The 72,089-nt window shown below is 41.4% G+C and overlaps 1 pseudogene; it reads left to right on the forward strand.

The window, feature by feature from the left end:
• Positions 1-2,615: 2,615 nt before the first annotated feature.
• LOC136171827 (aromatase-like) lies at positions 2,616-26,717 on the forward strand (annotated as a pseudogene).
• Positions 26,718-72,089: the final 45,372 nt, after the last annotated feature.

The raw sequence follows: 72,089 nt of genomic DNA on the forward strand, positions 1-72,089 counted from the left end.
AAGTTCAGTTAGGTCCCATTTGTATATTTTTGTTTTTATTTCCACTACTCTAGGAGACAGATCCAAAAATATATTGCTGCAATTTATGTCATAGAGTATTCTGCCTGTATTTTCCTCTAGGAGTTTTAAAGTATCCAATCTTATGTTCAGGTCTTTAACCCATTTTGAGTTTGTTTTTTTAAATGGTGTTACAGAATGTTATAATTTCATTCTTTTACATGTAGCCGTCTAGTTTTCCCAACACCACTCTTTGAGGAGACTGTCTCTTCTCCATCATATATTCTTGCTTCTTTTATTGTAGATGAATTGAGCATAAGTGCATGGGTGTATTTCTGGATTCTCAGCCCTGCAGGACATTTGGCTTTAAGGCCAGTAGGGCTACTTTTGGGAGAGCCAGAGGTCTGTGGCAAATAGAGAATCCAGTTCTAAAGGGTGGACATAAAATCTCACAAGCTCACAGACCAAAGATAGAAGCAGTCACTTGAAAGGAGTCTAGGTCAGACCCACTTGCTAACCTTGGAGAGCCTCCCAGAGACACAGGAAGCAACTGAAACTCAGCCTACGGACTTCGATGCTGGCAGCAGTCATTAATGAGAGCACATCCTACCAAGAAACACTGGTGCTGGTAATCACCATTGTGACATTCTCTGCCTAGATGATCAGTGCAGGGACCTGCCCTCACCCACTTGCGAGTCTGCCCGAGTCACAGGAAGTCCCAGTACATCCAGTATCCCCTGGGTGGGGATACTGCCCCACTGTCCTGCTGCTGAAGGACACCCTGTGCACCCAGCAGCCCAAGAGCTGGCCCTCCCTACCAACAGGCCAGCAAAGCCCCAGCAAAACCCCAGACCTCCAGGATTCTGAAGCTAGTCATCAGACCCAGACCACCCACCAGAAGGCCTACATTAGCCCTAAATCTGGCCTCACCCACAAGGGGTTAGGCCCTAGCCCTTGCAGGCTGACACAAATTCTGGGTGTCAAACTAGGGCCCTGCTGCCAGAGACCCTGGGACCCAGCTCTACCCAGTAGGGGGCCAGCACTAGTCTTGAGAAGCCCCCCTCTGCCTTGGCACTGACCACCAGCAGGCTAACACCTAAGGACCTAAGGAAATCCAAGAACCTTCCAACCAGAGACACAGATCCACTCAACCAGTGGGACACCCCTAGACCTGGGATCTGGCCTTACTCATCAGCAGGTGGACACTAGCCCTGGGAAAACCATGGCCCCACGGCTAGCTGTGTTAGGATCTGGTGCACTCACCAGTGGGCTGTCACCAGCTCTGGGTCATCCCAGACTCCACAGCCACCCAATTCCAAGTGAGGAATTGGCCCTGCCCACCAGTAGGGGGACATTAAGCCTCGCACTTCTGAGCTATGGTCCCACCCATCAACAGGCTGGCCCAGCTCTAGGAGTCCTGGACCCACAGGCAGCTAGCCCAGGACCAAGCTCTGTCACCACCAGACCAGCATTAGCCCAAGGCCCCCCTTTCCTGGGGCTTCAAAGCCACTTCATGACCTGGACCTGCCCACCTACAGATGGCAGTCTGATGAAGTCACTCAGTCGTGTCCGACTCTTTGCAACCCCATGGACTATAGCCTACCAGGCTCCTCCGTCCATAGGATTTTCCAGGCAAGAGTACCGGAGTGGGTTGCCATTTCCTTCTCCAGGGATACACAAGGCAGGGTGCATCTGACCTTGGTGCAGCCACGTCAATCACCACGCCCACAGTGATCAGCCTGCCACAACAGAGAGACTCACGCAGCCAACATAGAGGGCACCCCTAAAGTATATTGCTCAGGTGACCAGAGGGCAGTGTACTGCTGGGCCTGCAGGACATTTCCTCATAAGGAAATCCCCAAGATTAGAAACAAAATCATCATACCAAATACATAGGGTTAAAAACAGTGGGTTAGGCAAAATGAGGCTATAGAGAAATCTGTTCCAAATCAAATAATAAAATAAATCCCCCAAAAAGTAATTAAGTGGAAATAAGCAATCTACATGCTGAAGAGCTTGAGGTAATGATCATAAAAATGATGAGTCAGAAGAAAACTGAAGAGTGAGAAATTAAAAGTTCTCATTACTGTAAAAAGCTTACTCTTTGGGGAAAGTAGTTTTCAGCAGGAAGGGGGTGAGGGAATGTTTTAGGGCAAAAAAAAAAAAAAAAGGTTGCCTCCAGGGAAAAGATTGCCTAAACAAAATGCTGATGAAGTCATAGAATGACTCCATCTCTGGAATAAGTTACATTTTCATGTACTTCAGTAAGAAATTTGGCTCTTAGTTAAGAATTCAGTCACTCTACCTACTCAAGGGCAAGATGACAAGGTTCTATCAGAACAAGCATCTAAAAGAACACGATACTTTGCAAAGGTCAGAAATGTTGCACTTCAAACCAAAAGCTCTCTCTCTTGGGATTGGTTGTTCTGACTTGAAATCACAAATTTGTCTTGTCTAAATGTCCCATCACATTATCAAACAAAGCACCCATCTCTATAGCACAGCATCCTCTGAAGCAACAGAAGTCCTAGATGTACCTTTGGGGGATTCTCTAATTTTCCTGCCTCTTGATTTCTACAGGACTTTAAATTGCTTCCCCTGAGATCAAGGACCACAAGATGGTTTTGTAAGTGCTGAACCCAATGCATTATGATGTCACCAGCATGGTGGCTGAAGGTGTGACTGTTGTCAGCATTGCAATGCTGCTGATCACTGGCTTTCTTCTGTTGGTTTGGAACTATAAAAACACAACCTCAATACCAGATAATACAGCCATTTAGTTCTATATCTAAGGAGAATATTTTCTTGGGGTTTTGGTCCATGAGGGTAAAACAATTTTGAAAATGGCAAGGAGTAATTCTGAGGGTATGGTTGAAGCCACAATATATTAGCCAATGAACTCAGGTGAGTATTTTTATAACAATCATCACATGTATGTGCATGTGATGTACATGTTAAATGAAAGCATTAAAAATACCTTAGATAATGCCTTCTAGTTTGCATTTTGTTTTTGGTAAAATATACTTGGTAGAAGTATCCTTTAAAGTAAGTTTAAGATGGAATAAAACAAGGTAAAATTCCAGGACTGCCTTTGCTCTTTTGATTCAAATTCATTCCAGCTTTGCTCTGAAGGTAAAAACACCTCTGGAATGCCTCTTGTCCTGTCTCCCTCCCACTTCGCTCATCCTTGTCTCTACTCTCTCCCATCTTGAAATGATTCCTTCTCATCATCCCACCCTTTATTTTCTTTTATTCTTGGGTGTGGTAGTGATGGTGGGGCCACCATAAAGGCTAGATAGGCCCTGGACAGTGGAAGAAAAATGGTGACCGCTGTGGATCCTTTGAAACATCACACCCTGAAAGAATCTTCAACAAGCTCTGTGGATTAATTGGCAGATGAACGGTTAAGAAAGCTGTGCTACATAAGCACAATGGAATATTACTCAGCCATGAAAAAGAATGCATTTGAATCAGTTCTAATGAAGTAGATGAAACTGGAGCCTATTATACAGAGTGAAGTAAGTCAGGAAGAAAAACACCAATACAGTATACTAACGCATATATATGGAATTCAGAAAGATGGAAATGATGACCCTATATGCAAAACAGCAAAAGAGACACAGATGTAAAGAACAGTCTTTTGGACTCTGTGGGAGAAGGCGAGGGTGGGATGATTTGAGAGGGTAGTGTTGAAACATGTATATTATCATATGTGAAGTGGATCGCCTGTCCAGGATTGATGCATGAGACAGGGTGCTCAGGGCTGGTGCACTGGGATGACCCTGGGGGATGGGATGGGGAGGGAGGTAGGAGGGGGGTTCAGGATGAGGAACACATGTGCACTCGTGGCTGATTCATGTCGATGCATGACAAAAACCACTACAATATTGTAAAGTAATTGGCCTCCAATTAAAATAATTAATTTTTAAAAATTAAAATTAATTTTTTAAAAGTATAATATAATTACCTAGATAATTCTAATAGAAACCCCACCACTCTACACTATCAGATTAACAGAATTCTCAGAAATATCAGACTGTTGCGCAGTTTTCAGGGAGAATTCCTCATAGCAGGCATGTGTACCCAGTCCAACAAAAAATTCTATGAGTCAGTCAACTGCTTATAGTGTTATTAGAACAATAACAAGATTAAGATTCCTTGACCTAAGACTCCCAAACTTGTTATTGCTATATAGACATTAACAAAGACCTTCCATTTTAAGGGCAAAAAGAAAACCCTGACAGTCTTTTCCGCATTAATTCAGTTACTTCAAAGTTAAGTAATAAATCTTGTTTGTCAGATTTGGACTTTGACATCCAATTTAAATAATTCACACAAAGACTTATCTAAATTACCATCATTATACTGTCTCAGACAGTTGAGTAAGTTTTGGCCCCAAGACTAATTCACTGACAGAATGGAATTAAGAAGTAAGATACAGAAATGTTATAACTTTACAACAGAACTCCTAAAATCTTTCCAACACACTTTTGATTAACTTTTCACCATCACCCCTGAAATCAGGCTACCAGGTTTATTCTCTGATATAAGCAACAACAAATCCCCTGGCTGCTCACCAGATTCACGCTCTTTACAATTCTGTCATCATCTACATCAGCAAGGGTATGAGGGCCACTGCTCTTCAGAAAACCCATGTCACCAGACTCAGACTCTGGTCGAGACACTGATCAGACCCACTACCTCATTACTCAATGCTTTATTTTGTCTAATGAGGTTTCACTTAAGATTCTCTTCTTAAACCAAACCTCTCTGGGGGAAAAAAAAAAAAACAACAACAAAAATGGATGCCTTCTGTTTGGACATTGTCTTTGCAGACCACATTTCTCACAGTTAAAAAGATGACACCAAAATCACAAATCAATTCAAACCTACCCATTCCATTAACTGATGCTTTCAAATCCAAAGTTTTCAGACAAAACTCGGCAACCAGACAAATCTGTCAACTTCTCACTTGTTCTCATTTTCATTCCTATTCTCAGAGGGACTGATTGACTTGTATCTGACACCACTGATACCATTTAACACAGCAAGAATATAGTAGACATCTATTCCGGTCCATTCAGACTGAAATTATTAAGATCAAAAGGAAGTGGTAAGGTACAGAATCTGGACTACTTTTAATTCATAGAGTTATGAAGAGCCTCATGTTAACTTGTGTTGTTGTTTTAATTATTTTGTGCGTGTGACTCACCCACATACACCAGAAGATGTAAAAGGACATTTGGATTTATAGGAACAAGAACAGCAGTATCTTAAGCACTTGCTCTTTTGAGTGGTGCTGAAATACTGATTGTGATCTGATAACTTTCCTAGGTCCTGGCTACTTTCTGGGAATTGGGCCCCTCATTTCCTACGGCAGATTCCTCTGGATGGGGATCAGCAGTGCCTGCAATTATCACAAGATGTGTGGAGAATTCATGAGAGTCTGGGTACATGGAGAGGAAACCCTCATTATTAGCAAGTAAGCCTGTTGATAATTGGGGATATATTTAAAAATCAAGGCTGGGGTTTTTTCATATTAAAAAACAAACTCATTCTGATATTTTGATGTCTATTGCTAAAGATATCTTTTTATTACTTAAGTCAAGGATGACACCTGCAGCTCAAGAACTAAAGCAGTGCTTCTCACCCTGGCTTCTATTCAAAACCCCACAGTCCTGGCTATAAACCCAACTCTTACAGTCTCCAGTGCGGAGGGAACCCAGTCATCAGAGGATTTTAGAGGTCCCCAAGTGATTGCAACATGCTGCAGAGCTGGAGGGAAGAGAGAAGGTAAGAAGCTTCCAGGACAGTGGGCTTTTCCCTTCAGTATGGGGAAATACTGAAGCAGGTTGTAGTGGATTTGTCTAATTTTCTCCCCCTGAAGTCTAGGTCAGGTGGTGGAGGTGCAAGACGAGACCTGGAGGGAAGAAGGAAGCACCTGAGAAAGGATCAGGTGATCAGGACAGAAACTGCTTGCAGACACTAGATACTCAGATCCCCAGATAAATGCCCAGGAACCTCACAGGCGATTCCGGAAATAGGATCCTGGTCACAGCACGTGGTGTCTGACCAGTCTGCACCTTACAGGAAAGTGAACTTACCGACCCCGACACTGTCAGCTGCTTACTTTGCACTGAGGACACAGACAACAGCCATCTTCCCTGCCCCTGGCTCCATCCCTGCTCTCCCAGCTTTCCCCCTGTCCTGTCCTCACAGGCTTTTCTCTGGTTGGAGTCTCTGTGTTCTCTATAATTGCCTCTGAGCCGCTCAGATTTTGTTGTTAAGGCTGAGCTCCCCGCAGGAATAGGACGTGTTTGTCCCCATCTCTTTCCCTCGCTGCTCTTCAGATCCTCCCAGAACTTCCTGTACCTCTTGAAGAGACCCCACTGGACCCCAGAAAGCTTTTTCTTTGAATAATATGCCAGGTCTTCTCTCTTCTGAAAGTTTGACATCTGTCGTCATTACAACTGTGCTGAGATTATGGCTCAACTTTTCAGATCAGCTTAGTTCTGAAGTGGTGGGGGCTCCAGAGCTTTGGGTGGGGGAGATGTCAGGCACCAGTGCTGCTGGGCTTCTGCCTGAGCAGCGAGCAGTGGCGGGGGGAGGGCATTTGATCGTCTGTAGGTAAATTGTGCACCATTCCCCAGGCAGGGGTGCTGTAAATAATGAGGGGTCACAGACACTTCATGCCATAAGTATATATTGGTGTTTGCAAGAATATCATAAAGAAGAATGTGTGTAGCATCAATAACAGGGAGTAGCACTTAATACACTATCTGGGGTCAAATTGGCCCATCTCCTACTAATTTAAATACTAATTATTGTTATAGTATTCATATACCTATTTTAATAGTGTATAAATTTATCCCCATGTTGTGGGATTTTTATGGTAAAACTCAGATAGTTCCAGGCAAACCAGGATGGTAGCCCACACTATTATCAGGTAGATATGTGCTGTACAGAAAATGAGGTGGGTGGAACTTCTTTCAGATGGGGAAGAATCAGGATTCCATTTCAGATATGTTGACTTGACTTGCCTAGCACCACTGAATGGAATATTAAGAAGGAATTTCTGACCATCCAGACCTTCCACTGTAGTCAGAAACTAGCAAAGGAGCTGAGGAGGAGAGCCAAACAGAGAAAGGAGAACCAGGAGAGAGTGGAGGTCTGAAAGCCAGGTGAGGAACGCATGTCAGGGAGGATGGAACTGGCAAGTATCCAGATAGTGCCACATGACTAGACAGAGATGTGAGCATTGCATTTAGCACCAGTGAGGTTAAGGGTGACCTTGACAAGGGGAGTTTCAGTGGAGTTCTGGGGGCAAAATGAGACCACTGTGGAGAATGGGGAGAGAAGAATTGGAGGTGGCAGATACAAACTCTTCAAAGAGTTTGCCCTAAAGGAGGCAGAGGAAAAGAATAAGGCTGAAAGGGGTATTTGGTCCAAGTCTTTTTGTTTGCTGAGATACAAGATACTATGATATGTGTGCTTTGGTGGGAATGATGAGTCACAGAGGAAAACCATTGACGCAGCAGAAAGAAGGAGTGTGCCAGGTGAGATGACAAAGGAGTGACATGTGGAATTGGCCTTGAATAGGGATATGGAAGTTCATCCCCAGTAAAACGGGATGAACTAACAGAGAGATTAGCTCATTCCTAACCCAGGGATTGAACCCACACCTCCTGTGGCTCCTACATTGGCAGGCCGGAGTCTTTACCACTTTACATTGGCAAGTCCTTTACCACTGATCACTAGGAAGCCCATATCCACGTGCATCAATAGCCTTTTCTCCAGCCCCATACAGCTGCCATGAGCAAGCACAGACTTAACTAAGAGTTGGCTTTAACCAGGGTTGAGTTTTTACAAGGCAACCAGGACAAATTAAGCAGAGGCTCAAGGGAGTTGAGGATGCATGAAAGGGAGAGACTTTACTTACAGACAAGAGATACTTCTCTAACTTTCTAATAAGAAAAGTTCAAATGAACAGGAAAGTTTGAAGAACAATTGCCCTACTTTTTGCCCCCTGACCTTGACCTTCTGAAGAGACCATGTCAGTTGTCTTACAGGATGTCACACATTCCATCTTTCTTTTAATGTTTCATTATGATGTCATTGAACATACTCTTCTATTCCTGGTATTGCTTATAAACTGAACACCAGGTCTATTAGGCTCAACTCGATTCAGGCTAACTTGTAAGAATACTTTCCCGTTTAATCCTATACACTTCATATTGCATCACATCAAGAGACTGGGGAAGGTGGTCTCATAGTGAGAGGGTAACAGGCAGGAAGGCCAGGGGTCTCCAAACGGAGGAAAGAGGCTGCAAGTGCCAGACATTTTTATCTCTCTTAAGTGGCAGGAGGAAACAAACCAGCGATATTTTTTCTTCTCTATGCAAATTTAAAAGGAGGTTTCTCTTAAAATGCTGTGTTGCCATGACACCTGGTTTCACCTGAAGCTAACTACTTTCAAACCTTGAGTTAACCAATACATTTCTTTTTCTTATGGAAATGTTGTCTTAAGCTATGACTCTGTCTTCAAGTTGGTTCTGCCAAATGGCCCAACCTACTTACTTAGGTATTGTTCCCCTAATCTATGTAAACGAAACTGTTGGTAATCTGCCCTTCTACAAGATTCAAGTCAATCCTTTTATGGCCAGGGATGAATTATCTGCTGCCATTCTAAGTTTTATGACATTCCTTTCTTTTCATTAACAGATTGTGAGCGACTATATAACAATAATGTATCCTGCCTGAGGACAGTCTCTGGATTAAACCTTCTGGCCAACTCTGTTATCTTAAAACGTAAATTATGGGAGTAGGTCTGGTGAGGTCTTTACAACCTCCAGACATTCTTTGGATTCATTGGAGAGTATATAACTCCATTGCTAATACTAGCAAAGGGGTACTCTTTTGCCCCCTTCTGATGCATATGTCAGAAGCTTTCTCTATCTCCTTTATACTTTATTACACAGAAATAAATTTAAAAAAATAAAATAAATAAAAATAAAATAAAAAATTAAAAAAATAAATAAAAAATAAATAAATAAAACTTTATTACACAAAAGCTCTGAGTGATCCAGCCTTGTCTCTGGCCCCGGATTGAATTCCTCTCCTCCAGAGGCCAAGAATCCCGCGTCTTATCGTTCAGCAACAACCTTTCAATATTATGGATACTAAATTTGATCAGCTTAGGGTGGTTGCAGTCAGGTCTCTCTGTTAATATTCACTTTCTCTTGCAGTGACCTCAGTATGAGAACTGAGTAAGAATATTAGAGGGCAAAGGAAAGGGAAAATGTGATAGGATTGATGGAGTTGTGAGTGACAGTACAGAACAGGCCTACAGGAAGCAAGTGTTTTTTGAATGTATGGTACCAGTTATTCCATTGATTGTCTCCCCATATTTCTAGTACTCATCAATCTTGAACCTCACCACAGGTCTGTGAGTTCTTTAAACTCAGAAATGAGGGTGGCTTCTGTTTACCACCGACACTAACTTCCTGGTTATTTTTTATTTTGAAGAGACAATAGGTTTGCCATCTTTGGAGATGGCTTTTGACTTCAGTCATGTTTCAAGCAGGATAATGACTCCGGGGACAGGGCATCTTACACTGTCCACTATCCATTCTGAGCTTGTGGATTCTCTGATCTCTCCTCAGTCAGTCAGTGTAATATCTCCCTCACCTGCTGCTACAGGCTGGCCCAGCTGAGGGAAGGAGGTCTTTACAGTTCTCCTGAATGTCAGGAGAGCTCTGGGCTAGTGTCCTTAGCTCCTCACCAACATTCCCTTCATCATTTTCCTGATCTATCCAGCCTATTTATTTTAAACCCTAAAGAAGTGTATGTCATTTCTGTCTTGCCTACTTTGTTCTTTGCCAAGTCAGAGCCTGACTCAGATCTGTCTCTAGCTGAGATATTGGCGCCCCCTGGTGGACAATTGATTTAACCGTTAGCTCTTTATTAGCTAACACTAAGTTGGGTTGAAGTTTTTGTTTTTAATTTATTTATTTTTAATTGACTTCCCTTGTAGCTCAGTTGGTTAAAAAATCTGCCTGCAATGCAGGACACCTGGGTTCAATTCCTGGCTTGGGAAAATCCCCTGGAGAAAGAAATGGCAACCCATTCCAGAGTTCTTGCCTGGAGAATTCCATGGCCAGAGGAACCTGGCAGGCTACAGTCCATGGGGTCACAAGAGTCAGACATGACTTAGCAACTAAACAACAACAAATTTTTAATTGGAGGATAATTGCTTTACATTACTGTGTCAGTTTCTGCCATCCATCAACAAGAATCAGTCATGGATATAAATACGTCCCCTCCCTCTTGACGCTCCCTCCAACTTCACCCCATCCCATCCCTCTAGATTGTCACAGAGCACTGGTTTTGGCTCCCTGTGGGTTGAAGTTTTTAACTGGGCAGAATTCATCAAAACATTTGGACACACCAATGCATTTTATGATATATCCAAAAGCTCTAAATGTCAGAGCAGAATAATAGTATTCTGTTTGTCCTCTAAGAACTTTAAATTTGTTGATCCTAGTTTGTGCAGTAAGAGTATACAAATGACTTACTTGCTGCTTTGATTATAGAGTAAGGGGGGGAATGGTAAAAATAGCTAGAATTCTGAAATCTATCAATTAATAAGAAGTTCAGTCCTTTCTATGGCATGATGTCTGTACATAGGGCAAAATTTTATCTGTGTGTCTACAAATAGAAGTATCTGGATTCGTGTCAGTATTAAATATATGATGGAAAAAATAAAGCTACCCTACATTTTATACTAAAGAGAACTATCCTCTTATCCTTTATCCTCTCAATTGTAAATTATTTAAATGATTGACTTTTCTTGCCAATGCCATACCCTAACTTATAAGCAGTCTTAATAAAAAAATCTCAACAAAGTAAGGCTCTCTGTAGAAGAATTCTGTGCCGTTGTCCTATGAAGACAATATTCTCTGCACACGAGGAGGCCCCAGTATGTCTTCAGCTAGGAATTTACAACATTCTATAAGGCTCCTTGCTTATTGTGCCCAAATTAGACTGGGATTAGGAGTAGGAAATAAGTCCTGGAGAAGGAGATGGGTGGGGAAGGGTTGCCTCCACCTTCCTAGTTGCTCTGAAACCCAGTTCAGGGCTAAAGATTTGGGCATGTGAGTGAGGATAGAAGGCACAATAGTGGAAGAAGAACTGGGAAGTTCAAGGAAGCCTGGGCTATTGGCAAAGTCCCACGGATGCCACATCAAGGGCTATCTAATGGCTCAATATATCCTATGTCTTGGGAGAACTCTGTGACCCTGAAGACCTTGGTGACTCATGATGAATGTAGAGCTCCGGGAGAGCAACTGTCACCACCACACAGAGGCTTCCAGGCCTACCCAAGTCAGTCAAGCTCAGGGCAGAGGTACCTAGGTATATCCTTCAGTCCCAGAATGATACCCCTGGAAGGGCCAGGCCTGATTACAGACTCTGAGGAATGGGTGGTACAAGGCAGAACTGCTGCTTCCAGACTAAAGTCATGAGACTTCAATTATTCCAGCATCTCCCAATTCTGAGGTTCCCTTATGCGGGGAGGCAGGGTTTGGGGGGCGGTGGTGGGGAGCAAGGAAAAGGGCACTGTCCGGAGTGGGGCTGCTTCAGGGTTGGAGGCTCCTGGAAACATGGTGGTGTGGAGGGTACATTTTCTTTCAGGCTTGCAGCTTTGACCACATTAGTGGATGATATTTTAGAGACTTGCTATTAGAGAAGGGCAAATAACAAATAACTCTATGTGTGTGTTGTCTGTTGATCTTTAGTAATGCTCAAAGAGCTAGTAGGTAGAAATGTTTCAACCAGAGAAGGAGGTTCTTTTGCTAACACAAAGAAGGAGGTGCTCATTTAATTTAATCTGCATACTAGAAATTATGCACTAAATTTAGATCGACAGACATTTTCTACGAGAGACACCAGGTCAGCAAACTCATCACACTGAGTTCTCCTGACCCTTAACAAGTAACCCCAAGGTTTGCTCTCTCTGTAGGTCCTCGAGTGTGTTCCGTGTAATGAAGCACAATCATTATACATCTCGATTTGGCAGCAAACTTGGCTTGCAGTTCACTGGCATGCATGAGAAAGGCATCATATTTAACAATAATCCAGTTATCTGGAAAGCTGTCAGAACTTACTTTATGAAAGGTATTCAGGTGTCTGGCTAAATTCTGCTCTTTTGTCTATAAATATGTCTTATGAAATCATTAACTTCTGCTGCTTCAGTTTTGAAATAGTCAGAGCTAGGTTTCATTATGGGTTTCCCAGGTGGTGCTAGTAGTGTAAAGAACCCACCTGACAATGCAGGAGACGCAGGTTCAATCCCTGGGTCAGGAAGATGCCCTGGAAGAGGGCATGGCAACCCGCTCCAGTATTCCTGCCTGGAGAATCCCCATGGACAGAGGAGACTGGAGGGCCACAGGGTCGCAGAGCTGGACATAACTGAAGCGACTGAGCACAGCACAGCATTCATTACACACGTACTCTGTAACAGGCACTGTTTTAAACACTGGATACCTTAATCCCACAGCGACTCCATGTGGTAAGTATCACCTACATTTTGCAAATGAGAAAACTGAGGCATAAAGAGGTTAAGTACCATGCTCAATTTCCACCATTAATAAAAGGTAGCACAGAAGAAAATCTCAGAGCCGACATATTTAACCACTTCAATTTGGTTCTTCCTGTTTCTACATCCACCTTATGGATGTGACAAAGAATTGGCTTGCTGTACACTTAATGTCACTTCAATTAAGAATTTAGTGTGTCAGTCATATAGTTCATTTAACAGAGCAACATGTTTGCTGAACCACTGGCTGACATCCCAGATGTTTTAACAGAAGGCAATTTGCAAATAACTTAGAGAATTTTAGAACTGAGAAGTGGTGCATTATCTCTTCCAGCCTGTGAATTTCATACTTAAGTAAATACATTTCTAGAAAGCTTGTGACTTTCCCCCAGGCAACACAGCCAGATATGGAAGAGCAGAAACTAGATTCCAAATATCCTTATTTAGTGATTTATCTCTTTACTATACCCTGCTGAAACTGAAGTCTTTGCCTTCAAACTACACATTCCTTATCTTACAGTTTTATGAGTCAAAAGTCAGATGTGGGTCAGTTCAGTTCAGTCATTCAGTCATGTCTGACTCTTTGCAACCCCACGGACTGCAGCACGCCAGGCTTCCCTGTCCATCGCCAACTCCTGGAGTTTGCCCAAACTCATGTCCATCGAGTCAGTGATGACATCCAACCATTTCATCCTCTGATGTCCCCTTCTCCTTCTGCCCTCAATCTTTCCCAGCATCAGGGTCTTTTACAGTGAATTGGCTCTTCACATCAGGTGGCCAAAGTATTAGAGCTTCAGCTACAGCATCAGTTTTTCCAATGAATATTCAGGATTGATTTCCTTTAGGACTGACTGGTTGGATCTCCCTGCTGTCCAAGGGACTCTCAAGAGTCTTCTCCAACACCACAGTTCAAAAGCTTCAATTCTTTGGCACTCAGTTTTCTTTATGGCCCAACTCTCACATCCATACATGACTATTAAAAAAAACATAGCTTTGACTATGTGGACCTTTGTCAACAGAGTAATGTCTCTGCTTTTTAACATGCTGTCCGGGTTTGTCATAGCTTTCCTTCCTAGGGGCAAGCATCTTTTAATTTCATGGCTGCAGCCACCATCTGCAGTGACTTTGAAACCCAAGAAAATAAAGTCTGTTACTGTTTCCATTGTTTCCCCATCTATTTACCATGAAGTGATGGGACTGGATGCCATGATCTTAGTTTATTGAATATTAAGTTTTAAGCCAGCTTTTTCTCTCTCCTCTTTCACTTTCATCAAGAGGCTCTTTAGTTCCTCTTCACTTTCTGCCGTAAGGGTGGTGTTATCTGCATATTTGAGGTTATTGATATTCTCCTGGCAATCTTGATTCCAGCCTGTGCTTCATCCAGCCCGGTATTTTGCATGATGTACTCTGCATAGAAGTTAAATAAGCAGGGTGACAATATACAGCCTTGAGGTCCTCTTTTCCCAATTTGGAACCAGTTTGTTGTTCCATGTCTGGTTCTGACTGTTGTTTCTTGGCCTGTGTGCAGATTTCTCAGGAGGCAGGTAAGGTAGTCTGATATTCCCATCTCTTTCCCATTTTCCACAGTTTGTTGTGATCCACACAATCAAAGGCTTTAACATAGTCAATGAAGCAGAAGTAGATGTTTTTCTGGAACTCTCTTATTTTTTCTATGATCCAGTGGATGTTGGCAATTTGATCTCTGGTTCCTCTGGCTTTTTAAATCCAGACTGAACATCTGAAAGTTCTTGGTTCATGTACTGTTGAAGCCTAGCTTGGAGAATTCTAAGCATTACTTTGCTAGCGTGTGAGATGAGTGCAATTGTGCGGTAGTTTGAGCATTCTTTGGCATGGCCTTTCTTTGGGATTTACGATGTGGGTCTCATGGGGCAAAAATCAAGACACTGACAAGATTGTGTTCTTTCTGGAGGATCTAGGGAGAAAGTGTTTTTTCGACTTTTCCAGCTTCTAGAGTCTGTCCATTCTGTTTATATGTTTGAAATGTGGTTTATACATTTAAAATGAGGTTTCAAGCTCTTGAATGTAGAGGCAAATTAGACATCAGCCTGGGATTGATATTCATGCATAGGATTTATTCATGAAGGAATACTTTTTTTTTTTGGTCCCACTTGCCCATGTGACAGTCACCCAGGAAACAGCATTCCCACCTTCCATATCTCCAAGTCACTCCTAGTCAGAAAGTGTGCTGCCAACCCAAACTTCCTTTTTATATATGGGTGAGTGAAAATGTTTAGAATCTTCGACCACTCACCAGGTCTCTTCTTCTTCAGAGTGTGCCTTAAAGGGCTTCTGCAGCACAGCTGATTTATTTTATTTGAGGACTTTGACTTTACAATACAATTGAATGAAAAATACAGGAAAAAAAGATAGATTACTCCTAAAGAAACCTTATAGCAACCTTGAACAAAAGAGAAAGCAGGACTTTAAGAGTTAAGTCTAATATTAGACCACCTACCATCAAAATTACTAACTGCTCAGATGGTCAGGAGCCAAGGGAAGAGATCAGAGCCATTTCACTCTACCTGGTTTCATTCATCCTTTCATCCACTCATTCCAAGGGCCACCATGTTCTGTGGACATGAATTATAAAGCTAATAGGTTATTACTGCACTTAAAGTGTTTTCAGTTCTATGAGGAAGATGGCTCAAACAAAAACATTTTTTTTGAAGTTTTGACATCGAGTACATTGGATGTAGTTTGAGGAAAAACCAAAATTAAGAGAAAGGCATATTTGGTCATTTATAAGACTGTGCACGTGTGTGTGCTGTCCGACTCTGTGCAGCCCTATGGACACAGCCTGTCAGGCTCCCTGGTCCATGGGCTTCTCCAGGCAAGAATACTGGAGTGGGTTGGCAGACCCTTCTCCAGAGGATCTTCCAGACCCAGGGACTGAAGCCGCATCTCCTCCACTAGCAGGCGGGTTCTTTACCACTAGTGCTGCCTGGGAAGACTAACACTTTACAAATGTGAACTACAATTAAACAGGAAGCACCTTAGGTATAAAAGTAAGATCCAATTTGAATAGTCCTGTATCAATATTCTATCACCCACTGAAACATAAAATATCACCCTGGTGAAAATCCAAATCTTCTTTAGGGAGAAATGTATATAATAAATATAGAAAATCACTGATTTGTAACTTTATGACCACCAGTACTAAAGATTTCATTTGCAGTCTCTCAAATGATTTGTCATAGGTAGAATACAAGTTTAATTTTGTGTCATTTGTTCTAAAAATATTCATTTTTCATTCATCCATTCGTCTATTTTTAATAATAAACATGATACTTGATACTGGACAATTAGTAGAATAGAGAAGAAAATTTAAAGATGAAAATTTCAACTCATTTAATAAAAATCTGTGGTCAGTTAAGCTCCAAACATAAAAAGTCAAAATTGCCTGACTGGTTGTGTGCCCTGGAGTTGGAGGTAGCTCACTCTGATGTTGTCCCCTTCAGCTTTGTCCGGCCCTGGCCTGGTGCTCATGGTGACCATCTGTGCTCCATCACCAAGCATCTGGACAGGCTGGAGGAGGTCCGCACTGACCTGGGCTATGTGGATGTGTTGACCCTCATGCAGCGCATCATGCTGGACACCTCTAACATGCTCTTTCTGGGGATCCCCTTGGATGGTACTGAAATTTTCATTCTCATGACTTGACACTCAGCCCTTTACTAAACGGGGCATGAGAAGGATAATGAACTCAAGGAAAGATACACTCTTTTGTACACTGTTCTTCTTTAAATCTTTCTAAGTATTCCTAAAGTGTTTTCCTGGTATGTCTGCCTTCCTCACTTAAAAGATCATAAAAATCCATAGTGCGGGCCATTTTCTATTTCTTTTGTATCTCTCCTCATTGCTCTAGGAAATAGGATAATTCTACTCAAACACATCTATTAAGTTTCTAACCTGAAACTTAATAGATATGATCATTTCATTTGGTCATAAATACATCTAATCAGCAAACCTATGTATTTAATCATTACCCACCTTTTGGCCATTCTTTTGGCCAAAATATAGATACACACACACACACACACACACACACATATATATATATGCATATATACACATACATACACAAATAAACATTCTATCTCTCCATACACGCACACACATGTGCACGTGCACACAGGTACACACACATATACATATACACACACACAACACATAAATGGACAAACACACCTCTCCCTCAAAGTCACTAAGCATGAAAACTTTGACTCTATCTATATGATGATAAGGGTACTGCTGCTGCTGTTGGAAATGATGATGATAACTATCATTAACTTTAGTATCTACTATGTGAAAGCAGTATAAAAAGCTGCTTCACATAAAGCTTGTGATTTAACATTTATAACAACACTAGAAAGATATTTCACTTAAGAAGATGCTTTCCTCACTACACTACAGAAAAAGATCATTAAACACACATATGCAACTCTAACCAACAAACGAACAAATATCAATCATGTGGATTCATTCCATTCTTCTGTTGTCAGCTTAATGTAATTTCTCCTGATTTGATTTCTAACAGTGTTCACTGATTCATACATTCTTTCAACTAATATTTATTGATTGCCTATTTTATGGCAGGCTTAGGTTCTTGGGTTAGAGTAGTGAACTAGATAAAGTCCTTGCCTTCAAAGAGTTTACATCCCAGTGGACATATGGACAGTAAACAAGTAACTATCTAATAATATTTTAGGCAAAAATAACTGCCTTGGAAAAAAAGTAGGGTGTAGGGCTATAAAGTGAATGGGGGTGGCTGGAGACAGGCCAAGACTACTGTGGAGAGAGAAGGTGGTCAGAAAGGCCTCTGACCCTCTGATTTGGAATGGACATCTGAAAAAAGCCCCAGATGAAGTGTGGCCCTGAACCCACTGCAGATCTGAGGGAATAACATCACAGGCATAAGAACAAGGCATGATTTTCACACTCACCCACACCAGCTGAGCTATCACACCTACTCCCTGATCAACTACATTTGGACAAGCAAACAAGTGATAAACCCTCCCTTTTTATTCTCCACTCTCCTCGCCTCCTCTCCCCTGCTCTTTAATTATTCATTACAAGAGTCACAGGACCCCTGTCTGACTGACATCAGGATGGGAGCCCCATATGCTCTGAGGACTTTAGTCACAGCCTCTTACCTGGATCCCCTTTCATATGGGGGGAGTCCTATATGAAAGTCCTGTTTGCCTTTTCTTGCCACACACATCTCTCCTAAGGATTGACAGGTACCTATTTTATGGGATTTTTTTTTTTTTATTAGTTGGAGGCTAATTACTTCCCAACATTTCAGTGGGTTTTGTCATACATTGACATGAATCAGCCATAGAGTTACACGTATTCCCCATCCCAATCCCGCTTCCCACCTCCCTCTCCACCCGACTCCTCTGGGTCCTCCCAGTGCACCAGGCCCGAGCACTTGTCTCATGCATCCCACCTGGGCTGGTGATCTGTTTCACCATAGATAATATACATGCTGTTCTTTCGAAACATCCCACCCTCACCTTCTCCCACAGAGTTCAAAAGTCTGCTCTGTACTTCTGTGTCTCTTTTTCTGTTTTGCATATAGGGTTATTGTTACCATCTTTCTAAATTCCATATATATATGTGTTAGTATGCTGTAATGTTCTTTATCTTTCTGGCTTACTTCACTCTGTATAATGGGCTCCAGTTTCATCCATCTCATTAGAACTGATTCAAATGAATTCTTTTTAACGGCTGAGTAATGACAGGTACCTATTTTAGAAGTCCCTTCTTCTTGGTTCCCCACTAGCCTTGATCCATAGGGGGTTAAAGTAAAGTGCAATGTACAGCTCTCTGTTAACTTACGGATGCAGACTGTGTGGCTAAGAACCTGTATAATCCATACAGAGTTATATGTATTTCCCCCTGCTCACTAGGTCCTTGTTAAACTCTCAATGGGCCTGAGGGACTCAGCGCACCAATAGGAAAGGACACGGCCCTGAGGTCAGATAGGACTGGGCTCCAGCCCCTAGGCTGCCAGCCACACTGGCTGTATGGTGTTGGGCAAAGTTCTTCATTTCTATGAACCACAGATTCTGCATCTGCTTATGTCTCTTCCCTTCCCATGTATATAATCTGAAAAAATAAGTAGTTATCTTTTCCCTGGGATTCAATTTAATTAAAAAACATGCATTAAAGAGCTGACTGCACAAGACACAGGACAAGGCATTGAAGATTCCAAGATGAATTCTACACACTGGACCGAATTATAAACAACAGAATGCGAAGGCTTTTTGCCATGCCAGGTGCCAGAACTGAGGCCATAACAGTTTTAATTACTTCTTATTTCCCATGATCTGGAAAACAGAAGGTGTTGAAGGCTCAGTCTAGGAGAAGGATATGAAATTCTAAGCTGTGTCTCTAACACAAACTTGAAAACTGTAAACATCTGTGATTAATAAGTAGGATAAATTAGTGTTGATTTGTTTGGTGACATTCATGTGGCTGAAACACCCACTGCAAGCAGAACCTTGTCCTGCTTAGAGTCCAAAATGCTAGGAGAGTCTACAGGGATCTTCTCTCATCAGCATATCCTTCTTGGACTCATATTTTTGCTCACAAGCTCTGATCTTTTTCTGTTTTTCCAGAATGCACCATCGTGGTTAAAATCCAGGGTTATTTTGATGCATGGCAGGCTCTCCTTCTCAAACCAGACATCTTTAAGCTTTCTTGGCTATGCAGGAAGCATGAGAAGTCTGTGTAAGTACCAGATTTTAGAATAATTATTGATGAGACTGATTGATGTTGGGTCTTAGCTATTGCTGGAGTCTTTGTAAGTTTACTTGTCTCCAAAACCACAGGGATTTGTTGATTAAGATGCTGGTGAAGCACTTCTTACAGCGCTTCAGGCCCCTGTGACCGGACCACAGAGGAAAAGGTAGCCTTTGGCCCAGGGGTGCTTTTCACCTGAGGTTGAGAGCCCCATCTCTGGACCTAGAACACTGAAGTGTGTTTTGAGTTGAAGAGAAGGGTTGGCTGAACCTATCATTATTATTTGTCAGAATTCTCTATGCATGTCTGAAGGAATGAAAACCAAATCATTTTGTTGCTGTGCTGCTTCTGAATGAATTTTACTTAATTCAACTTGTAGGAAATGACAGTAGTCACAAAATTTTTTCATGATGAATTTTTATAAGATGTCTTGTTTATTTATGTATCTTATATTTGGAGGGATCCTAAAATTGTCATTATTGGGTTTGCTTTGGTCTCAGATTACCCTAGTAGAAGACTGTACAGATGCCTAATGGCCTACTGGATAGTCATTGGGTTTTTAGATATGAGTAGCCAGCCATTAAATGAGCCACAACCAGAGGAAAGCCCAGGGGATCTAGAAGTAGACAGACCTGGTTTCTATCCTATCTCTACTGCTTGGTAACCAAATGATCTTGGGAAGTTCTTTGAAACAAATTATAGCCTACTTTCCATAGTGGTATATAGGTTAATTAGATCCTCTATATAGGGTAATTAACTCAGAACATTGCACATAGTAGGCAGTAAACATGTTATCTCTCTCCATCCCTCTGTTCATATCGTCCCCAGATGTCCAGAGTATCTTAAGTTCTCCAGTGCCTTAAGTTCCTAAACTTGGTTGAAAAGCTAACTTCATCATGTTTGCACATTTTGAAATTCAATAATATTAGTGTCCAGGAAGTCAGTTTCATGTTGCTCTTACATGTTCTCAAGTGGTCAGTGAGTATCAGGTGGATCATTTGGACACATGGTCCTTTAAACACTTCTCTTTCTTTTAACCAGAGCTTACTGTGACTTGAATCAAGAAGGTCAGTGATTCATCTCTTCACTGTGGTCAGATTGTGTGGTGGTCTGAAAAATCATACTGAACCACAGCTACATTACTTTAGCTTCACTATGGTCAGCAGGCCCATAGAAACTTACTGCATGAAAATGTATAACAGCTTTCTTTGTCTTCTTTGAAATTAGCTCAGCAACATTCCCTCTCTCTATAAATTTGCCAATGGTTAGTGAACTAGGTAATATCTTCTCTGATCTAAAGCACTAAAGACCTAGAGAAATCTTTTAATCTCCACCCGCCCCATGCCTTTGCAATAACACCAATACTTTTACTGTTGGGGCATAATTGACACATAACATTATGCTACTTTCAGATGTACAGAATGATTCAATACATTAATATACTGAGAAATGTTCATCACAATCTAGTTAACATCTTTCACCAAACATAGTTAGAAAATTTTTTCCTTGAATGAGCACTTTTAAGATTTACTCTCTTAACAACTTTTAAATATGCAAAAAGCATGTTAACTGTAATCACCGTGCTGTATATTACATCCCCATGACCTATCAATCATATAACTGAAAGGAAGTTTGTACCTTTGACCCCCTTCACCCATTTCACACCCAAACTACAGGCAGCATCCATGGCAATCACCAATCTCTTCTTTTAACAAAGACTTGGGATTTGGGCTTTTAAAAAAATATCCAATATATAAGTGAGATCATAAAGTATCTGTCTTAATCATGCCAAAATTTTTTTAAAATATATATTTATGGATAGGATTCTGGGACATCTACTTCCATCCCTAGATATTCAATCTTATATTTTTCCCTCTTTGAATCTCCAGTATTACAAAAGTATCATTTTGTACTTTTTATTTTCTTAAGTATAAGGTTTTTTCAGTCTCAGAATACATTGAAGGTGTTTGTGGCCTACACTAGGAACCTAGACACAATTATCCTGTACAAAATACATTCAGAGTTCTAATAGATGCGTTCTTTTAAGTTTGTAAGTCAGAGAGTTTTTATTTTCTGAAAACTATCACTAAACTCAATTCTCCTAGTTTTTAATGACAAACAAGTTCTAATACATACATTTAATTAGGAGCAATTTTAACCTGAATAGGAGGAATCCCAATGGATATTCATAGGCCCCTGATTCTGACAAAGGGAAGAAGCAGATACTTAGAAATGGATTCAACTCTATCAAGACATTCTCTATGAATTCAAAGTCTAAGGGCATTTCAGTACATCCCAGGCTATTTGGGGACCACTGCTTAGGTAAGTAATGTTATGAACATTTTAGACCACCACTGAGTGAATATAGGAGACACTCAACAAATATTTGCTGAACAAATGGCTGGGTAGATGAATAAATGAATGTGAATATATCCCTGCTATATATTTGGAATGATGTGTGAGTGTGTGCCTGTAATCATACTCACAGACATACACAATAGTAAACGTCCTTATTTGGAATGACACATTAAATTACTCTCCTGAAGAATCTCTCTCAATGGTTAAACATCTTCCCTGAGAAACCAAAAAAAAAAAAAAGAAGAAGAAGAAAACCTTAAAAATAGCAGGAATATTAAAGAATATTCCCTTACTTCTGCTAAACTGGAGTGAACATAAAGGCTATTTAGGTCAATTGAGTATTTAAATGTGTAGGCAAATGTGTCAACAAGAATTTGAAAGAAAGATTTATTGTACATTTAACCTAATACAGAATAGTATTCCCTGAAACTAGGAAACAATACAATTATACATGAATGCATATACTTAAAGACAAGAATAGCAGAATAGAGATGTCAAGATGGCCTTAATGTTCATCTAGTCTGATCTCTTCACTTTAAAAGAGACATACATCTCAGAGACTAAAAGTAGGTTATGTGGAAGGACAACAACCTGGACCAGAAACTTGACTCTTCTCCAAGGTGTTTTACCATTCACCACACTCTCAAAATGCAGAAACCTATTGATGTAACTAGTCATTCATTCAACAACTATTTTGTCAGTGTTACTATGAGGCAGAAACTTCAAGGCATGAGATAAATATCAAGAGGAATAATTCCTGTGTAGAAGAGGAATCTCAAGTTTAATCATCTTTGAGGTTATGCAGATAAAAGTGGCCTAAGTGGCCTGAGATAAAGAAAATAGAAGTGCCCATGGCAGACTGGGGTGTGCATGCTCCTACCAATGGCATTCACTAGCTTTGGGATTTGATGTTTAATTTAAGCACAGTGCTGGCCCAATCAAATATCAGAAAACATAATTGGATTTAGCATTTTGGTACCAGTTTTCAACCCTTAACCACAGATTACAATCTTGATTTTACTACCAGTGCTGAGATATATTGGTTAACTCTGGTTCCTTAACTTGATATAACATATATAATTTAAGGATATTTGCAAAGAATTAAGTATAAACTCAGTTATTCATGAACACTAATGGTTTCAATTAAGCAAATTTTAAATGGCAATATTCATAGGCCCCTGATTCTGGCAAAGGGAGGAAGCGGATACTTAGAAATGGATTTAACTCTATCAAGACATTCTCTATGAATTCAAAGTCTAAGGGCATTTCAGTACATCCCAGGCTATTTGGGGACCACTGCTTAGGTAAGTGTGGTCATATCTGTGTACAAGTAGGTAATATGTCCCATGATTTTTCAAGCAAAGATTTGAAAGATGAAATGAAAATTCTGATAGGAAAAAAAAAAAAAAAGACACAGTATTTTCATAGCAGAGAAACTGGAAGACTCTATGGATTTCGCCACTGAGTTGATTCTGTCTGAGGTACAGACCTGCACTAACCATAATCCCTCACAACATATGTGTGTTACTATTTCTGTATAGGCGTCTAAAAATTCCCTATTAAGTGTTGCATGTTTTTGCTCTTGAGTATCTGTTCCAGTACCTATCATGTCCAATCCAACAGGCTACTATTAGACAATCAGGTAAGACTTTAAGTCTGAAACATCTGCGTCTGCACAACACAAAATATGAAAACCAAGAAGTCCAAAGACACTAAACACACGGAAATCTTTGGTTATACTGTGCAGCTTTAGACTGAAGGTTATTAATGCAAAAGTCTATCATCAATCCAAATGATGCATAATTCCTACAATTTCATTTTATTGAGGTGATTGATCCTTGAATGCCACTTCGCTTCCTGTTCTGACCTTTCTTTCACTTTCCCAATATGTCTCCCCTTTTCCATTGTTCAGAAACATGGAGAACTGACCACAGAGAATGTAAACCAGTGCATACTGGAAATGTTAATTACAGTACCAGACACTATGTCTGTCTCTGTGTTCTTCATGCTGTTTCTCATTGCAAAGCATCCCCAGGTTGAAGAGGCAGTAATGAAGGAAACCCAGACTGTTGTTGGTAAGAATTTATCAAACAGACAAGAGAGATTAGAAATCAATTCCTTCTGAATATCAGTTTTTATCTCCTAATAATCTTATGGCAAAACCTTTCTAGAACCCACCCAGAGAATAATGAAGCAAGTCATTGTGTCATATTTACATTATGCCAAACAGGTATCAGTGTTTTTCTGATATAAAAAAATACATGCTGGTTGGAAAGAAATCAAATAATGGAGAGATTTATAAAGCAGAATGTAATATCCCTTGATCCCTCCTACACTTATCTACAGTCTTGTTCTCATTCCCTAAGGAGAGTCACTATTGAGGGGCTGGGTTGGTAGAGTTCTCTGATCAAGTGAGACCTCTCCTGAATAGAGTAGTTGTACAAAAGCAGAGTTGCCTCGGGACCCTGGGTTGATTTTCATTCTGCAGAGGTGATATCCCATTTGAGAATGCTTTAAAGTTTTGCCAATTCTGAGGATAAATTGAGCCTCTCTGACCAGTATGGAGCCAAACAATCTGAGACTGTGGAGGTGTCCACCAATTCCCAGCTCACCTGGGACTGATCTGAGGACCTCCTTTTGTGTGGTGGAGAGACAGGGTTTTTGCCACTCTGTCGCACCAGGTTGTCCTGGATGAGATGGGGAGGAGGGACAATCAGAGATATTTTCTGACAGATGACTGCACAGGATCCAGAAAAGAACATTTCCTTGAATATTATTAAAGTCACCATCTCTCTTTGACTAAAGAATTAACGTCTTCTAGAACTGAAAATAGGGGACAAAGCTCAAGAACCACAGAGGTAGCTGATAAATGTTTGAAGCAGACTGAGTAGGTCTACATGATGTCTCAGAGAGGAGTTTCTCTATAGAGCTCCTCAGCCACTCAACCTCAGCCAGTGGCTGCCATGTGGAGATGTGGGTCCAGTGTTACCTGGTCTTATTTTTCTACAAGTCCAGATGTCTCAATGACATCCCTCAGATGTTAAGATAATCAACTTCAAATTTGACTTTTCATAAGACTTGGTGGACCAAACATAGCATATTAATATATTAGAATTATATATATAAATTTTTTCAAACTGACCTATAGCAACACTGAAATTAGCATGACCTCCTTTGTCCTTTTTGTCTGCTTCCACAGGTGAAAGAAAAATAAAGAGTGATGATATTCAAAAGCTAACTGTGGTAGAAAACTTTATTAATGAGAGCATGAGATACCAGCCCATCGTGGACCTAGTCATGTGCAAAGTCTTAGAAGATGATGTCATCGATGGCTACCCAGTGAAAAAGGGGACTAATATTATCCTGAATCTTGGAAGAATGCAAAGACTCGAGTTTTTCCCAAAGCCTAAAGAATTTACTCTTGAAAACTTTGCCAAGAGTGTAAGGGTCCTTTCTTAAAACTGAGTGTGCCACCCCTGAAAGAATCAGCTGTTAAATCCCCTCTGTATTTGTGTTTGTACATCTCATTCTATTTACTCATCCCTTCCAGCATCACCAGGAGAGAACACAATTCCCCCGGCTAGAACATGCCCATCAGTTCTGTCCTCAAGCCACGGAGGCTGGCTCTCCAGCTCTTGGAAATGTCTTCATGGAGGGCACATGAGAGATCAAGTGTGAACAATTCAGGCCCTTAATTTGCCTAAAATGAGATGAAGTTTGTTTAACCAACCCACTTTTCCATTTAAACTTATCACTTTGTCGTCATGTAGATTCAGCTGTAGATTCATCTATGATGATAAGATGGAAATCAAATGAGAAGAAATGATTTGGTTTCTGCAGTCTGCCTTTGATTCACCAAATGGCCCCACAAGTACTAGTCTCTATTCTAAACAGGACTTGGTGATTAGAACTCCCAACTTGTTCTTAATTGAGGTGTACTGGAGATTCTGCCTCTGTTATGTCAAATTCTAGGCAATGATTCTTTTTAAACCTGAATTATCCATATAGTTCATTGCATACCCCAGTTTTCAATTTCCATATGGGAAGAGATATGATCTTAGTTAAACCAGTTCTCTAATTCACTGTACTTGCATATAAGCAACTCATACCACGTTGCCAACTGGTCGAAAATAACTTACTAAGTATCCTTCAAGTGCCAGACAATATGTAAGCCCAAATGGAGACAAGACAGAGAGGTGTGTCCCTTTAAATATTTGTATAACAAAAAATATTTAGATTCTTGGCATTAATAGGACAGGAATCCACACTTTTGCCTAAATTTGTCCTTGTCATCAGGTTATATGGCCTGGGACAACAACAGTCTTTGCCTCAGTGACTGGCAGAACAGCAGTAAAGATGTGACCTTCCCACAGAGCTAGCTGAGTACTTTACATGAAAATGTAGCTGGGAATTATTGAGGTTGTGTCTGTATCACAAAGGGTGAATCAAACTGGATGGAGAAAGAGTCTTATCTGAGTCATAGTCATTCCTGTCTGTGAGGAAGCAGTATGGCCAAATCACTAAAACCGAGCATTCTGACTGACTGTGTTTTCAGGATGAATCAAACGGAGATGCATGACTCTAGCCTTTACTACACCCACTCCAGTGTTCTTGCCTGGAGAATCCCAGGGACGGTGGAGCATGGTGGGCTCCCATCTATGGGGTCACACAGAGTCAGACAAACTGAAGCGACTTAGCAGCAGCAGCAGCAGCCTTTACTACTCTGGCTAATTGTCTGATCTCTTCCCAGGTTCCTTACAGGTACTTTCAATCATTTGGCTTTGGGCTCTGGGCCTGTGCGGGAAAGTACATCGCCAAGGTGATGATGAAGGTCATCCTGGTCACCCTTCTGAGACGCTTCCACGTGCAGACTTTGCAAGGTCGGTGCGTTGAGAAGATGCAGAAGAAAAATGACTTATCCTTGCATCCAAACGAGACCAGCAACTGGTTGGAAATGATTTTCATCCCAAGAAATTCAGACAAGTGCCTCGAGCGCTAAAGAAGTTTGGTCAGTCCCTGCCCCAGAGCACTGCTCAACAGTATTCCACATGGGAACCACCCATCTTTGCCAGGTGGTCCTCCTCACATGAACAACAATGGCCTGTGCCATTTTATAGGCTTACCTCCTGTGGGTTGTCAGCCAGCCAGGAGACACGGTTCATCTGACCATTTCCAAACCAGACACCAGACTGCAAGAGAAAATAGAGGCCAAGAGTTTGTACAGAAAACTGCAAGCCTAAAGACCTAATTCCACAAAACATGCTTTAGAAAAAACAAATCACCAGCAAAACTCAGCCCAGCTCCTTACTGTCCTACACTGAACTGGGAGCTTTTTAACATCTGGGTCAGAAGCACTCAATTTGATTACAAAGGCCAGGCCAACATCTGGGTACCTCAGATCAAACATATCTCCTAGTGTGAATAAAATGGTTTTCATTTGCTTTTTGGTGGTGTGGGGATTACAACATCCATACTCTTGGAGAAATGCTTACAAATTGAGCATTTGACTTTTCCTACGAACTACATTCAATTAACTCTTATTTATCCACATGTGATTTATCTGCTGCAAAATTTAAATGAAAGACTGTCCTTTTCTGATTGCTCAGTTTAAGCCTCAGCCATATCACATATGTCCTATAAGAAAAAAAATTCATGTGATGTGCTTCAAATCCAAATAAAATTTCTTTTGTCATGTCTGCATTGTTTCTTAGCTCCAGGAATACATTAACCAGGAACTTTAGGTAGAGGCACCCATTAACTCTTATCACAGCTTCTGTGATTTTCAGGGAGGGGAAGTCTCTAGTCTATATGTAAAGCTACAACCCAGTGAGTTCTCACTTCTAAGGAGTGCTCCTCATGTACCAATATCCTTCTCCCTTAACATTTCTACCCTCTTTCTTTCCAGGACCCCAAAAGCAAAGAGCAACATTTCAGCAGAGAGTGTGGCCAGGTTAGAACTCCTGCAATCACATTTTATCCTAACTCAGATTTAACAGTTACCTTAGAGATTTAAAGGTTATGTAGTTTATCTAATCACTACATGTAGCCAGGAATAAAATGCACACCTCAGAATTAGCTCCTGAGAGAAAATCAAATAGATGAGTGAATACTCCAAATACCAGTGTCCTTGTATTATATCACCAATCTGAATGTACGTACTGAAGGCCATTAAAAATCGAAAAATTAAATTCATTTACAAAGTTGTAAATATTAGCCATTGAGTCAACCTGAATATTCTTTCATTATGCTATTTGTCAGAGCTCTTTTCTTTCTTTTGGAATACTGACCCATCCTCCATACTTTGTTTTTTGGCTGTGTATCACATCATGTGGAATCCTACCATCCTCCACTCTTACTCTTAGATCAGTACTAAATCAACACTCTGGCTCATTCCCAACTGGCCCAGAATCCAGGTAAAAGGGAGAGGTATCACAACTAGTCAGGGATGGCAGAAGAAAAGAAGGAAATATTAACACTTTGTTGTACACCTGAATCTAACACATGTTGTGAATCAACTATACTTCGAAAAATAGAACGTAGGAAATACTTCAACTTGGAACTATCTGGATCATCTACATGGCCTAAACATATGTGGAGAAAGGCCTGTGTACCTGGATATGGCTGTAGTCAAGTCTAGACAACCATCCAAATAACCCAGATCTCCAAAGGAAAGGCCAGGATTTTAACACTTCATGTTTCCACCATAATTCACTAGATGATTACAAATGCACAGTTTACTGTGATTAGAGCTCTACAGTAGAAAAAAACAGACTTTGGATCAGTATACAATACCCATCCAAATCCCTTGAAATCTACTGTATTTAACATATCTATATGGAGCCAAGACCATCATCTATACAGTCAAACTGAAATGCAGGAGGATATAATGTATATATATGATGCAGATATAAAAATAAGCACAGGGAAAATATGCATCGGGTGGGTGGGGACCAGAGGAGGGCAGGAAGAGGAAGTGCTGGTTTCCAGGCACTTCCTTAGAAGAGCTCCTTAGCAAGTTCGATGCATTTGCTTAGAGAGTTCTAAGCAAACTCTCCCAGAATCAAATTATCTGGGTAATTATTCAACCTGAAGCTCTCTTTTTCCTGTATTGACAAGTCCCATATGTTTGCACAAGCTTGACCTAAGGAATTTGCAAGGTCATTGACTTTTCAGTGGGCTGATGAACATGTATATGAAAATCCTCTTTTCAGAGTTTTGCTTCATTGCTAAATACTTAATTGTGACTCTGAATGTGCTATGATTCTGCTTTCACCAACTCTCAAAGGAACTGGGATGTATACGTTATTAGTGAAATGCATACATATAAAGGGTCTATCATTTTCAAACTATGAGGAAAATAGTAGTGTCCTGTCTTTGGAAGTGCCAGACATCTCCTTCTGCCCTCATTGACATGTTACTCTTCCCTCTCCCAAGTGGAAAATCATCTCATTCAGAAAGCCCCCACATAATGGGAAATGCCAACTAGAAGTTGGCACTCTTTGTTTCTAAGCAGCACCTCTCCCAGCTCCCTGTGCTAATATTCCACAGAAGTCTGTGGCACTGGTCCACTGGAAAGAATACTGGCTGGGGCCTCCTCAATCTCCTGGATTACTGTGTCTCTTGGACTGGACCTCTCACCAGTACTTGCAGAGAGACTGGCTAAATTAAAGCTTGTCAAACTGACATGAAAGGAACTGGTGTCCTTTCAGTTGGGTTTATCAAAGTTTTAAGCTCTTAAATTATGAGACATGGAAGCTGAGCCTGCAGCCCAGGTGATTTTTAAAGTTCCTGTCAGCTACAAATCTATAAATAAAGAAGTGATGATGCCTTGAATCTGGGCTCAGCATTTTCTTAAATATATGCTTTGGGGGCTTCCCTGGTGGCTCAGACAGTAAAGAATCTGCCTGCAATGCTGGAGGCTCAGGTTTAATTCCTGGGTCAGGAAGATCCCCTGGAGAAGGGAATGGCTACCCATGCCAGTATTCTTGCCTGGGAAATTAAAAAAAAAAAAAAAAAATCCCATGGACAGAGGAGTCTAGCAGGCTACAGTGCATGGGATTGCAAAGAGTCTGACACAACTGAGCAACTAGCACTTCTAACTAATCTATGCTTTGGTCAAATGTTTATTCTCTCATACCTCAGTTTTCTCATCAATAAATCCCTCAGAAGGGTGATGTGGCGATTACAGATTAAGGTCTGGAGAAAATGTTTTTTAGATAGACGAATAGCAAATAAGAAGGCCTTGGTGGGGGGATGAAGCTTGGTGTGATTGGGGGCTTACAGGTGGTAGAGCTATAGTGTCATGATCAGAAGGGAGCATGAAACAAGGTGAAATTGATGAGGTAGGTAGATGGTATGGAATTGTTCCTCCAAAATTCATATGTTGAAGCTCTAAACGTCAATGTGACTATTTGGAGACAGGTTATTTACAGAAGTAATTAAGGTTAAGTGAGATCATAAGGCTGGGAAGAATAGGACATAACAGGTTAAGCATCCTTTTAAGACAAGTCAGTAGAGAGCGCTTTAGTCACCTGAGGATGCAGCTGGACGTCAGCTGTCTGCAAGCCAAGAAGAGATTCCTCACCAGAACTGAAATGGCCAGACTTCTATCTAAGACTTCTGGTCTCCATAACCATAAGAAAATTCATTTCTGTGTTCTTATTACTACACAGGCTGTAGTATTTGCTTGTGGCAGATTGAGCTAAGACAGCAGACCATACTGGGTCACAAGGGCCACAGTAGGAAGCTGAGTTTTAAGAGAGTTGTGCTGAGTCCAGGGCTTCACAGCTTACATAAGTCAGCTGTTCCGGTTTCAGGAATTTTGTGAGCTGTTAACTGTCAAGTTCAATAATAATAGAAATATTTGTAGCAAGGAAATTAGCAAATACTATAAATCAAGGCTCTTCTCTCTCTTCCCAAAACCCCCTTCTTCCAAGAGAACCAGTTGGCAACTATTCAGAACACTAACGAGGTATGTGCAATTTAAGTTCAATCATTTGTCCCTGGAGGGTTTAAGCAGGAGGATGAGCTGACTTAATTTATATTTTGAAATAATCACACTGGCCACTGTCTGGAGAATGGTTCCTGAGGCATGAGAGTATAGGCCAGGGGATTTCAGAAGAAAGACTTGAATCCAGATCTTCTGACCCAAAAGGCCAGTGATCACTTTACTGTCACAACTGAGTACACCTTTAGTACTCCCTTCCTAAGCCTATAGAACCTTATAGAAAATATGCTTCTTTAATCTTTTGCTCAGGCACCCAATTCCCTAAAACTTCAATCAGAAACCAGCTCTCCTCTTCACCCCAAATTACCATCAGGATCAGGCTTTATAGATGAGCTCCTCAAATGAATCAGTCTCAAAGACCCTCAGAGAAGCAGGGCCTAGGGAGGACAGTGGCCATATGGCCCCCACCCCAGTGCCAAATAGGAGTAGAGAGTGACCAGGGAACGAGACGTGACCAACTCTGTAGCTGGATTTCTAGGGGAATCAGCCAACTCATTCATGTCAAGATGTGGTTGGATTAAAGAAACTAAACAGTGCCATGGCACCTTCATTCCCTGAGTGCTGGCTGCGTGTGACAGCAGAGCCAGCTGGCCTGGGTTTGAATTCCCGCCCCCCCCCCATATGACCTCACAGCATGACCCTGGGTGCCTGGTACCTCAGTTTCCACGTTTCTAAAATAGGGGTGGTGATAGGTTTGACTATCTTAAACTTGGATCCACATCCCACACAGAGTTAGTAGCAGATAAGGGTTTGCTTCTGCTATATCTGTGTACCAGACCCTTTAATCTTCACATCCATTGTAAGACATGAACTCAGGGAAGAAGGGATGTCAATGAGGCCACATGCCCAGGAAATGCAGAGGTAGATCTGAACCCTAGGCTTGTCTGGTTCCAAAAGCTCAATATCTAAAGCTTCCTGATGAAAAAAGGGAAAACTCTCTCCAAGAAACCAGGAAATAGAGAAGATGACCCAAGGAAAATCATTCAAGTGCAAAGAAAAATGTAAGACTTTGGAATAAGCAAAGGAGATTACCGGATAGCCTTTTAATGGGATGGTGGTGTCTTCTCTGATTTTAAGGGGGCTCTGTGCCTTTCAGTGCCTTTGAGTTACTTTACAACTCTGAAAATTAAAGGGATAGCAATACAAAGATATCCTATTAACTCTACTACTGTGGGTAAGAATTCCTTAGAATAAATGGAATAGCCCTAATAGTCAACACAAGAGTTCGAAATGCAGTGCTTGGGTGCAATCTCTAAAATGACAGAATGATCTCGGTTCATTTCCAAGCAAACCATTCAATATCACAGTAATCCAAGTCTATGCCCCAACTACTAATGCCAAAGAAGCTGAAGCTGAACTGTTCCATGAAGACCTACAAGACTTTGTAGAACTAACACCAAAAAAAAAAGATTTCCTTTTCATCATAGGAGACTGGAATGCAAAAGTAGGAAGTCAAGAGATACCTAGAGTAATAGGCAAGTTTGGCTTTGGAGTACAAAATGAAGCATGCCAAAGGCTAACAGAGTTTTGCCAAGAGAATGGATTGGTCATAGAAAACACCCTCTTCCAACAACACAAGAGACAACTCTACACTTGGATATCACCAGATGGTCAATACCAAAATCAGGTTGATTATATATTCTTTGCAGTTGGAGATGGAGAAGCTCTATACAGTCAGCAAAAACAAGACTGGGAAGTGACTGTGTCTCAGATCATGAACTCGTTATTACCAAATTCAGACTTAAATTGAAGAAAGTAGGGAAAACCATTAGACCATTCAGTTCAGTTCAGTCGCTCAGTCATGTCCAACTCTTTGTGACTCCATAAACCGCAGCATGCCAGGCTTCCCTGTCCATCACCAACTCCCAGAGTCCACCCAAATGCATGTCCATTGAGTCAGTGATGCTATCCAACCATCTCATCCTCTGCCGTCCCCTTCTCCTCCTGCCCTCAATCTTTCCCAGAATCAGGGTCTTTTCAAATGAGTCAGCTCTTTGCATCAGGTGGCCAAAGTATTGGAGTTTCAGCTTCAAAATCAGTCCTACCAATGAACACCCAGGACTGATCTCCTTTAGGATGGACTGGTTGGATCTCCTTGCAGTCCAAGGGACTCTCAAGAGTATTCTCTAACATCACGGTTCAAAAGCATCAATTCTTCAGCACTCAGCTTTCTTTACTGTCCAACTCTCATCCATATATGACCACTGGAAAAACCATAGCCTTGACTAGATGGACCTTTGTTGACGAAGCAATGTCTTTGCTTTTTAATATGCTGTCGAGGTTGGTCATAAATTTTCTTCCATTCAGGTATGACCTAAATCAGATCCCTTACAATTATACAGTGGCAGTGAGAAATAGATTCAAGGGATTAGATCTGATAGAGTGCCCGATGAACTATGTCCAGAGGTTCGTGACATTGTACAGGAAATAGGGAGCAAGATTATCCCCAAGAAAAAGAAATGCGAAAAAAGCAAAATGGCTGTCTGAGGAGGTCTTACAAATAGTTGTGAAAAGAAGAGAAATGAAAAGCAAAGGAGAAAAGGAAAGATATACCCACTTGAATGCAGAGTTCCAAAGAAAAGCAAGGAGAGATAAGAAAGCCTTCCTCAGCAATCAATGCAAAGAAATAGAGGAAAACAATAGAATGGGAAGGACTAGAGATGTCTTCAAGAAAATTAGAGATACTAAGGGAACATTTCATGCAAAGATGGGCTCAATAAAGGACAGAAATGGTATGGACATAACAGAAGCAGAAGATATTAAGAAGAGGTGGCAAGAATACACAGAAGAACTATACAAAAAAAGGTCTAAATGACCCAGATAACGAAGATGGTGTGATCACTCACCTAGAGCCAGACATCCTGGAGTGCTAAATCAAGTGGACCTTCGGAAGCATTATTAAGAGCAAAACTAGTGATAGAATTTCAGCTGAGCTGTTTCAAATCCTAAAAGATGATGTTGTTAAAGTGCTTCACTCATTATGCCAGCAAATTTGGAAAACTCAGCAGTGGCCATAGGACTGGAAAAGGTCAGTTTTCATTCTAATCCCAAAGAAGGGCAATGCCAAAGAATGTTCAAACTACCACACAACTGCACTCATTACACATGCTAGCAAGGTAATGCTCAAAATCCTTCAAGTTAGGCTTCAGTAGTATGTGAACCAAGAACTTCCAGATGTACAGGCTAAATTTATAAAAGGCAGAGGAAACAGAGATCAAATTGCCAACATGTGCTGGATCATAGAAAAAGCAAGGGAATTCCAGGAAAACAGCTACTTCTACTTCATTGACTATGTTAAAGCCTTTGACTGTGTGGATCATAACAAACTGTGGAAAATTCTTAAAGAGATGGTGAAACCAGATCACCTTACCTGCCTCCTGAGAAACCTGTATGCAGGTCAAAAAGCAACAATCAGAACCGGACATGGAACAACAAACTCGTTCAAAATTGATAGAAGAGGATGTCAAGGCTGTATATTGTCACCCTGCTTATTTAACTTCTATGCAGAGTACATCCAGCAAAATGTCAGGCTGGATGAAGCTCAAGCTGGAATCAAGATTGCCAGGAGAATATCAATAACCTTAAATATGCAGATGACACCACCCTAATGGCAGAAAGCAAAGAGGAACTAAAAAGTCTCTCAATCAAGGTGAAAGAGGAGAGTGAAAAGGCTGGCTTAAAACTCAACATTCAAAAAACAAAAATCATGGCATCTATGGCAAATGGATGGGGAAAAAATGCAAACAGTTACAGACTTTATTTTCTTGGGCTCCAAAATCACTTGGATGGTGACTACAGCCATGAAATTAAAAGACATTTGCTCCTTGGAGAAAAGCTATGGTTTTTCCTGTAGTCATGTATGGATGTGAGAGTTGGACTATAAAGAAAGCTGAGCACCAAAGAATTGATGCTTTTGAACTGTGGTGTTGGAGAAGACTCTTGAGAGTCCCTTGGACTGCAAGGAGGTCCAATCAGTCCATCCTAAAGGAAACCAGTCCTGAATATTCATTGGAAGGACTGATGCTGAAGCTGAAACTCCAAAACTTTGGCCACCTGATGCAAAGAACTGACTCATTTGAAAAGACCCTGGTCCTGTGAAAGATTGAAAGCAGAAAGAGAAGGGGACATCAGAAGATGAGATGGCTGGATGTCATCACCAACTCAGTGTTGATGATTTTGAGTAAACTCCAGGAGCTGGTGATGAACAGGGAGGCCTGGCATGCTGCAGTCCATGGGGTTGCAAAGAGTGACTGAACTGAACTGAACTGAATTTGAGAGTCTTTTGAATAGCAAGGAGATCAAACCAATCAGTCCTAAAGGAAATCAACCTTGAATATTCATTAGAAGGACTGAAGCTCCAATATTTTTGCCACCTGATGTGAACAGCCAACTCATTGGAAAAGACTCTGATGCTGAGAAAGATTGAGGGCAGGGGGAGAAGGGAGCGACAGAGGATGAGATGGTTGGATGGCATCACTGACTCAACGGACATGAGTTTGAGCAAACTCCAGGAGTTGGTGATGGACAAGGAAGCCTGGCATGCTACAGTCCATTTGGTCAAAAAGAGTCGGACACAACTGAGCGGCTGAACAACAACAAATACAAAAAATTCTTCTCCAAAGACAAGAAAATTCTGGAACTCCCTAAAAATAATAATAAATCAAGTTTCAAGTTCATATATAAACTTACTTCAACATTCCTTTACCCCATAGAAAATTGTGATCTTTTGACTCCTCCTTTGAACCAGTATAATATCACCTCAGTGTTCTCACCCAATCAGTGAGTTAGATAAAAATCTTTGACAAGTGTTTATTTTATGTTTTTGTGAGAATTATGATTTTACTTCTTTAAAAAATCCTCTAACACAGAGAAGAGGACAGGTTCAGAATTGTGCCCTAGGGTCTCCTGAAGAAGAAAAAGGTCTACTCTCTGCCATAAATACAGTATTTTATTGGACACCAGCAGACCATTTTTAGATTCAACCATATATGTTTTTACTTTATGAAAGTCTGTATTTTTTTAAATGGCATAAAGTTCAGCTTATGGCCACATCTCTTTTAAATATTTTCTAGATGTTGTCCTTACAAATTATTTTTATATGGTGCTACAATTCCAATCAAAGTTGTCCACAGTCTGAGAAACATCTACCCTGGACAAGTATATTATTAAATATATCAGTGATTATGTTGAGGCTTTCCTTTGGAAAACAACTTCTATATTAACAGCTAGAGTGTGTTTCCTGAGCTATTAAGCTCCTTTGTTGCTATTGTTGTTCAGTTGCTCAGTTGTGTCCTATTCTTTGCGACCCCATGGACTGCAACGTGCCAGGGATTATGCTCCTAAAATCTCTTAATCAAGAACAAAGAATAAAAAAGTTAGATATGGGTGTTAGCACTGGATTGTGGCCCCAGATGAAATGCCTAGAAATATGAACAGTGATTGTCTTGAAACGAATTGAAATACTCTGACTGAAGAATTAGGAATGAGGAGGTGAAGAAGTTATTGACCCTGCATCAAAGCGCAGAGGGTTGGCTCAGCTCACTTGGACATTCCAACAGAAGCCCTGACTGAGGCTGTCGTTCAGTCGCTAAGTCATGTCCAAGCCTTTGGCCACTCCATGGTCTGCCACACACCAGGCCTTCCTGTCCTTCACTATGTCCTGGAGTTTGACAAAGACTGCCTGAGTATAAAACAGCAAATTAAATTATTTGGCAACCAAGTTATCCTCAGAGGTCTTGGATAGACTTGGAAAACATATACATTTTTCCAATTATTTGTTCCACATAATTTTCAAGTGATTCTCTTACTTTTTCCTGAATTAATATAACCAGAGGATGACCCTAAAATTATACTGTAGTTTATGTTCTTCTAGAAGATTCCATTTGAATTATTTCCCTGAACCTCAAGTTATTCGACAATATAATGAAAATGTTTATTAATGTCTGTCAAGACCAAGGGTTTGCACTAACTACAGGTCTTCCACCCTTCAGGGGGCTGATTATTTCCTCCCAGGGTGCTGGATGTGGCACCTAGATTATACCTGTATTGTGGTTACTGGTTTATAAAACGCAGCTGGTATCTATGAATTTGCTGCTTTACAATGACAAAATAGGTGCCCCTGGTGCTGTGTTGAGTAAGGTTCCCACCTGAGGCTCATCTACAGATGTTGGGACCAGTGACGCTCCATCCTGTGCTGCAGGTCCTGGCTCCTCGAATCCCTTACCACAGAGCAGTCACATTTGTGTGAAATGTCTCTGTTACTTATGACTTCAGCGATTTTGCCAGATGCAATGTTGAGCTGAGTAGGAGTATGATTTAGTGTAGACCAAGGGTCTACGCTGAGAGGAAGAGACAAGAACACTGGGCAACTGTGCCAAGGACAACAGGGATGCGTGGGCACTTCCTCTGTGACAAAAAATGAGCCCCATCAGAGCATCAAAAGTTCTTGCCAAATGTTGTCCAGGCGACTTAGTGAACAAAGCCACAAGCCCACATGCCTTTATAACCCCCCTGAGACACCATCACCAAGTAGTTATGATTACATTGCACTACACTTGCTGTTGTTGCTCAGTCATGTCCAAGTCTTTGCAACCCCATGGACTGTGGCTCATTAGGCTCCTCTGGCCATGAGATTTCCCAGGCAAGAACACTAGAGTGGGTTGCCATTTCCTTCTCCAAAGGATCTTTCTGATCAAAGAATCAAAACCTCATCTCTTGCATTACAGGTAGATTCTTTACCACTGAGCCACCTGGCACTAGTTCCCCTTTATCCTGAGGAAACGAGGCACCATACCTACTGGATGCCTGAAAACTTGGATAGTACTAAACCCTAAATGTGCAATGCTCTTTTCTATATATAACACACATATATGTGGTAAAGATTAATTTATAAATTAGGCACAGTCAGAGATTAACAATGATTAATAATAAAATAGAAAAATTATAATATTCTGTAATAAGAGTTGTGTGAATGTGGTCTGTTTGTCTATCTCAAAGTATGTTGTACAGATTTAATGCTTTTTCCATCTTAACTAAGCACCTAACACATTGTGGCCATGTGAGTGACAGAATGCTTGGTAAATACCACATTGTGCAAAGGTCTGTTATTACATCAGACTCCATCTTCAGTGACAAACAAAATCCCATATAAGCTCTTGCTTTCTGTTGCTTCTCTCTTTCTACATCCCGAGTCAGGTCTTTCAGGGGCTAGAAAGCAGGTCAGCCTGAATGCCAAGAAATACAACCCAGTTTACTTTCTGAGCCATGCGATTCCAAGTCTCGGTTTCTGTGGGCCTGGAGACCTCATACAAAGGTTCTGAGGTCGTGTTCAGGGTCAGGAAGAATAGGTGGCATCTGGTAAAGTTGTCCCACTACAGGAGCTCAGCAGCTCAGAGACAGCAAACGGAGGGTGGGGACGAGGTTTGGAGTAAGAAACTGAGGGCTGAGAAAGGAACCTGATGAAGGGACATCTTTAACGGGATTTACAGGTGCCTGATTTTGCAAAAGGGGAAACAGATCCAGAGAGGGTACTTGCTGTTCTGGTAGGTGGCCCTCCTGGAACTAGAACCCAGGTTGCCCAACTTCTCTTCCAATGCTTTTAAAATAGGTCTTAGCTCCTCCATGCTGCCTCCACCCTAGTCAAGTGACCACACAGAAATAGATTTGCCAGGACAGCAAGCAATTTCAACAGTCTTTACTAAGATATTTCGATTTGTCAGAGCACAGGTCCAAGTCAGAGGTTTGGGTAATACACCACCCTCTCAATTGGCAGAAGAGCCAAGAGGTGGACCCAGGCCTCACTCTCCTTGAAGATGCTCCTGCAACAAGCTGGGAGAAAGCCCTGCTATCCCCACATCTGCCACTAGAGAGCAAACACGGAGAAGGTTTATCAGCTGTGCAGTCTGGCCGCTGCCAGCAGAGGGGAGGGCCGCCTGCCTTGGTTTCCGGCCAGGGACCAGCAGTAAAAAGCCAGTATGAATTGGTTTTACTGTCTAGCAAATGAAAATACTCACAGATGCTCATTTGTTTTATAATTTCAGATTCCTTAGTGCTGAAGCTGACTAGCTCCAGACAGGGCACTTGAATATAAATCATCAGGATGCGAAAGAGCTATGGCCTTAAAGTTATTCTCACACTTGGCTTCCACATCTGCAAGTAAAGGGAACCATAGTGCCCCCCTGTGTGACTGCTGAGGGGCACAGATTATCATTTGCTTATCACACAGTAAGTACTCACTGTATACTATTGGCCAGCAGTTGAAAGTGATTTTACTTTATTAACATATCCCTTAAGTAAATATTTATTGAGCACCTACTATGTATAAGACTTGGGAGATAGAATAATGAATATCACACTTCATTCTTCATAAATATCACAATTATTATTTTTCATGCTTTATCTATTTTTATATTTTTTCTTAATAACAGCAATTCTATAATCTCTGGTTTCTTTTGCTGTCCTTGTTATAAGAAGTTCAGCACTAAATCTGAAGGCCCAGCTTGGCTCTCTTTTGTCCATTATAACCAGCAGATTCCTGTTCTTCTTTTCTAGTTGCTTGTCATATTCTACTGATATTTATAGTTTACTAAGTCACTGTATATCTCTTTGACCTGTCTTCTCATCCACAACTATGGACTACTGCCTTGCTGACAGGAAGCACTGGTCAGAGACTGGACACTTCAGGGAAAGGAGGGTGATTGCCCAGAAAAAAAAAAAAAAAAAACCCACATATTTACAGGTAAGGAAATGATTAAATTGGCCTGAGGGGAAAGGGGATGAAGTGGAAACAGTAGTAATCAAAACAGCTGTGAGAAAGACAGGACTCGTGCTCTGGGGCAGAAAGAGAAATATGGGTGAAAATAAAGCTGCTTCCCAGGGCAGCTCCCAGTGAGAGCAGAGAAGAAAAAGGAGAGGAGGTGGTGGAGGTGAGCCCTAAAAAGCACAGATTAGGGGAGAAGTGCTGTGTATCCATTTCAGAGATGAAGGAGGACAGGGAAGACAACTAGAAATAGGTTTCCCATCAAGGAATAAAGAAGATCAGGGAGTAGAAATCACTGCCCAGGAGGGGAGAAACTTACCCAATTACCTGAAGGGAGAAGTTCCTGGGGTCACTGGTTGCTAAGCTGATCTCAGGTCCCCCTGTGATTGTCAGGTGGCCTTGGTCCTGATGTTCACACACCTCCATGAACCAGGATGGGTATAAGGAGCTAGTGAACACATGTGTTAAAACATGTGTTTTAATAGTTAAGCAGTGCTCAGCACACATCAAGGGGGCTGCAGATGGGCCAGCACACTTGACCTGAAAGAAGAAAAGGAAAAGAGAAAACATGCTGATTGTAGCAATGGAGAAGTAGGTTATACAGCTGTTAAGAAAATATCTTGGCCAAACAATTCACAACTTTTCTTTTAAAAGCTAAGTAGACGCCACAAAATATGTACCTCCATGTGCCAAAAGGTAGGTGCTGGAACCATAAACTACCAAAATGTCTATCAATCAGAAAATGGAAAAAAGATTGTATTTTCACACAGCAATGAGAATGAACAAACTGCAGCTATATACAATACAAATGAATCTCATAAACACAATATTGAGCAGAAGAAGCTAGACACAAAAGAATGCATAAGGATCAAAGGCAGGTTGCATTATGGTGTTACCAGTTCGGGTGGTAGTCATCCCTGGGGTATGGACTGGCACACTGCACCAGCTAGTTTCTGGGGTGCCTGTTTCTTGATTGGCTGCTTACAAGCATATACATTCACTTTGTAAAAATTCATTGAACTGTGCATATTTCTACAAGTTTTATGTAAGGTTTCAATACAAAGTAAAAACAACAACACAAGCAGTTATGAGGGTCTTGACACTGGGTCCCAGGAAGGGCAGTGGGACATATGGCACCCACCCCAGTGCCAAACAGGGGTAGAGAGCGACCAAGGAGTGAGGCATGACCACCAATTCCACAGCTGGCTTTATAGGGTGACTGGCAACTCACTCACATCAGGATGTGGTTAGATTAAAGAAATTAAGCCGTTCTGTGGCACCTTCACTTCCTGAGTGCTGGCTGAGTGTGACAGCACAGCCCACCGGCCTGGGTGTGAATTCCCGCTCCACCACATGACCCCACAGCACGACTCTGGGTCAGTCTCTTAAATACCCAGGGTCTCAGTTTCCACGTCTCTAAAATAGGGGGAGTGATAGGTGTGACAACATTAAATTTGGATCCACATCCCACACAGAGTAACTTGCAGGTAACGGTTTGTTTCTGTTTACATCTGTGTGCCAGGCACTTTAATCCTCACATCCATACATGGACTCAGGGAAGAAGTGATCTCAGTGATGCCACATGCCCAGGAAATATAGAACAGAGATCTGAATCCCAGGCTTGCCTAGCTTTCCTGACAAAGAGGGAAAACTCTCTCCTAGAAACCAAGAAATGGAAAAGATAAACAAGAAAGGCATTCAAGGGTGAGGAAACATGTTAGACTTTGGAACAAGCAAAAAAGATTACTGCCTTCCAGGATGCTGGAATCATCTCATTATCTGATGCTATGAGAGCTCTGTGCCTTCCACTGCCTTTTGAGCTATTTTGTTATTGTTTAGTTGCTCAGTTGTGTCTGACTCTTTGCAACCCCTGGGGGACTATAGCCCGCCAGGTTCCTCTGTTCATGAGATTTTCCAGGCAAGAATACTGGAGTGGGTTGCCATGCCCTTCTCCAGGGGACCTTCCCAACCCAAGGATCAAATATCTCTACGTCTCCTGCATTATAGGTGGATTCTTTACCACTGAGCCACCTGAGAAGCCCCTCTGAAAATTGTAAATAAGGGATAGCAAAGACAAGTAAATAAATTCTGGAGCCCCCTAAGAACAATAATAAAGTAAGATCCAAACCCATAAATAAAATTATGTCAACATTCCTTTATACCATACAAACTTGTGGTCTTTTGACTTCTCCTTTGAAACAGTTATATCTTACCAGTGCCTCATTCAATTAGTGAGTTAAATAAAATCTTTGACATGTGTTCATTTTATGTTTGCATGAGGAGCACGATTTCACTCTTTCAACACGTGGGAAGAAGACAGGTTCAGATCTGTGGCCCTGGGGCTTCCTGAGGAAGGTCTGGCCTTTGCTCTACTGAAATCTGCTGGCAGGAGCCCAGGTGGCCCACATGCTGCAGGCATGAGGCCAAAGCCCCAGGTTTGGCCTGTTCTCTGCTTCCTGCCCAGGACTGGCAAGGACTGTGAAGGCTGGCTGGACCTTAGAAGGAACTCTAGCCAACCTGAAAGCAATTAACCATGAGTAGGGAAGGATGTTACAATAGCAAAGCCAGGGTTCTGGACACCCAGTCTGCCTACTGTTTCAGAGGGCTGCAAAAAAGAAAAAAATAAAGAGTCTAAGCCAGCAATATTAAGACTAGATTTTTTTTTTCATTTATTTTTATTAGTTGGAGGCTAATTACCTTACAATATTGTAGTGGTTTTTGCCATACATTGACACGAATCAGCCATGGAGTTACATGTATTCCCCATCCCGATCCCCCCTCCCGCCTCCCTCTCTACCCAATCCCTCTGGGTCTTCCCAGTGTACCAGCCCTGAGCACTTGTCTCATGCATCCAACCTGGGCTGGTGATCTGTTTCACCCTTGATAGCATACTTGTTTCAATGCTTTTCCCTCAGGTCATCCCACCCTCACCTTCTCCCACAGAGTCCCAAAGTCTGTTTTGTACACCTGTGTCTCTTTTTCTGTTTTGCATATAGGGTTATCGTTACCATCTTTTTAAATTCCATATGTATGCGTTAGTATACTGTATTGGTCTTTATCTTTCTGGCTTACTTCACTCGGTATAATGGGCTCCAGTTTCATCCATCTCATAAGAACTGATTCAAATGAATTCTTTTTAATGGCTGAGTAATAGTCCATAGTGTATATGTACCACAGCTTTCTTATCCATTCATCTGTTGATGGGCATCTAGGTTGCTTCCATGTCCTGGCTATTATAAACAGTGCTGCGATGAACACTGGGGTACACGTGTCTCTTTCAGATCTGGTTTCCTTGGTGTGTATGCCCAGAAGTGGGACTGCTGGGTCATATGGCAGTTCTATTTCCAGTTTTTTAAGGATAGATCTTTTTTTTTAACGAATTTATTTATTTTAATTGGAGGCTAATTACAATACTGTAGTGACTTTTGCCATACATCAAGATGAATCAGCCACTGGTATATACATGTCCCCCATCCTGAACCCCCCTCCCTCCTCCCTCCCCATCCCATCCCTCAGGGTCATCCTAGTGCACCAGCCCTGAGCATCCTGTCTCATGCTTCAAACCTGGACTGGCGATCTATTTCACATATGGTAATATACATGTTTCAATGCAGTTCTCTCAAATCATCCCACCCTCGCCTTCTCCCACAGAGTCCAATAGTTGGTTCTTTACACCTGTGTCTCTTTTGCTGTCTTGAATATAAGGTCATCATTATCAACTTTCTAAATTCCATATATATGTACTAATACACTGTATTGGTGTTTTTCTTTCTGACTTACTTCACTCTGTGTAATAAGCTCCAGTTTCATCCACCTCATTAGAACTGATTCAAATGCATTCTTTTTAATAGCTGAGCAATATTCCATGGTGTATATGTACCACAGCTTTCTTATCCATTCGTCTGTCGATGGACATCTAGGTTGCTTCCATGTCCTGGCTATTGTAAACAGTGCTGCGATGAACATTGGGGTACACGTGTCTCTTTCAGATCTGGTTTCTTCAATGTGTATGCCCAGAAGTAGGATTGCTGGGTCATATGGCAGTCCTATTTCCAGTTTTATAGGGAATCTCCACACTGTTTTCCATAGTGGCTGTACTAGTTTGCATTCCACCAACAGCACCTTTTCTCCAGCACCCTCTCCAGCATTCATTGTTTGTAGACTTTTTGATAGTAGCCATTCTGACTGGTGTGAGATGGTACCTCATTGTGGTTTTGATTTGCATTTCTCTGATAATGAATGATGTTGAGCATCTTTTCATGTGCTTGCTAGCCATCTGTATGTCTTCTTTGGAGAAATGTCTGTTTAGTTCTTTGGCCCATTTTTTTTATTGGGTCCTTTATCTTTCTGGAATTGAGCTGCATGAGCTGCTTGTATATTTTTGAGATTAATTCTTTGTCAGCTGCTTTGTTTGCTATTATTTTCTCCCATTCTGAAGGCTGTCTTTTCACCTTGCTGATAGTTTCCTTCGTTGTGCAAAAGCTTTTAAGTTTAATTAGGTCCCATTTGTTTATTTTTGTTTTTATTTCCATTACTATGGGAGGTGGGTCATAGAGGATCCTGCTGTGATTTATGTCAGAGAGTGTTTCACCTATATTTTCCTCTAGGAGTTTTATAGTTCCTGGTCTTAAGTTTAGATCTTTAATCCATTTTGAGTTTATTTTTGTGTATGGTGTTAGAAAGTGTTCTAGTTTCATTCTTTTACAAGTGGTTGACCAGTTTTCCCAGCACCACTTGTTAAAGAGATTGTCTTTTCTCCCTTGTAAATTCTTTTTTTTTATTAGTTGGAGGCTAATTACTTCCCAACATTTCAGTGGGTTTTGTCATACATTGACATGAATCAGCCATGGCGTTACATGTATTCCCCATCCCGATCCCCCCTCCCACCTCCCTCTCCACCCGATTCCTCTGGGTCTTCCCAGTGCACCAGGCCCGAGCACTTGTCTCATGCATCCCACCTGGGCTGGTGATCTGTTTCACTATAGATAATATACATGCTGTTCTTTTGAAACATCCCACCCTCACCTTCTCCCACAGAGTTCAAAAGTCTGCTATGTACTTCTGTGTCTCTTTTTCTGTTTTGCATATAGGGTTATCGTTACCATCTTTCTAAATTCCATATATATGTGTTAGTATGCTGTAATGTTCTTTATCTTTCTGGCTTACTTCACTCTGTATAATGGGCTCCAGTTTCATCCATCTCATTAGAACTGATTCAAATCAATTCTTTTTAACGGCTGAGTAATATTCCATGGTGTATATGTACCACAGCTTCCTTATCCATTCATCTGCTGATGGGCATCTAGGTTGCTTCCATGTCCTAGCTATTATAAACAGTGCTGCGATGAACACTGGGGTGCATGTGTCTCTTTCAGATCTGGTTTCCTCAGTGTGTATGCCCAGAAGTGGTATTGCTGGGTCATATGGCAGTCCTATTTCCAGTTTTTTAAGAAATCTCCACACTGTTTTCCATAGTGGCTGTACTAGTTTGCATTCCCACCAACAATGTAAGAGGGTCCCCTTTTCTCCACATCCTCTCCAGCATTTATTGCTTGTAGACTTTTGGATAGCATCCATCCTGACTGGTGTGTAATGGTACCTCATTGTGGTTTTGATTTGCATTTCTCTGATAATGAATGATGTTGAGCATCTTTTCATGTGCTTGTTAGCCATCTGTATGTCTTCTTTGGAGAAATGTCTGTTTAGTTCTTTGGCCCATTTTTTGATTGGGTCATTTATTTTTCTGGAATTGAGCTTCAGGAGTTGCTTGTATATTTTGAGATTAATCCTTTGTCTCTTTCTTCATTTGCTATTATTTTCTCCCAATCTGAGGGCTGTCTTTTCACATTAATTATAGTTTCCTTTGTTGTTCAAAAGCTTTTAAGTTTCATTAGGTCCCATTTGTTTATTTTTGCTTTTATTTCCAATATTCTGGGAGGTGGGTCATAGAAGATCTTGCTGTGATTTATGTCGGAGAGTGTTTTGCCTATGTTCTCCTCTAGTTTTATAGTTTCTGGTCTTAAGTTTAGATCTTTAATCCATTTTGAGTTTATTTTTGTGTATGGTGTTAGAAAGTGTTCTAGTTTCATTCTTTTCCAAGTGGTTGACCAGTTTTCCCAGCACCACTTGTTAAAGAGGTTGTGTTTTTTCCATTGTATATTCTTGCCTCCTTTGTCAAAGATAAGGTGTCCATAGGTGCGTGGATTTATCTCTGGACTTTCTATTTTGTTCCATTGATCTATATTTCTGTCTTTGTAACACTAGATCTTGAAGGGCTGGAGTTTAATTCCTTTCTCTGCCCATTTCTCTTGAGTTTTATTTCCCCAAGTCGTTGTTTAGTTGCTAAGTCATGTTAGACTCTTTTGTGACCCCATGGACAAGACCCTCACAAGGTTCCTCTGTCCATGGGATTTCTCAGACAAGAATATTAGATTGGGTTGCCATTGCCTCCTCCAGGGGATCTTCCCAACCCAGGGATTGAACCTGTGTCTCTTGAATCAGCCAGTGGATTCTTTACCACTGAGCCACCAGGGAAGCTCCAGGTGAAATACAACTCAGTCTAAAAGCAAGTCAAGTTCTTGTTAATTTATCAAAGAAAAGTAATTATTTCACAATTCTTAACTTCATGTACAGAGGTGAATTAAAATATTATTTTAAGAGGAAAAAGTAGCTCAGGGTGGGAATAGTAATGACTGGCATTTGCTTTCTGCCAGACATAATCCCTAGGGCTTAGCATTTTTTCCTTTCAAGACAACCTCATACTTACAAAACAGAAAGAGACTCACAGACTTAGAAAACAAACTTATGGTTGCTGAGGGGGAACAGATAGTTAAGCACTTGGGAAGGTCATATACACATTGCTATATTTAAAATGGATAACCAACACAGACCTACTGTATAGCACATGGAACTCTGCTCAATGTTATGTGCCAGCCTGGATGGGAGAGAGGTTTGGCGGAGAATGAATATACATATGGCTGAGTCCCTTCACTGTTCACCTGAAACTATCTACAACATTGTTAACTGGATATACCCCAATACAAAAAATATTTTAAAAGTCACAAAAGAAGAATAAGTAAACCAAACAAAAAAAGACAACCTCATGAGGTGGGAAGAGTTATCTGCCCTTTCTGTTGGAAAGTGAAGTAAAGCTGGGATTTCACTCAGCACTAAGACAATCACTCTCATTGAGTGAGTGCTCAATCACAGAGCACCCTGGAAGGACCTAGGTTGTGAGGGTCTGCATCTAGACTGGCGGGTCTGAGGTGCTAGCAGGACCTCCAGGTGGTGCTGTCCAGTCAGAAGTTGAAAATGTAGGACTGCTAAGGAGAGGTCGGATAATTTATCCACTCAACAAATTATTTATTGTGAATCTATTTTATGTCAGGCAGTTTCAGACTGACTAAAAGAGGCAAAATTCCCTATTCACATAGAGCTAAAATTCCAGTGGGGGCAGTTAATAAGTGAAATATATATTAAGGTTAGACAGGAATAAGTTTCATAAAGTAAATCAAAGAAGACAGAATGAATTTGGAGAATTAGGGAATGGGGTCGGGGGGATGCATATGGACTTCCCAGGTGGCGCTAGTGGTAAAGAACCTGCCTGCTAATGCAAGAGACATAAGAGATGCGAGTTTGATCCCTGGGTCGGGAAGATCCCCTGGAGAAGGAAGTGGCAATCCACTGCAGTATTCTTGCCTGGGAAATCCCATGGACAGAGGAGCCTGGAGGGCTATAGTCCATGGGTCACAAAGAGTTGGACACAACTGAAGTGACTGAGCATGCAAGCACGCACAATGATGCAGATATACTTAGTATGGTCAGAGAAGACCTCAGTCAGAGGGCATCCGTGTAAAACCTGAAGTTAAGTGAGGTAATAAGTCATGCAGCTATCCAGGGGAAGAACATTCTGGATGAGCGGGAAAGCAATGCAAAGACTCATGGTAAGAAGGTACTTGGCATATTTGAGGAACAACAGGAGGCCACGTGGCTGGATGAGAGTGCATAGAGGACAAGTATGTCAAAGACAAAGCTGGAGAGGGGCAGGAGGTGCAGATTATATACAGCCTTTCACGCTCAGGGAAATGGGGGAGGTTCTGAGACCAGTTACAAATAATCTGACGTATTTGAAAAGAACCACTCTGGCCACTTCATGGATGATGAAATGTAGTGTGGTGAGGGAGAAACAGGGAGATGACCTAGGAGCCAATTCAGTAGTAGCCAAATTCAGTATCCAATTTCAGACAAAAAATGATTGGAACAGAGTGGTTACTGGACATGGTGAGAGGTGCTCAGATTCTGGATACATCTTGATACAATGGGATTTAGGAGTCTTTAGAAGACTTTGAGACCATCCTTTAAGTATCTTCCTTAGAGCCCCAACCCCAAAAACCTTTGCTGGGGAGCTGGACCTAAGATGGAAGAGGACTAGGACAGGGAGACCACTTTCTCCCCCACAAATCTATTAAAAGATCATTTGAATGCTGAGCAGCTTCCACAGAACAACTCTTGAACACTAGCAGAGGACACCAGGCACCCAGAAAGGCAGCCCATTCTCTCAGAAAGGAGGTAGGACAAAATATAAAAGACAAAAAGAGAGACAAAAGAGTTAGGGATGGAGACCTTCCCTGGGGAGGGAGTCGTGAAGGAGAAGTTTCCAAGCAGCAGAAAACCCTCTCACCAGTGGATCTGTGGGGAGTTTTGGAATCTCAAAGGGCAACATAACTGGAAGAAGAAAAAAACCCACAGAAAAAGCACCTAACCATAACTTCCAACAGAGAAGTAGCCCAGACCCTTGGGTCCATCACCATTGAGCAGGGGCTGGCCAGGGAGGTGTAAGTTGCATGCTTAGGGTAAGGACCAGGCCTGAATGACCTGAGGACAATCTGAGGGAGCAGATGAGGACAATCTGAGATAGCAACCCAAACTGTGGGATAGCCAGAGAGAGAAAAGAGAGAGAGAACTTTCCTGTGAAAAGCTCTAACCTAAGGCTCAGCCTGGCCCACTCACAGAAAAAAGGATTGCGCAAATACCGAAGGAGAGCTAGCCAGTTACAGACTGGCCCCCTCCCCACACTGAAGGCAGAGAGGCAGGCGGGTGACAGCCAGAGCCAGAAGGCAAGGGGCAATCTCAGCCCCAGAGATGGCTGCTGCTGTTGCTGCTGCTAAGTCGCTTCAGTCGTGTCCAACTCTGTGCGACCCCACAGATGGCAGCCTACCAGGCTCCTCTGTCCCTGGGATTCTCCAGGCAAAAGAGGGCATCCTCCACCAAACTGTGAGCAGGCTCCCAGTTGCTAACCAAGTCTCCCTGGGATCCTGGATGGTTGACATCTGCCAGGAGGGTTGCAGCCTGAGATCAGCTCCCCAGAGGAGACACACGGCACACCCAGGAAACCAAGGGGCCAGGACTGGGGAGGTGATTAAGATGCACGGTCCACCTGGGACAGTGCACTTGCCAAGCACCTGGTTGCCTGAGCTGCTCAGACCTGGGAAGGGCACAAAACACATGCCCAACTGAGTCTGTGCCTTTGTGGAGTACCCAAGAACCTGAACCTGAGCAGCTTAGACCTGGGAAGTGCATGCAACGCAGGGCCCACTTTGGACAGCACCCCTGCAGAGCAACCTGGAGCCTGAGCAGTGTAGCCTGGGAAAGCACACGCAGCTTGTGAGCTGGGGCAAGCCCAGTGTGGTCCATACACTGCGAGCACTCCCCACATACACCAGTGATATTTGCTTGCAGTGTTCCTCCTTACCCACAACACAACTGAACGAGTAAGCCTAAAGAAGTGACCATCTTCGCCCCCTTGAGTCAGGGAGAAAATTAGACCATGAAGAGACTTGCAAACAGAGGAAGCCAAAATAAAGAGACTTGCAAACAGAGGGAACCACTCTGGAAGTGACAGATACAACAAATTAAAATCCCGTAGTTGACACTGACTAAGCATTGAAAGGGGCCTGTAGACCTTGAGAAGAAGTATAAGCTGGAACAAGGAACTACCTGAAACTGAACTGACCCCACACTGCCCTCAAAAGCTCCAGACAAATTCCTAGCTATATTATTATCATTTTTTAATTTTTCAATTTTTATTTTTAAGTTATTACTCCTTTAATTTTCATTTTTATAACCTACTATTACCTTGCAAAAAAAAAAAAACAGACCCTATCTGAAAGCAAATTTCATATATATTTTTTTATAATTTTTGTGATTGATTTTGTTTTATATTTTTAAGATTACATTTTTGAGAGTCTAACCTCTACTATAGAATTTTTTTTCTTTTTTTTTTTTAACCTCTACTATAGATTTTTAATCTTTGCTTTTTGCTATTTTTTTTTATCAATTTTGTACCTTTAAGAATCTAATCTTCACTACCCATTGTTACTTAGGGGTGTGATTACTGGCTTGACTGCTCTCTCCCCTTTTGACTCTCCCTTTTCTCCCCCAGGTCACCTCTATCTCCTCCCTCCCCCTTCTATTCTCTATTTAACTCTGTGAATCTCTCTGGGTGTTCCAGGCTGTGGAAAACACTTAGGGAGCTGATTACTGGCTAGATTGGTCTCTCCCCTTTTGGTTCCCCCTCTTGTCCTCCTGGTCATCTCTATCTCCCTCCTCCCTCTTCTCTTTTCCATGTAACTCTGTGAACCTCTCTCAGTGTCCCTCACTGTGGAGAATCTTTTCACTGTTAACCTAGATGTTTTACCACCTGTACTGTATGTATAGAGAGGTCTTGAGACTACTGTAAAAATAAGACTGAAAGCCAGAGACAGGAGGCTTAAATCCAAAACTTGGGAACACCAGAAAATTCCTGACTCCAGAGAATATTAATCAACAAGAGCTCATCCAAAAGCCTCCATATCTACACTGAAACCAAGCTCTACCCAAGAGCCAACAAGTTCCAGATCCAGATATACCACGCTAATTCTCCAGCAACACAGGAACACAGTCGTAAGCATTAAAATATAGGCAGCCCAAAGTCACACCAAGCCCACAGACACCCCAAAACTCACTACTGGACACTTCATTGCACTCCAGAGAGAACAGTTCTAGCTCCACCCACCAGAACAGAGACGCAAGCTTCCCTAACCAGGAAACCTTGACAAGCCACTAGTCTAACCCCACCCACAGGGAGGAACCGCCAAATAAAGAGGAACCACAAACTTCCAGCTTACAGAAAGACCACCCCAAAAACAGCAATCTAAACAAAATGAAAAGGCAAGGAAATATTCAACAGGTAAAGGAGCATGATAAATGCTCACCAAACCAAACAAAAGAGGAAGAGATAGGGAGTTTACCTGAAGAAGAATTCAGAATAATAATATAATAATAGTAAAGATGATCCAAAATCTTGAAAACAAAATGGAGTTACAGATAAATAGACTAGAGACAAGAATTGAGAAGATGCAAGAAATGTTTAGCAAGGACCTAGAAGAAATAAAAAGAATCAGTAATGAATAATGCAATAACTGAGATCAAAAGCACTTTGGAGGGAACCAACAATAGAATAACTGAGTCAGCAGATAGGATAATTGAGGTGGAAGATAGAATGGTGGAAATAAATGAAGCAGAGAGGAAAAAAGAATTAAATTAAAAGAAATTAGGACAACCTCAGAGACCTCTGGGACAATGTTAAAAGCCTCAACATTTGAATCATAGGAGTCCCAGAAGACAAAAAGAAAGGGCATGAGAAAATATCTGAGGAGATAATAGTTGAAAACTTCCCTAAAATGGGGGAGGAAATAGTCACCCATCCAAGAAACCCAGAGAGTCCCAAATAGGATAAACCCAAGGTAAAATACCCCAAGACACATATTAATCAAATTAATGAAGATCAAACACAAAGAGCAAATATTAAAAGCAGCAATGGAAAACCAACAAATAACACACAGGGGGATTCCCATAAGGATAACAGCTGATCTTGCAATAGAAATTCTTCAGGCCAGAAGGGAATGGCAGTGATGAAAGTGATGAAAGAGAAAAACCTACAACCCAGATTACTATACCCAGCAAGGATCTCATTCAAATGAAGGAGAAATCAAAAACTTTATAGACAAGCAAAAGCTGAGAGAATTCAGCACCACCAAATCAGCTCTTCAACAAATGCTAAAGGATCTTCTTTAGACAGGAAACACAGAAAAGGTTTATGAACTCAAATCCAAAACAACAGAGTAAATGGTAACAGAATCATACTTATCAATAATTACTTTACATGTAAATGGGTTGAACGCCCCAACCAAAAGACAAAGACTGACTGAATGGAAACAAGACCCCTATATATGCTGTCTACAAGAGACCCACCTCAAAACAAGAGACACATACAGATTGAAAGTGAAGGGCTGGAAAAAGATATTTCATGCAAATGGAGAACAAAAGAAAACAGGAGTAGCAATACTCCTATCAGATAAAATAGACTTTGAAATAAAGGCCATGAAAAGAGACAAAGAAGGACACTACATAATGATCAAAGGATCAATCCAAGAAGAAGATATAACAATTATAAATATATACGCACCCAACATAGGAGCAACACAATATGTAAGACAAATGCAAACATGTATGAAAGGGGAAATTAACAGTAACACAATAATAGTGGGAGACTTTAACACCCCACTCACACCTGTGGATAGATCAACCAAACAGAAAATTAGCAAGGAAACACAAACTTTAAACGATAGAATGGACCAGTTAGACCTAATTGATATCTATAGGACATTTCACCCCAAAACAATCAATTTCACCTTTTTCTCAAGTGCACACGGAACATTCTCCAGGATAGATCACATCCTGGGCCATAAATCTAGTCTTGGTAAATTTAAAAGAATTGAAATCATTTCAAGCATCTTTTCTGATCACAGTGTAGTAAGATTAGATGTCAACTACAGGAAAAATCTATTAAAAATACAAACATATGGAGGCTAAACAACACACTTTGATTAACCAACAAGTCACAGAAGAAATCAAAATATGCATAGAAACAAATGAAAATGAAAACACAACAACCCAAAATCTATGGGATTGAGTAAAAGCAGTGCTAAGGGGAAGGTTCATGGCAATACAAGCTTACCTCAAGAAACAAGGGAAAAATCAAATAAATAACCTAACTTTACACCTAAAGCAACTAGAAAAAGAAGAAATGAAGAACCCCAGGGTTTATATAAGGAAAGAAATCATAAAAATTAGGGCAGAAATAAATGAAAAAGAAACAAAGGAGACTATAGCAAAAATTAGCAAAACTAAAAGCTGGTTCTTTGAGAAGATAAATAAAACAGACAAACCATTAACCAGACTCATCAAGAAAAAAGGGGAGAAGAATTAAATCACAAAATTAGAAATGAAAGTGGAGAAATCACAACAGACTACACCAAAATACAAAAGGATCACAACAGACTACTATCAGCAACTATATGACAATAAAATGGACAACTTGGAAGAAATGGACGAATTCTTAGAAAAGTATAACCTTCCAAAACTGAACCAGGAAGAAATAGAAAATCTTAACAGACCCATCACAAGCATGGAAATCAAAACTGTAATCAAAAATCTTCCAATGAACAAAACTCCAGGACCAGATGGCTTCACAGGTGAATTCTACCAAAAATTTAGAGAAGAGCTAATTCCTATCCTACTCAAACTCTTCCAGAAAATTGCAGAGGAAGGTAAACTGCCAAACTCTTTCTATGAGGCCACCATCACCCTAAAACCAAAACCAGACAAAGATGCTATAAAAAAAGAAAACTACAGGCCAATATCACTGATGAACATAGATGAAAAGATCCTCAACAAAATTCTACCAACAGAATCCAACAACATATTAAAAAAACCATACATCATGACCAATTGGGCTTTATCCCAGGGATGCAAGGATTCTTCAATAGCCACAAATCAATAAATGTGATACACCACATTAACAAATTGAAAGATTAAAAACCATATGATTATCTCAATAGATGCAGAGAAAGCCTTTGACAAAATTCAGCATCCAATTATGATTAAAACCCTACAGAAAGCAGGCATAGAAGGAACATACCTCAACATAATAAAAACCATGCATGATAAACCCACAGCAAACATTATCCTCAATGGTGAAAAATCTAAAACATTTCCCCTAAAATCAGGAACAAGACAAGGGTGTCCATTCTCACCACTACTATTCAACATAGTTTTGGAAGTTTTAGACACAGCAATCAGAGAAGAAAAAGAAATAAAAGGAATCCAGACTGGAAAAGAAGAAGTGAAACTCTGTTTGCAGATGACATGATCCTCTATATAGGAAACCCTAAAGGAACCATCAGAAAATTACTAGAGCTAATCAATGAATATAGTAAAGTTGCAGAACACAAAATTAACACACAGAAATCCCTTGCATTCCTATACACTAACAATGAGAAAACAGAACAAGCAATTAAGGAAACAGTCCCATTCATCATTGCAATGAATAGAATAAAATACTTAGGAATAAATCTACCTAAAAAAACAAAAGACCTATATATAGAAAACTATAAAACACTGATGAAAGAAATCAAAGATGACACAAATAGATGGAGAAATGTACCATGTTCGTAGATCAGAAAAATCAATACAGTGAAAATGAGTATACTACCCAAAGCAATCTACAGATTCAATGCAATCCCTATCAAGCTATAATGGTATTTTTCACAGAACTAGAACAAATAATTTCACAATTTGTATGAAAATACAAAAAACCTTGAATAGCCAAACCAATCTTGAGAAAGAAGAATGGAACTGGAGGAATCAACCTGTCTGACTTCAGACTACACTACAAAGCTACGGTCATCAAGACAGTATGGTACTAGCACAAAGACAGAAATATAGATCAATGGAACAAAACAGAAAGTCCAGAGATAAATCCACGCACGTATGGACACCTTCTGTTTGACAAAGGAGGCAAGAATATACAAGGGAGAAAAGACCATCTCTTTAACAAGTGGTGCTGGGAAAACTGGTCAACCACTTGTAAAAGAATGAAACTAGAACACTTTCTAACATCATACACAAAAATAAACTCAAAATGGATTAAAGATCTAAACGTAAGACCAGAAACTATAAAACTCCTAGAGGAGAACACAGGCAAAACACTCTCTGACATAAATCACAGCAGCATCCTCTATGATCCACATCCCAGGATATTGGAAATAAAAGCAAAAATAAACAAATGGGACCTAATGAAACTTAAAAGCTTTTGAACAACAAAGGAAACTATAAGCAAGGTGAAACGACAGCCCTCAGACTGGGAGAAAATAATAGCAAATGAAGCAACAAAGGATTAATCTCAAAAATATACAAGCAGCTCATGCAGCTCAATTCCAGAAAAATAAATGACCCAATCAAAAAATGGGCCAAAGAACTAAACAGACATTTCTCCAAAGAAGACATACAGATGGCTAACAAGCACATGAAAAGATGCTCAACATCATTCATTATCAGAGAAATGCAAATCAAAATCACAATGAGGTACCATTACACACCAGTCAGGATGGCTGCTATCCAAAAGTGAACAAGCAATAAATGCTGGAGAGGGTGTGGAGAAAAGGGGACCCTCTTACATTGTTGGTGGGAATGCAAACTAGTACAGCCACTACAGAGAACAGTGTGGAGATTCCCTATATAACTGGAAATAGGACTGCCATATGACCCAGCAATCCTACTTCTGGGCATACACACTGAGGAAACCAGATCCGAAAGAGACACGTGTACCCCAGTGTTCATCGCAGCACTGTTTACAATAGCCAGGACATGGAAGCAACCTAGATGTCCATCGACAGACGAATGGATAAGAAAGCTGTGGTACATATACACAATGGAATATTGCTCAGCTATTAAAAAGAATACATTTGAATCAGTTCTAACGAGGTGGATGAAACTGGAGCTTATTACACAGAGTGAAGTAAGTCAGAAAGAAAAACACCAATACAGTTTATTAGCACATATATATGGAATTTAGAAAGTTGGTAACGATGACCTTATATTCAAGACAGCAAAAGAGACACAGGTGTAAAGAACAGACTATTGGACTCTGTGGGAGAAGGCGAGGGTGGGATGATTTGAGAGAACTACATTGAAACATGTATATTACCATATGTGAAATAGATCGCCAGTCCAGGTTTGAAGCATGAGACAGGATGCTCAGGGCTGGTGCACTAGGATGACCCTGAGGGATGGGATGGGGAGGGAGAAGGGAGGGGGGTTCAGGATAGGGGACATGTATACACCGGTGGCTGATTCATCTTGATGTATGGCAAAAGCCACTACAGTATTGTAAAGTAATTAGCCTCCAATTAAAATAAATAAATAAATTTAAATTAAAAAATCTTTCTTGGAAAGCCCTCTCTTGGTGTCTCCAGGATGATAGATCTCATAACTCTTGAAAAGAACCTTCCTGGCCTTTGCCAAGTGCCAGGTCACTGTACCAACTCTTCCTCTCCCCTGTAGATTCTGGGTCCCTCTCTAACATGTAGAGGGCTTCAGATACTGAGTAGCACAAGTTCCTCTCATTCTCTTCAGATTTCCCTCATGATCGACACAAACGCCACCAGGAATGATGTTTAAGTTCTTATTACTACATTAAAAACCACCCTAAAACTTAGTGACATAAAATAGTATCATGCTCTTGGATTCTGTGGGTCAGTGACTCAGATAGGGTAACACGAAAATGGCTTGTCTCTGGTCCATTGTGTCTAGATCCTTGGCGGGAAAAACTCAATGATGAGTGGGGTTGGAATCATCTGGAGGTATCCTCACACTCTGGCTGTTGGTGCTGGTCAATGGCCAAGACTCCACCTGGCTGTTGACCAGAATATCTACATAGGGCCTGTCCCTGTGTGGCATGGCTTGGGTTTCCACATCTTGGTGGCAAGCTACAGTGGTGTGTGTTTATATATAAGACTTAGACCTGCAGCCAACTTATTAAAAAAGGATATACACCAAAACAAGATCAGCACACTGAATACGGCAAAGCATGGGGGGTGAAAGAATCAGAACTACTGAATTTAGCCCAGAGCACACTATCTCAATGGTTTTCCAAGTGGTGCAAGTGGTAAAGAACCTGCCTGCCAATGCAGGAGATGTAAGAGACTCGGGTTCAATCCCTAGGTTGGGAAGATCCCCTAGAGGTAGACATAGCAACCCACTCCAGTATTCTTGCCTAGAGAATTCCATGGACAAAGGAGCCCAGCAGGCTACAGTCTATTTAGGGTCACACAGAGTTGGACATGACTAAAGCAATTTAGCACACACACATGCATGCAATCTACCTCAAACTCCTTGTTCAGCAAAATAAAATAAATTTTCTGTGGGTTTGAACAAGTTTGAACTGAGTTTTTCTGTTATTGCAGCTAAAGGCAGTATAACTGATACAGGCCCTCTAATCTGCCCCTTGACAATGTCTGTTGGATCATCAAAAAAGCAAAAGAGTTCCAGAAAAACATCTATTTCTGCTTTATTAACTATGTCAAAGCCTCTGACTGTGTGGATCACAACAAACTGTGGAAAATTCTGAAAGAGATGGGAATACCAGACCACCTATCTACCTCTTGAGAAATCTGTATGCAGGTCAGGAAGCAACAGTTAGAAAGGACACAGAACAACAGACTGGTTCCAAATCAGAACAGGAGTACGTCAAGGCTGTATATTGTCATCTCGCTTATTTAATTTAGATGCAGAGTACATCATGAGAAATACTGGACTGGATGAAGCACAAGCTGAAATCAAGATTGCTGGGAGAAATATCAATAACTGCAGATATGCAGATGACACCACCATTATGACAGAAAGAGAAGAAGAACTAAAGAGCTTCTTGATGAAAGTGAAAGAGGAGAGTGAAGAAGATGGGTTAAAGCTCAACAAGCAGAAAACTAAGATCATGGTATCTGGTCCCATCACTTCATGGCAAATAGATGGGGAAACACTGGCTGACTTTATTTTTTGGGGCTCCAAACTCACTGCAGATGGTGACTGCAGCCATGAAATTAAAAGATGCTTACTCCTTGGAAGGAAAGTTATGACAAATCTAGACAGAATATTAAAAAGCAGAGACATTACTTTGCCAAGAAAGATCCATCTAGTCAAAGCTATGGTTTTTCCAGTAGTCATGTATGGATATGAGAGTTGGACTATAAAGAAAGCTGAGCGCCAAAGAGTTGATGCTTTTGAACTGTGGTGTTGGAGAAGACACTTAAGAGTCCCTTGAACTGCAAGGAGGTCCAACCAGTCCATCCTAAAAGAGATCAGTCTTGAGTGTTCCTTGGAAGGACAGATGTTGAAGCTGAAACTCCAATATTTTGGCCACTTGATGAAAAAGCTGACTCGTTTGAAAAGACCCTGACACTGGGAAAGATTGAGGGCAGGGGGAGAAGGAGACGACAGAGGATGAGTTGTTTATATGGCATCACCGACTCGATGCACATGAGTTTGGGTAAACTCTGGGAGTTGGTGATAGACAGGGAAGCCTGCTGTGCTGTGGTCCATGGGGTTGCAAAGAGTCAGATATGACTGAGTGACTGAACTGAACTGAACTGATCTGAACTGAATCTGCCCCTTCTCTGGTGGCCTATATACTCCTGGGGAGGAAACAAGGGATAAAATAACCACGAGTGACAACTGATATCCTGCCCTTAGCAAAATGTTGTTTCCCATATAGCAGCTGGGGCCCACGGCCCTGTGGCCATTTCTGCCATGGGCCTTTGAGCCATAATGCCTGACACCTTTATCGGGAAAGGCAAGGAACCAATTCTTTTTGATTATCAAGAAAGTATATCCAGTCAGAGAAAGGAATATAGTTCTGATGCAGGGGTAATGATGGAAGTAAACACAAAATACCATGAAGGTGAGAAAAACCCTTCAGATATGGTTCTATCACTCTGATTCTGAGAGAGTCACTTGCCTTCAACCATGAGTGACATGAGAGCAGACACTATCAGCACTCCATACATACCGCATGGATCTGTCAGTTCATTGCAGCCAAACTCAAGCTGCCAGTATGCCTGTACCTGGACCTTTTCTCCAGAACTGTGAGCAGGCCCTCAGCTCACATGCAAAGAAGTTCCAGAAGTGCAGGGAACTACCCCAAAGAGTGAAAAAGCTAGCTTAAAACTCAATGTTTAAAAAACTAAGATCATGGCATTCGGTCCCATTACTTCATGGCAAATAGATGGGGAAAAAAATGGAAACAATGACAGATTTTATTTTCTTGGGGTCCAAAATCACTGCAGATGGTGACTGCAGCCATGAAATTTAAAAATGCTTGTTCCATGAAATTTTAAAAAGCTATGACAAATCTAGACAGTGCATTAAAAAGCAGGGACATCACTTTGCCAACAAAGATCTATATAGTAAAAGCTATGGTTATTCCAGTAGTCGTGTATGGATGTGAGAGTTGGACCACGAGAGCTCTCTCATCGTAACTGAAAGCATTCTGAGAGATGTGTTCAACACTTTTCCAGAGCTCCCCTCAGGACTGAGCTCTATTCACCTGCTGGGATCATTTCAGTTCAGTCACTCAGTTGTGTCCAACTCTGTGACCACATGGAGTGCAGCATGCCAGGCCTCCCTGTCCATCACCAACTCCCAGAGTTTACTCAAACTCATGTCCATTGAGTCAGCAATGCCATACAACCATTTCAACCTCTGTCATCCCTTCTCCCACCCTCAATCTTTCCCAGCATCAGGATCTTTTCAAATGAGTAAGTTCTTCACATCAGGTGGCCAAAGTATTGGAGTTTCAGCTTCAGCATCAGTCCTTCCAATGAATATTCAGGACTGGTTTCCTTTAGGATGGACTGGTTGGATCTCCTTGCTGTCCAAGGGACTCTCAAGTGTCTCCTCCAACACCACAGTTCAAAAGCATCAACTCTTTGGCACTCAGCTTTCTTTATAGTCCAACTCTCACATCCATACGTGACTACTGGAAAAACCATAGCTTTAACTAGATAGACCTTTCTTGGCAAAGTAATGTCTCTGCTTTTTAACATGCTGTCTAGGTTGGTCATAACTTTTCTTCCAAGAAGCAAGTATCTTTTAATTTCATGGCTGCAGTCACCATCTGCAGTGATTTTGGAGCCCAAAAAAATAAAGTCTGTCACTGTTTCCACTATTTCCCCATCTATGTGCCATGAAGTGATGGGACCAGATGCCATGGTCTTAGTCTTCTGAATGTTGAGTTTTAAGCCAATTTTTTCACTCTCTTCTTTCACTTTCATCAAAAGACTCTTTAGTTCTTCTTTGCTTTCTGCCATAAGGGTGGTGTCATCTACCTATCTGCGGTTATTGATATTTCCCCCAGCAATCTTGATTTCAGCTTGTGCTTCATCCAGTCCAGTATTTCTCATGATGTACTCTGCATATAAGTTAAATAAGCAGGGTGACAATATACAGCCTTGATGTACTCCTTTCCCGATTTAGAACAAGTCTGTTGTTCCATGTCCAGTTCTAACTGTTGCTTCCTGACCTGCATACAGGTTTCTCAGGAGGCAGGTCAGGTGGACTGGTATTCTCATCTCTTTCAGAATGGTCCACAGTTTGTTGTGATCCACACAGTCAAAGCCTTTGGCATAGACAATAAAGCAGAAGTAGATATTTCTCTGGAACTCTCTTGCTTTTTCGATGATCCAAGGGATATTGACAATTTAATCTCTAGTTCCTCTGCCTTTTCTAAATCCAACTTGAACATCTGGAAGTTCACGGTTCACGTACTGTTGAAACCTGGCTTGGAGAATTTTGAGCATTACTTTGCTAGCATGTGAGATGAGTGCAATTGTGCAGTAGTTTGAGCATTCTTTGGCATTGCCTTTCTTTGGGATTGTAATGAAAACTGACCTTTTCCAGTCCTGTGGCCACTGTCGAGTTTTCCAAATTTGCTGGCATATTGAATGCAGCACTTTCACAGCATCATCGTTTAGGATTTTAAATAGCTCAACTGGAATTACATCATCTCCACTAGCTTTGTTCATAGTGATGCTTCCTAAGGTCCACTTGACTTTGCATTCCAGGATGTCTGGCTCCAGGTGAGTGATCACACCACTGTGATTATCTGAGTTGTGAAGATCTTTTGTGTATAGTTCTTCTGTGTATTCTTGCCACCTCTTCTTAATATCTTCTGCTTCTGTTAGGTCCATACCATTTCTGTCCTTTATTGTGCCCATCTTTACATGTAATGTTCCCTTGGTATCTGTAATTTTCTTGAAGAGATCTCTAGTCTTCCCCATTCTATTCTTTTCCTCTATTTCTTTGCACTGATCGCTGAGGAAGGCTTTCTTATCTCTCCTCGCTATTCTTTGGAACTCCTTGGCATTCAAATGGGTATATCTTTCCTTTTCTCCTTTGTTTTTCGCTTCTCTTCTTTTCACAGCTATTTGTAAGGCCTCCTCCGACAACCATTTTGCCTTTTTGCATTTCTTTTCTTGGGGATGGTCTTGATCTCTGCCTCTTGTACAATGTCACAAATCTCCATCCATAGTTCTTCAGGCACTCTGTCTATCAGGTCTAATCCCTTCAATCTATTTCTCACTTTCACTGTATAATTGTAACAGATCTGATTTAGGTCATATCTGAATGGTCTAGTCATTTTTCCTACTTTTCAATTTAAGTCTGAATTTGGCAATAAGGAGTTCATGATCTGAGCCACAGTCAGCTCCCAGTCTTGTTTTTTTGCTGACTATATAGAGCTTCTCCATCTCTGGTTGCAAAGGATCCTATTGGATAGCTGGTGTTTAATGTACCCTTCGTTGACTGCTTTCCTTCCCTGTATCACTTTCCTACTGGTATTTGTGGTCCTTCCCAAATCAGTTAACTTGTACTCAAATCTTTGTCTCAGCATCTGCTTTTGGGTGGAGGGCCCAAATTAAGGCAGTGATCACAGGGGAGTGGACGGGGTATGTACTAAAGCAGGTGAGCGGGGAAATCCCTGAGGGATGAAATGACAATCTAGCTACCGTTTTGTCTCTATTGGGACATATTGGAGGAATGAAACCCAGGCTTTTGGGAATTGCCAACTAGAAGATGAGACTCCAAAGTTTTCAAGGCCTACAGTTGATCTTAAGTGCCCAGTTGTTGAGGCCTTCAGTTCAAATGGGTGTCATGACACTATTCACGTGGTCTGACAAGATTCCAATCCTGGCAGCACCGTTGAGTGATGTTTCATTCTGATAGTCCATTCATCCCCTTGCCCCTGCCCCCATCTTCCTACAGCTGAGGAAACTCTCAGCAGTGATTAGCATCAAAAATGGATCTCCTTTTGTTCTTATCCATTCAATGTGTTTATTTTCAAGATTGCATTTGTGAAAAGCATTTAAACAGCACCATTTAGAAGAAAACAAAAGTCACCAGATGGAAAAATAGAATAAAGGACATGTACACACACAAAACTCTCCAAGCAATATAGGCAGGGCAGCAGGAGTTACTGTGGCCCTGCTGTTGGAATAATGCAGCTGTGTTGGAAAAACTGCCTGCTCTTGACAGCCGAGAATTTTCAGAAGAGAACTGAACAGAGGTCAACAGAATTCCATGCTGTACTTTGCTTCTTAAGAAAGTTTGGCAAACCTTCCTTTCCTTGCCTCTGGTAAAGACAGAAGAACAGTTGCTAGGATGGCCATCTATATTGAACTATAAAGTACAGGCAACTTTTTTTTGGAATAATGCCTTCAGCTTGGCCCATATCTAATTTTGAGAGGCCAACTACAAAGCCAGATGGACAGGATAGCAAGAGAGATGGCAGCTGCTTCTAAAGCTGACAGACATCACCTCCCATCCCTTCAAGAAATCAAGAGAACCAACCTGCTCTCTCTTTCCCATGCCACTACCAAATGGAACACAATTTTGCTCCAGTTGTTGTTGCTGTTCAGTTGCTAAGTCATGTCTGACTCTGCAACCCCGTGGACTGCAGCACCCCAGGCCTCCCTGTCCTTCACTATCTCCTGGAGTTTGCTGAAACCCATGTCCATTGAGTTAGTGATGCCATCCAACCATCTTATCCTCTGTTGTTCCCTTTTCCCCCTGCTTTCAATCTTTCCCAGCCTCAGGGTCTTTTCCAATGAGTTGGCTCTTCGCACCAGATGACCAAAGTATTAGAGCTTTAGTTTCAGCAACAGTCCTTCCAATGAATATTCAGGGTTGATTTCCTTTAGGATGAACTGGTTTGATCCCCTTGCTATCCAAGGGACTCTCAGGAATCTTCTCTAGCACTATAATTTGAAAAACTTCAGCAGTATCCCAAGGGTGGCAGAATGACTGACTTTCATTCACAAGTAGGCTCTAGTCATTGCCTGTTCCCTGCCCTTCTTTCTCCCAGTGGTGAACACAGGGAGGAGAAAGATGGCAGTGGGAGAAAGTGCTTCAGTCAGGATGGTGCTCTGGGTCCTGTGAGGAGGAATCTTAATATTAACTTTTTCTGATCTTACCTGGGTTCCCAGCCCTCACAGACACCCATGCTGGATATAAAGTGTCTAGAGCATGGCCCCATGGGCCCAGAAGAGGGAATCTGGTCACAGACAGCAGCAGCAGGAATTATGTAGCATGCTGGCCCTGGCAACAGGAGGGGAATATTGGCCACATAGTCAGGTACTCCCCGCCCTACCATTTATCAACTGTATGACACTTAGTAACTCATTTAACCTCTCTGCACCTCATCTCTGCATCAGTAAATAGTAGCTCCTACTGCAGATAGTTAACATGAGAAAGAATATAAAATGTTAAGGCCTAACACATCATAAGCTCTCTATAAATGGCAACTTCTATGACTACTATGGGAATATGGCAGTTCTAACACTGTGAACTAGTATGGGTGAATAACAGCTGTTTCCACAATTATCATTTTTAAGGCTGTTAACATGATTGTAGCTGTGTATCTTAGAGCAATAATGATTATGAGAGAACCCAACTGGGATTTCACATTAAGAAACCAATCACATTAAGGGGAAAAAATGGCATATCAGGTACTAGGTGGACAGTTAGGACAGCCAGAGAGCATATGGAAAACTACCAGAAGGTCCAGTTGTGATCAAGAGGGCTTCCCAGGGGAAGAGTTCATTCAGCCTGACAAGGACACAAGAGCCAGAGGAAAAGGTAGGCTCTGACAGACAGAACTCTGTGAGCCCTGGAGCAGCAACCACACACACAGGCTTCATTAACCACAAAGTCATGAGAAAGGTTTTATAAAGGCTGAGACTCTCTGAGGAGAAGAGAGATTAAAGACCACAGACAAAGCCATCTCTGTTTATGAGTGTCCTTGCCAGGCCAGGCCTCCTTGAGCCCAGCCATGATGGAGGATACAAAGCCCCTGTGGACTGGTCCCAAAACCACCACAACTCATGTCTCTAAAGCCTTAGTCTAAACTCTTTCAATAATGGGCTTCCCAGGTGGCACTAGTTGTAAAAAAAGCCCTGCCTGCCAATGCGGAAGACGTAAGAGATGTGGGTTTGATCCCTGGATCAGGAAGATATCTTGCAGGAGGGCATGGCAAGCCTGGCAGGCTACCATGGGGTAGTGGGGTCGCAAAGAGTCAGACATAACTGAAGCTACTTAGTACACATTCAATAATATCAAGAACTTCCCACCCTTTTATATATACAGGATAGTGATACATGACTGGGAAATGCCAAAACTGCCTTAGTGAGAAAACTCCAGAAACAAAGAAGATAGATTCTTTAAGGAAAGGGATAAAATATACAGAAGTTTTGGTGGGGCTAAAGATGGTGTGTGAAGATGTGCACAGAAGAATACCCTGGTGTGACAGTCTGACTTATAATAAACTGGCTCAAAGTTCCAAAAACCCTTGAAATTTCCTGAGTGATAAGAGTGATAAATGTGTCATGATATTTATAACAAACCCTTTTCAATCACACTTGAGTTTATGTTTATAAGGGGCTTCTGGAAAGCACCAAAGGATGGGGGCTGGTTGCCAGGAAAATCAGTCATGAGATATAACGGTTAGAACTTTCAGTCCCATCCCTGACCTCCAGGGAAGGAAGAAGGGCTGAAGATTGAGTTCAGTTGCCAATGGCCAATGATTTATTTAACCAATCATGCTGATGTAATCAAGCCTCCATTAAAAACCCAAAAGGACGTAATTGGGAAAGCCTCCAGGTTGGTGAATATGCAGAGATTCAGGGAGAGTGGCAAGCTAAGACAGCATGGAAACTCTGTGCCCTTTCTTCACACCTTGCCCTATGCATCTCTTCCATCTGGATGTTCCTAAATTATATCCATTTATAATAAACTGGTAATCTATTAAGGAAAATGTTTCTATGATTTCTGTGAAATTCTCTAGCAAATTAACCAAGTAGGATAATGGAAACCTCAGATCTATATGATATTAGAATCACAAGTGACAACCTTGGATTCGCCTCTAAAGTGGGGGCGGGCAGTCTTGTGGAACTGAGCCATTAACCTAGGGGATCTAATGTCATCTTCAGGTAGATAGTGTGAATACTGAGTTAAAGTGTAGGATACCTAGCTGGTGTCAGAGAATTGCTTTGTACAGAGTGAAATAAAACCCACACATTGGAATTGCTGTCACAATCCTACCTGAGGAAATTTTTCATAACGCAGTGAATGGCAGTGAGCTCCAAAGAGCATCAGACCAGAGGTGGAGGTAGAGTGCCTAAAAAAGTTGAAAAATATTTTGCACCCAAGGATATTATGATATACACTTATCCCCCCAGGAGCTAGAAAGCAATGAGAGGCCTAGTGTACCAGAGAGAATTCCAAGAGGTAGAAAAGCAACCTCCTTGTAAAGGAGGTTGACAAAACCAAACCAAAGTCAGCCTAAAGAATTCAGGGAGCTGAATAAGCGTAGTGGGCTACAAGTCTGTAGTAAGGACCCTAAGGGAAAGGCGGGAGGGCAGCAGGAGAGGAGCCATCATTCCATAAACCCTAGGCATACAGTGGGAGTAGTATCACAGCAGAATGGAACCCTTTCTCACTTCCAGTCTAATTTTCTTCCTCAGTATTAGACTGATTTTGTGGTGGGTGGCAATGTGCCCAAGTGAAAAAGTCTGTATCCCAACCTAACCTGCAGATAAGGATGGCCACATAATTAAACTCTGCCCAGTGGTACAACTGTGGTAACTCATCCACAGACATTTGGGGAAACTTCTTAAAAGAGCAGCTGACTCAATTGGGATGCCCTGTGGCATTTCCTCCTTCCTTCTTGCTAACTGGAATTCAGATATGATGACAGGAACCGCAGAGGTCCTCGTGGGACTATGAGGCAACCCTGAGAATGAGAGTGCAAAAAGATATAAAAAATGTTTCAGATGATGATGTCCACCTACAGATTTATTTTACATGAGAGAAAAATAAAACTCTATCGCTTGTTATTTCAGGCCTCTGTCACTATGACAGTATGATAGCCAGCTTCCAAGTTGGCTCCCAGTGATCATCACATCCTGGTATTTGTGTTCTTGTCTAGTCCTTTCCCACACTGAATAGAACTGGCCTGTGTAACCAACAGGATATTGAGGAAATGATGGGTGTGTGACCTCTGAGGCTACATCCTAAAAGACATGGTAGATTCTCCCTTGCCTTCTCCTGGATTACTCACTCTTTGGGAAGTCAACAGCCAAGTGTTGAGAGCATTCAAACAGCCCTATGGATAAGTCCATGTGGCAAAGAACTGAAGTCCCCCACCAACATTCAGGGGCTTCCCTAATAAACCCAGTTGGTAAAGAATCGCCTGCAATGCAGGAGACCCCGGTTCGACTCCTGGGTCGGGAAGATCCACTGGAGAAGGGATAGGCTACCCACTCCAGTGTTCTTGGGTTTCCCTGGGGGCTCAGCTGGTAAAGAATCTGCCTGCAATGTGGGAGACCTGGGTTTGATCCCTGGTATGGGAAGATCCCCTGGAGAAGGGAAAGGCTACGCACTCCAGTATTCTGGCCTGGAGAATTCCATGGACTGTATAGTCCATGGGGTCACAAAAGAGAGTCGCAAAAGCATCAGATACAACTGAGCCACTTTCACACACTCACACCAACAGTCAGCATCAACTTGCCAGCTATGCAGATGACTTCTTAGAAGATTCTCTACTTCATCAAGCCTTTCAGATGACCGAAGTGTCAGTGGACATCCTGACTGCAATCTCAATGAAGACCTCAAGTGAAAACCACCACATGAGCTGCTCCTGAATTGTTGACCCATATAAACTGTGAGATAATAAATGTTTGCTATTCTTTTAAGACACCAAATTTGTTACACAGCAATAGATAATACACAGACACACTCAATTCCTAACTGATACAAAACCTAAGGGATTAACTTGACATGGCCACATCTTGGATGATCCATATTCTCCAACCTGCTGAACTCCCATCCTCAGAAGCACAGCTTCCCTTCTCCTCTTGCCACCTCCTCCTGAACACATGGAAAGCACTCAGAACCCTCCTATGTGTTAGACATGGATTGATTGCTGCTGTCATCAAAGAATCAAGTTTACTTTGTTTCACTTGAAGAGTGATGTCTATCAGCTCTTTTTCCTCTCATTTTGCCCAGGCACAGGAATTCTCACTTTAACACCACCTTACCCCAAGGTATCTATAGCCCCACCATCTATTATAGAGTGGACCTACCAGTATCCCGAGCCATTGAATGTGGGGTACCCATGTGAAATAGTGGAGATCTGAGACAAGTTTGTGGGAACAACTCTGATGGGCCCTCCTCAGTAGACAATAAGACTTACTCACAAAAACTGGCTCCCTCAGGTCTCTTTCTGGTGTTTCTACTCCAGTTGTTTTCTCCAAAACCATGGAAGATCTAACCAATCTGAGGGGTCAGAAATGTGCTCACATGATGCTTGAAAACTCTTCTTATGCTAAGAACTTTGAAAGTGAGACCAGAAATGTGCTGCAGCTTCCATTCTGATTCTATAAGGGATCTTGTCCCTTCAGAGAAGGATATAACGTCTCTAAATGCCTTTGGATCATGGAAAGAAAGTTCTTAGAATGGAAGTGAAAAAAAAATGATGAGTTCAAGACAGGGTAGGGGAAAACATCAATTAAGATTTTGAACATAAACTACGTGTCAGGGTTCTCCAGAGAAACAGAACTAAAAGGATGAAATCTGTTGTAAGGAATTAGTTCACACAATTACGGAGGCTGAGAAGTCTTATGACCTGTCATCTGCAACCTGGAGACCCAGGAAATTCCAGTCTGAGTTTAAAGGCCTAAGAAAAAGGACCACAGAGAGTCTAAGTTCCAGTACAAGGGCAGGAGAAGATGGACACCTTAGCTCAGCAGTCAGTCAGAAAGACAGAATTCAACCTTCCCCCTCCTTCTTGTCCTATAAAGGCCTTGAACAGGTTGAAGGATATCCATCCACTCTGGGAGGGCAAACTGCTTTACCCAGTCCACCAAATTCAAATGGTAATCTCTTACAAAAACACCCTCACAGACACACTCAAAAATAATGTTTAACTGGGAAGATACCTGGGTATCCCATGACACATTCAAGTGGATGCATAAAATTATCTATTACATTAAGAAAAGCTTATTTATGCCACTCCCTGCCTCATACCCAATGCTCTGGCGACAAGAACCGGTGTATATGTGCTATGCTGTTCTCCCTTTTTCTATGCTTCTCTGCCCAAAACAGTCTTTTCTCAACTTCATCTCTGGCTAAACCTTACTCATATTTTAAGACTCAACCTAAGGAACTTCTTGAGGTGTGTTAGGAGCAACCATGGACACTTCCATAATACCCTTGCTCTTACCCACTATACACGGCCCCCATGACACTCTGTGAACCGATCAATGGTCTTACATCACTGACTCCATATATCTCTATCTCCCCTATTACTCTGAGTGCTTCTTAGGATAGGAGCTTTGTCTAAATCACTGTTTCCAGTCCTTATCTAGATTCTAGAACAATGTCAAGCAAATAGTGATGCTCAACAAATGTGCACTGGGTGAAAAAATAATTGAATTAAGTCAGTGAATGTGTAATTTGCACTGCACAGTGGAACATTATCCTATCCATTCTTAGGTCAATGTCAATTTCATTTTCTTAATCTAGAATCATTGTCCTCAAGCAACATGAGGTAGAGGGGCAGCTTTCTAGCCCTGTGATTCCTCACTCTTAAAGCCAGTATTTGAACCACCACACTTAGGAACAAGAATCCCATTTCACTTCATTTTTCTCACTCAAATAAATCTAGGTTCAGTGACTCTCCAGAGTGGTGAGAAATTCAATATCAGTCACATTTGGGGATGTCAAAGTATAATTTTCAAAATGCTAAAACATGTAATTTTCATATAAAATATACAAGGAACATGTGTCAAAAGATTTCCATAATTTATTAATAAGGAAAGACAGGATGAAAAAAGCTGATTCAAAGGAGGGCACAAGAAAATGAGTCTGTGATAAAGGAAATAGGGCAATAAGATTGATAAATTAGATATAAAATTGGTTAATGCCCTACACAGCAACAAAACCATCACTCTTGAGGTTACCTTCTCTACCAAACAGAAGCACTTGCATCTCAATCAAGCAAAAACCATACATCTTCTATTAGTTTCCTACAAGCAAATACTTAATTTTTAGAGTCTGGGCAATAGCAACCATAAAGAGAAAGCTCAGCAAATTTACCTTCCTGTAGAGAAAGCAAGTGAACTCTAATCTGAACATAATTCTGTCAATAAAGAGGTTAAAATTAGAAGCAGTTAAGGTGAAGTTAGGAAGCTATATACTTAAAACAAATGTGGAAATGAGACTAAACTGGATTTTGACACAGTGTGTATCTGTGGCAGGGGAGCAGTCCAGGCAATGTGAATAAAAACAATACAGAGAGATTGTAACAGGGATACCAGTGCCAATGTGTATGTAAGAAAAAGAGAGAGAGAGAGAGAAGAAACAAAAAGATCTAGTGTCTTCACACTCTCCGACATAAATCTCAGCAAGATCCTCTATGACCCACCTCCCAGAATATTGAAAATAAAAGCAAAACTAAACAAATGGGATCTAATGAAACTTAAAAGCTTCTGCACTACAAAGCAAACTATAAGTAAGGTGAAAAGACAGCCCTCAGATTGGGAGAAAATAATAGCAAATGAAGAAACAGACAAAGGATTAATCTCAAAAATACACAAGCAACTCCTGAAGCTCAATTCCAGGAAAATAAATGACCCAATCAAAAAATGGGCCAAAGAACTAAACAGACATTTCTCCAAAGAAGACATATAGATGGCTAATAAGCACATGAAAAGATGCTCAACATCACTCATTATCAGAGAAATGCAAATCAAAACCACAATGAGGTACCATTACACGCCAGTCAGGATGGATGCTATCCAAAAGTCTACAAGCAATAAATGCTGGAGAGGGTGTGGAGAAAAGGGAACCCTCTTACACTGTTGGTGGGAATGCAAACTAGTACAGCCACTATGGAAAACAGTGTGGAGATTTCTTAAAAAACTGGAAATAGGACTGCCATATGACCCAGCAATACCACTTCTGGGCATGCACACTGAGGAAACCAGATCTGAAAGAGACACGTGCACCCCAATGTTCATTGCAGCACTGTTTATAATAGCTAGGACATGGAAGCAACCTAGATGCCCATCAGCAGATGAATGGATAAGGAAGCTGTGGTACATATACACCATGGAATATTACTCAGTCATTAAAAAGAATTCATTTGAATCAGTTCTAATGAGAGGGATGAAACTGGAGCCCATTATACAGAGTGAAGTAAGCCAGAAAGATAAAGAACATTACAGCATACTAACGCATATATATGCAATTTAGAAAGATGGTAACGATAACCCTATATGCAAAATAGAAAAAGAGACACAGAAGTACAGAGCAGACTTTTGAACTCTGTGGGAGAAGGTGAAGGTGGGATGTTTCGAAAGAACAGCATGTATATTATCTATGATGAAACAGATCACCAGCCCAGGTGGGATGCATGAGACAAGTGCTCAGGCCTGGTGCACTGGGAGGACCCAGAGGAGTCAGGTGGAGAGGGAGGTGGGAGGGGGGATCGGGATGGGGAATACGTGTAACTCTATGGCTGATTCATGTCAATGTATGACAAAACCCACTGAAATATTGTGAAGTAATTAGCCTCCAACTAATAAAAAAAAAATTTTTTTAAAAAGATCTAGTGTTTTCAGATGGTGATCTGATAGAAAGACTAACCAATTATAGTGGGCAAATACCCAAAATGTGCCTTGATACAGTATTAACAAAGGGGTTTATTGGGAGTCTAGAATGTGTGTCCAAATCCTCCCCTCTGGAACTCTCTGCTATATAAGAGAGAACTCTAAGTGTGAAGTAAAAATTTCCACTCCTACCCCCTCGCACTGTTCCTCCAAACCTAAAAGTTAGGGGCTGCAGCACAAACTAATAGCCCCTTTAACTCCTTGGGCCAGAAGGAGTAGGGAGCCAGAATGCCCACCTGTGGTGGAGTGTCTTGCCTGCATGTTCTTTCCTCACAAAGTGGGAAGGGCAAGACCTCTGAAAACTAAAACTGTGATGACAAAACTTGATCTCATCTGACAGAACTGAATGGAACTGAACTGAGTGGCTTAAACAGACATTTTCTCACAGTTCTGGAGGCTTTGTTGTTCAGTCACTAAGTCGTGTCCGACCCTTTGTGACCCCATGGACTACAGCACTCCAGGCTTCCCTGTCTTTCACTATCTCCTAGAGTTTGCTCAAACTCATGCCCACTGAGTCAGTGATGAGAATACTCATCCTCTGCCAACCCCTTTTCCTCCTGCCCTCAATCTTTCCCAGCATCAGAGTCTTTTCCAATGGGTCAACTCTTCACATCAGGTGGCCAAAGTATTGGAGCTTCAGCATCAGCATCAGTCCTTCCAATGAATATTCGGGTTGATTTCCTTTAGGACTGACCGGTTTGATCTCCTTACTATCCAAGGGACTCTCAAGAGTCTTCTCCAGCACCACAGTTCAAAAGCATCAAAAATTTGGTGCTCAGCCTTCTTTATGGTCCAACTCTCACATATGTACATGATACTGGGAAAACTATAGCTTTGACTATATGGACCTTTGTTGGCAAAGTAATGTCTCTGCTTTTTAACACACTGTCTAGATTTGTCATAGCTTTTCTTCCAAGGAGCAAGCATCTTTTAATTTCATGGTTGCAGTCACCATCCACAGTGATTTTGTCTGTCACTGTTTCCACTTTTTCCCCATCTATTTACCATGACATGATGGGACCAGAAGCCACGATCTTAGTTCTGGAGGCTCAGATTCTGTTTATGGTGAGACCCTTCTCTGGCTAGGAGCCATCATCTGCCTTCTCACTGTACCCTCACCTGGTGAAGAGAGGCAGCTCTGGTGTCTCTTCCTTTTCTTATAAGGGCACTAATCCCCATGGGGACCCCATCCTCATGACTTCATAGAAACCTAATTACCTCCCAAAGGCTCAACACCAAATACCACATAGGCTTCAACATATAAATTGTTGGACGGAAACAAACATTCTATCCATAACAGCACCTAAAACTAAAGGTTTAATTAGGGGTTGTGAAACTGTACCACACCCAGAGATTACTAATGTTAACATTTTGATATCTAATCTGATACTGACTTTAAATTTCCCTATTGTTGGGTACTTAGGAAGGTGGTTTCAATTTTACCTATTA

The sequence above is a fragment of the Muntiacus reevesi genome, chromosome 7, assembly GCF_963930625.1.
Source record: "Muntiacus reevesi chromosome 7, mMunRee1.1, whole genome shotgun sequence".
Lineage (NCBI taxonomy): Eukaryota > Metazoa > Chordata > Mammalia > Artiodactyla > Cervidae > Muntiacus > Muntiacus reevesi.